This window comes from Eulemur rufifrons, chromosome 21, assembly GCF_041146395.1.
Source record: "Eulemur rufifrons isolate Redbay chromosome 21, OSU_ERuf_1, whole genome shotgun sequence".
Classification (NCBI taxonomy): Eukaryota; Metazoa; Chordata; class Mammalia; order Primates; family Lemuridae; genus Eulemur; species Eulemur rufifrons.
In genome coordinates, this window is record NC_091003.1 from 5,217,739 (window position 1) to 5,277,406 (window position 59,668).

The window sequence follows — 59,668 nt, forward strand, 5'->3', positions numbered from 1 at the left end:
TGGCGCACTCTCCGTGCCCTAGTGACATCATCACCGCGCTCACGATGTCACAAGCCGGTCCCCAGAACCCTTCCCCTTCCTTTAGAAGTCTAAGGGTCGCTGACACATGCCCCTCCTCGCGCCCAGCCTGCCAGGTACGCAGCGCGCTACGTCACGTCCGCCCGCCCGGCTGGCGATGACGTCACGCCCCAGGGCTGGCGTCACGTGCCCCCCCGCGGGGGGCGGGTCTTGAGGGCGGTGCTTCCGGTCGGCGGAGTCTGGCGGCGCGAGCGGCGGCGGCTGCCGAGACGCGGGGATGGCTGTCGCGGGGAGCGAAGCCCGGTTCGCCGGGCTGTCGCTGGTGCAGCTCAACGAGCTGCTGGAGGACGAGGGGCAGCTGACGGAGATGGTGCAGAAGATGGAGGAGGTGAGCCGAGCGGGGCCTCGGGGCGGCGTCTGCAGGGCCTGGGGTGGGATTCGCGCCCCGAGCGGTGGCCTGAGGCGGAGACGACCGCGGTGCCTCCAGTCGTGTTGAGGGGACTGAGACGAGAAACGGAGTGGGGGTGCTTGGGAAGGGGTTCAGGAGCCGGGGAACCGTGACTGGTGCTTGGGCGGGGTGGGGGGCCTGAGACGGCGTTCGGGGAACTGAGGGGACCGAGACGGGGGCTGAGGCGGGAAAATGGGTGCCGAGACGGGGCTTGGGGAGCTGATCGGGAGTCTGAGACAAGGTTTGGGGGCTCTGAGGACCCAAGGCTGGGTCTGAAGGGGGAATTAGAGAGTCTGGAAGGGGGATTAGGAGTCTAGAGGGCTATGTTTGAGGCTGGGGGGACGAGGAGGGACTTGGGGGAATCTGAGATTGGGTTGGCAGGGGTAGAGTGGGGAGAGGGCTAGGTCTGGGCAGGAATTGGGGGGCTTTAAGGGGAAAGGTTGGGGCGTCCAGGAGGACTGAGGCCGTTATTGGGGGTCTAAGAATAGGTTTTGGGGGGCCGAGTGGGTTAGCTGGATATGATTTTTAGGAGAGGATTGAGGATTCCAAGATCTGTTTGGGAGGCTGAGAGTCTGTAGCTGAGTCTAGTAGCTGTTTCTGAGGGGCTTTAAAGGTTGGTCAGGGGTCCCCAAAGTTTCGAGGCAGAAGATCATGGAACGTACATAGGCAGGGTAAGGCTTGAAGGGTCCGTGTGTCTGAGGGGTTCCAAGAGTGCCCCTGGAGTCAGACTTCATTTGGCAGTGGCCTTAGCACAGTTATCCCTCCCTGGGTCTGTGGATGAGCCTGAGGGGCAGCAGCATCCCTGTTTTTGTAAGGGTTGCCCCCCTCCGTGGAAGAAGAAAATGTGGGAATTCTAGTAGGGCTGGCTTTGCATCACGGGTGTCCTGCCCCTATGGGGCAGTTTCTGGGGAAAGATAAAAGAGGGGGGTGGGGGCTGACCCCCCCCACCTCTGCTCCTGGAGGGCCCTGCCCAGCTCTGAAAGGCACGTGCCCGCCCTGCTTCTGGTTATCTTCCTCCATATGGTGTGGTTTGCTCTGGGGGGGGGGGGGGGGTAACTGACATCATCAGATTTGCAGCGGGTTCTCCCTTTCTCCCGAGCCCTTTGGACTTTCTCCAAAAGTCCGATCTTGAGTTCAGGTCTCCTCTAGGCAGGTGGACCCAGGCTAATCCCAGCTCTCCCTGGCCCACCAACCACTCCTACTCCTTTGTCTCTGAAGTCTGAGCCTTCCCACGCCTACAGTGTGAGCCTCTGGCCCAGAAGCCGGTGTGGGGGCTTTTGGCTTTCTTTCCGAAGAGGGATTGTTCAGCACTGAGCCAGCCCCCTTAAAAGAGGGCTTGTATGGAGGTTGCACATTCAAAATCCCTGGAAAACCCTCAACAGATCATTGTCCGGAGCTACAGAGAGGCCACTGTAGTAAGATGGTATCAGTCTTTCCATTAATACACCCCTTGTATTCACGGGCTTTGTAACTTGGCACATATAACGTTGCTCCGAGATGCAATTTACCCCATTTATGGTCTCCATGTGGCACTTTCCATTTTAGAGAATAATAAGTGACAAAATCCATCTTTCTTGACTCAATGAGAGTTTCATGTCTCCTAAGAACAAATCTTTGCTTAGTTTCTCTGCTTTTCAGTTGCCGGGAGACCTTTTGTGGATTGTCAGCAGGGTGTCTTTCTAGTTTAATAATGAAATGATAGGTATATTTTTCTAATGTGTAACACTGCAAGTTATTTTGGTATATGTGACTGTTCTGTTTCAGTAAGAACAGAGTACTGTAGTTTTATTGGTAGAACATTAATAGAAATCAGCTGCCTTTTAGTAGAGGGAAGATTGTGGAAGAGTTAATTCTACTGAGGCTGTCAGGGACAGTCTCTCTGTTTCCTCCACCTACGGACCTGGAGATTATTTTTTAAAAGGAAAGGTAAATTAATCTAGCAGGATTTTTTTTTTTTTTTTTTAAGTAAAAGTGACCTTTATACCAGAGTACCCTATAGAATTATTGAGGACTGACTCCACTTGATTAGACTGCATAGTTCAAGTTAAATTACTCAGCAGTAGTTTGCTTTTCTGGGTGTAGTGCTTTTAAAACAAGGAAACTGAACTTGAAAACCAAAATGCCTTAGGCAGCTCACCTAGCCAGGGTCACTCTCTGCAAATCCTGTTGCCCTGGTCATGCGTGGTGCCTTTCTCAAGGATTGGGTGTAACATGGACAACTGAAATTTTTGGCCATAGTAATTTCAGTCACCTGGTAGTGATCTGAGTTGGTTTATTTTGGGGTGATTGTGGGACACATTTGAAGAGAATATTTTGTGAACTGTCTACTCTTGACCAAATGGAACATTTATGATGTGTTGTTAAAAGAACATTCGGGCTTTGGAATCATACACTCCAGGCTGGACTGGGCTACTTCCTGTCTGTGTGATTGCAGGCGAGTCACTTCACCTCTCTGAGCATCTGTTGGAAAAGAGTTTCCCTGAGTTGATGTGAGGATCAGGTGAGGGTAACACCTGCCAGGTGATAACAGTGAGACCTGTTAGGTTAAGTACTTAACACAGCCCATAGATGGGTTCAATTAATAGTAATTGCAGTAATTAATAATTACTTATAGTTCTCTTTTTTGAAAGATTACCAACAATCATTTATACCAGGTCATCCTGACAAGTTAATAGCGTTTCATATCAAGAATTTTAAGTAGATTTATTTGCTATTAGCCTAAGGAACATTTGCCTTTCTATGGTCAAAATGATTATATATTTGAGTAGGTCTAGGATGAGATGGTAAATGGAACAGGACTTTCACAGCATAGAATCTTTTAACCTGAACCAAAGGGTTTTTTTTCTTTCTTTTTTTTTAATTGGCAGAAGGAAGTGTTTTAAATTGTAGAGTAAGGCTTCTCTAAGCCTGAGGGGATATTTTGTGGCGGCTGGAAAGTGTGGCTAGGGCTTGAAGGCATTCGCTGTTAGGTTTAAATGCAGCTGTTCATTATGCTTCACTTACATTGTTTTAATTGTGGTGTGTGAATTTTAGTGCAGCTGAAGACATTAAAATGATGTCGGAGCTATAAACATTCTCGTTTTCTGGGCCCGTATGTTAGTCTGCCTTTTCCTGTTCCTCCTGTTCGTTATGCAGTTCCCTAAATGTTGTGTATCCATAGTCATCTTACGCTCCTTTCCTTTTGCTGCGGGCTTATGTTGCATATGCACACATTTTTATTTTTATTTAAAGTTATTTTTACATGGCAGTGGAATGTGCCTCCTTCTGTCCACATTAACCCCACTGGACATGCAGGGCACTCCCTTAAAAGGAACTGTCGCTTAGGGGATTAGGCAGCTAAACCAGACCTCTTGGGTCACGTCTCCCAGTGTGCTCTGTGAAGAAGTGCTGATTGGTTGGTGTTAACTAAGGATCCAGATTCGGTATCTTTGTTCCTGTGGCAAGTGAAAATGCCCACATGCACAAATGCTGAGGGTCTGAAAGACAGATTGTTCTGTGGAAAGTAAAGAGCTCTGGTCTGGAAGAAGCTGTTTCCCTAAGGCGTGTTAGGGTGTGATTTGTGTGTGGGGCTGCAAAGCTACTGCATGAATCATAATGGCTCATTGAAGTGTACTGACCTTGCTTTAAATCCAGGGACTGCTTCCCGTGCATACTCTCTGAATGCAGGGGAGACTTGGATTTAAAAATCTAAAAACGCCAAGATTTGAACTCTTTGACTATAATTCTGCTGGAGTTTGTTCCTATCCATATTGTATAGTCATTATTATACATGTAAAAGCTTTATCTTTTAAATCTTTTTTTCCATGTTTCCATGGACCTAGCACTTTGACTCTTTTTTTTAGAGACATGGTCTTCCTCTGGTGCCCAGGGTGGAGTGCAGCTGCGAGATCATAGCTCACTGGAACCTCAACTTCTGCACTCAGGCAGTCCTCCTGGCTAATTTTTAAATTTTTGTAGAGTTGGGGGTCTTGCTGTGTTGCCGAGGCTGGTCTTGAATTCCTGGCCTGAAGTGATCCTCCTGCTTTGGCCTCCCAAACTGCTGGGATCACAGGCATGAGACACCTCACCCAGCCCATTACTTTATTTATTTTTGATTTTTTTTTTTGAGACAGAGTCTCGCTCTGTTGCCTGGGCTAGAGTGAGTGCTGTGGCATCAGCCTAGCTCACAGCAACCTCAAACTCCTGGGCTTAAGCAATCCTTTGGCCTTAGCCTCCCAAGTAGCTGGGACTACAGGCATTCGCCACCATGCCCGGCTAATTTTTTCTATATATATTTTTAGTTGGCCAGCTAATTTCTTTGTATTTTTAGTAGAGACAGGGGTCTCGCTCTTGCTCAGGCTGTTATTGAACTCCTGACCTCGAGCGATCCACCCGCCTCGGTCTCCCAGAGTGCTAGGATTACAGGCGTGAGCCACCGCGCCCGGCCCCAGCCTATTACTTTAACTCTTGAGAAAAAATTACTGTGCCCAGGAATATTTTCTGAAATTCAGCTTTATCTCATTTTATCTTTTTTTTTTTTAGAGGAGGCATCAAGATTTCAAGGAAAGAGCATAGCTAAGAGTTGCATGACCTTGTTTAAGTGACTTAAACTCTCTGGGCTTCGTTTCTCCACCTATAAAGCGAGGATAGTAATAATGCCTGCCTTTTAGGGCTCTTGTGAGGTTAAGTGTGATAACAGGTGGAGAGGATACTTGGCACAGAGCAAGCATTTAGTAGAGGCTAGATCCCTTTCTTTTTTTTTTTTTTTAAAAAAAATTGATTTAATTAATTTTTTTTAAAGAGACAGTGTCTTGCTCTGTCTCCCAGGCTGGAGTGCAGTGGTGCAGTCATAGCTCACTGTAACATCGAACTCCTGGGCTCAAGTGATCCTCCTGCCTCAGCCTCCCAAATAGCTAGGACTACAGGTATGTGCCACCACACCTGGCTAATTTTTTTTAATTTTTTTTATTTTTTGTAAAGTCGGGGTCTCACTATGTTGCCTAAAGTGATCTTGAATTTCTGGCCTCAAGTGATCCTCCCGCCTCAGCCTCCCAGAATTCTGGGATTACAGGCTTGAGCTACTGCATGCAGGCTAAGAGATTTTTAAAATTTTAATAAGAGATTTTTAAAATTGTTAGACTGGCTTAGATGAAATTTGATCCACTTAATTTACTTAATTGCTCTTCTTTTACATTTACTGAAAGTACAGTGGGGGCGGCCTAGCACAGTGGTTGCTGGCTTTTGATACCAGCAGTGCAACCTTTGACAAGCATTCAGTCTTTTTAATTGCAGTTTCCTCATTGGAAATAAAGGAGATATTAACAGTAACCTACTTCATAGGGTTGTTGGGTAGATTAAATGAGATTAGTATCTAAGATGCTTAACATGGTACCTAGCACAGAGTGAGCACTTAGTAAATATTGGCTAAAAGGCATAGTATCCTTGCTGCCAAAATAGAACATTCCATTTCAGTTCTGCAGCTGTTGAGTACTTGCTATGTGCAAGGCATTGTAAAGGATAGAAACACGAGTAGGGCATAATCCCGATACTGAAATTTGGGAATAAAACAAGTACACAGATATCTACAAAACAAGAGAGAATAAGAGGTATGGCGTTTCATAATGGGAAGATAAAAAGAGTTCTGGACGATATGGATGGTGGTGATGGTGGCACAACAATGTGAATGAACTGTACGCTTAAAAATGGTTGAAATGGGCCAGGCTCCATGGCTCACGCCTGTAATCCCAACACTTTGGGAGGCTGAGGCAGGAGGATTACTTGAGGTCAGGAGTTGGAGACCAGCCTGGGCAATAGGATGAGACCGTCTCTACAAAAAATTTTTAAAAAATTATTAAAATGGTAAATTTTATCATATATATTTTACCACATTTTAATTTTTTTCAGAGACAGGGTCTTGCTCTTTTGCCGAGGCTAGAGTTGTAGTGGTGTGATCACGGTTCACTGCAGCCTCATACACCTGTGCTCAAGGGATCCTCCTGCCTCAGCCTCCTGAGTAGCTGGGATTGCAGGTGTGCACCACCACACCTGGCTAGGTTTTCATATTTTTTTGTAGAGATGAGTTCTCGCTCAGACTGGTTTCAAACTCCTGGCCTCAAGGGATCTTCCCATCTCGGCCTCCCAGAGTGCTGGGATTACAGGCATGAGTCACTGTGCCTGGCCTTTACCACATTTTTAAAAAAAGAGAGTAAGAAAAAAGCCAGATGTGAATTATAAATGACATTGAAGGTCAGATGAAAAAAAGCTCTCTGGCTTAGGTTCCCAGTGTAAGAGACAGACTTTGGTAGGTGGCTAAGTTTTTAGAAAATAAATTGTTAAATACAGTAATGCCTACCAGAGGGTATAGAGAATGATATGAGGAACATTGTGTACCTGCCACCCAGTTTAGGAAGTAAATACTACCAACCCAATGAAAAGCCCCACCTCACCCCCGCCCTGTGTGCTCTCTCCTGAGCATGTACTTCCCCATGTCCCCCAGCCACTGTCTTGGATTAGGCATTTATTTTTCTAAGTAGGATTTTGATAGACAAAAATGGGGGCTCAGGAGGAAGTGACAGCATGAGCACAGGCACAGAGGCAGGAAAGCAGGGGACAGGTTGTACGACTAGTGAGTTCTCATCTGTTTGGCCAGACGGGATTTGCTTATGTGTAGGGAAATGACAAGAAATAAGGCTGGTGAGGGCAGAGTGCCAGGGCGTGAGCTCCATGGCAATTAATTTGGTAGCAAGGAGCTTCTGTGACCATTTTGGAGCAGAGAAGCAGTCGGATTAGATTGCACTTTAGGAAGATTAATCTGGCAGCAGAGTGTGGGCTGAATTGACGTGGGGAGGCTCAGGAAAACCAGGCTGGAGGCAGAAGTGAAAGTGCAGGTTAAGAAATTAGGATTTGAGCTGGGGTTGGGGGAGAGGAGAGGCAGACCAGCTAGCTGGACTCGCTCCCTGCTCCCCCTCCCTTGCTGACCAACTGGAGGAGCTCATCAGCTTTCCCTTCCAAAGCGCTCTCCCCCCTCTTCAGTCACAGCCACATAGTCCCTTAGCCTCTTTGTATACCTGTTCTGTGGCACTTGACACACACTTTGTAAGTCACTTCCCTGTGTCCCTGACTGGCTTGCGGGCTCCGTTTTGTCTCGTTTATCTTGGCGTCCTTGGCACCCAGCACATTGCCTGGCACACAGAATGTACCCAGTTCATGCTGCTGAGTGAGCGCAGATAACCGGGCTTCAAGTGGAAGTGAGGAGGAGAAGGAGCTGAGAGTGGGGAGGGGGTTGGGGAGGTCATTGAGAGCGTGTTAGGCTGGGAGTGAGGGACAGGCAGGGCACCACTCCACAGCACTGTCCAGCAGGCAGTTGGAAATATGTGGTTCTGGAGCTCGGGAACAGCCTGCTTGGAGGTGCACACTTGAGCCAACCTCCCCAAGTGCTTGTTGAAGTCAAGGAGACTATAAAAGATTGAGAGACTAGCAGGAGTAATCAGTGGGTTGGGAGAGGGAAAGAGGTTCCACGGAAGGAAATGGAGAAACGAGTCCGATGACCTAACATCCTGTTGTAGACTGGCCGGAAGAGGAAGCCTGAAGTAGACTGCACTGTTTGAACCTCACCAGCCATGTGCAGAATGGTGGTGCTTTTGAGCTAGGCAGTGCCAACCTGGTTGCTTATTTGGCTTTTATTACAGTATTTGTAGCAGAATGTTGCTATGGGGACTCATGCCAGGTACGCAGTTCAAGGTTATCTAGGAAGAGCTGGGTGTCAGCCACTGTTCCCAAAGGTAGTCTCGTCACTGTGGCTCAGAACATGCTGAGACAGGAGTTGTCCGTTGGTTTATTTCCTTTCTCAGCTATGTGAGTTTACAGAGTGCATCATTATTCAGGAAAACTGTCTTAGCCAGTGGTACAAAAGCAGAGGAACGTTCTTTGTAGAATTTCTTCCTACGGAAGAATGGAAGTGGAGGGGCGCCTTTAGCTTTGTCTGTAGGTTACATTACAGTGTGTCAAGGGAAAGCTTTTAAAAGTATTGTCATGGAATTGTGAGGAACATTGTTCATTACTATGTCAAAGAGTCTATGTGAAAAGTGGATATTTGAATAATTTGTTATATTTCAAGCAGTGTCATAGTTAATGTTGCTTTTAAATCAAACCTTTTATCATGTCAAAGTTAACTAATGGCACCCTGAGGTTATATTTACATCGGTAGCCCAGTGCCTAGGATGGTGGAGGGACACAGTGAGTGCTAGTTCATGTTTGCTGTCAGACTGCAGTTTTCATGAATGCGAACACAGCTGAGGTCAAGGAAGTTTATTCATTTACCCAACCTTTATGGAGCACCTGTTGGGTACTGCTTTGGGGATGTGAAACCAGTAAGCCACAGTTTTCGTGGTTTAGGATCGTGCAGGTGTACAGAACCCGATCTCATAAAACGATGTATGTGTGAAACGGCAGTGATGCCTACAGACCCTAGTGGGGGGATCACAGGCCTTAGGGGGTTTGGGGTCAGCAGGGAGTGTTTCCTGGAGGAGATGGATGACTCATCAGCTGTGATTCAGAGGATGAGTTAGAGTTAATCAGGTAATGAGGGAGAAGGGCTGCCAAGTATGGGAGAGGCACAAAGAAAGGCACAGAGGAAAGAAGCCGGGAGAGTGTGCACAGGAATAATACAAGGTTTGCTGCAGCATGGGGGCCCGGGCAGGGTAGAGTGGGGGACAAGGCTGGAGCGTCAAGAAGAGACCAAATGGCTTCATGTGCCTGTTAAGGAACTTGGACTTGATCCTCTAGTCAGGGAGCCGTTGGAGAATTGAAGCCAGGGAATGCTGTGGTTGGTCACACTTGCCGTTTATGTAGACGATTCTGGCAGCCCCGGGAAGGATGGATTGAAGGGGATAAGAAAGCAGGGAGGTCAGTTAGGAGGCTGAAAGATAATTGATAAAAGTGATCTTGGGCAGCCAAAATACCGGACTTCAAGGACATGCTGGACTCATAGCAAAGCCTGCAGAGTCTTTGCATACAGTTTGAGCAATAATTCACTTGGCCATATGGTTTATCTGTCAGTGGCAAATTTTAAAAGGGTATAGGAAAAAACTAATAGAGCCAGTAACATCATCAAGAAATAAATGACAGAAAAAGAGGCAACAAACATCATAAAAGCTCCACAAAAACTGGAAAGTGAACTCTTAAGCATAGTGGTTAAGACAGGCTTGGGTTGCTAGGAAATTTGGGGGCAAGTATTTAACCTTCCTAAATGTCAGTTTCCTCATCTTTAAAATGGGAGTTAATAATACCATCCTCATTGAGTTATTCTGGTGATTAAATAAGATAATGTTTGTAAACTGTTTTATTATACCATGCTTGGCAATAGTAAGAACCCAGTAAATGGAAGCTGTTTCTGTTGTTAATACAGTGGTTTGGGGCCATTTAATTTAGGGTAGTTTTTCCCTTAGAACCCTAGTTTTGTGTGTGTTAATGGTGATTGCATTAAAAAGGGTTCCGTGGTAGGTGTACTTGGGAAACCAGTCAGCTAAAAGAGGGTTTTGTTTTGTCTCTGTCTTCCTGCCAAGGTGGGTGGTGAAGCTCCAGAGGGGTGTGCATACCCAGTATTTCTCATTCTCAAACTTACTCCATCCCAGACCTCTTGGTGGAGAATCACATGAGACTGCATCTCTGGAGAATATTTTGGCAAATGGTTGTTTAGGGGATAAATGTATCCATCTGCTTCTCTAGCCCAGGGATATTGGTAATGATATTCATAGCAACAATTTGTTATCATCAAGAAAAGGCTACCTTAGTTTCGTGTACTCTATTTAAGAAGGCAGGGAATTATACAGTATTTTTTATTTCTGATCCCAACTAATCAAATGTTTAAAAAATATTTTTTACATGTTTATAATAGAAAATTTGGAAAATACGGAAAACTGTAAAGAAGAAAAATATAATCACATAATAAAGCATTTTGGTTTTTTGTTTTCCCCCATTGGGATGATACATATACATATATATATATTTTTTTTTTTTGTATACCGGGATGATTCTGACATAGCATTTTTGTATTTTTGGTTTGTTTGTTTTAACCTAAAGCTATATTTGGGACATTTTCTTATTTTTTATCAGAATATTTATTCTCAGAAGACATGATTTTTAACAGCTACATGATAATTGATGTGGATATGTAATAATTTATGTAACCATTTCCATATTGGATATTTAGGTGCTTTTATTTTTTGCTGTCATAAGTTATAATGAAGTTAACATCTTTGGAATCCGTTAAGAATAAATCTGATAAAGTGACCAACATTTAACTTTTTTTTTTCAATGAGTTAAGCCTTAAGTATCTAGGCAGTTCTTTTAGGTAGAATATCTGCTACCCTACATCAGATGTGATTATAGTGTTTTATTATGAAATTTAAGTAGAATAATGTAGAGTACCTGATTCTCCTTTGACTAATCTCAGACTGAAAAAAAAAAAAAATCCCATTATTAGATTTTTCCAAGATAGCATTTTCTCATTTAAACTGAACAGAAGATGAGTAGTTGCAGTCATGTGAGAGTAAATTTTATCTGTTGAACTCAATTCCGAGTCAGGTATTGGAAAGTTCATGTCATGATGTATTTTAAATGTAAAAGGAAAATTGTCAACAGATACGGTCTTTTTTTTACCTTGAACTCCTGGGCTCAGGTGATCCTCTTGCCTCTGCCTCCCGAGTACCTGGGACTACAGGCACACACCACCACACAGGCTCATTTTTAGATATTTTTGGTAGAGGTGGAGTCTCACCATTTTGCTGAGTTGGCCTCAAATTGGTGGCCTCAGGCAGTCCTCCTACCTCAGCCTCCCACAGTGCTGGGATTACAGGCGCGAGCCGCCTCACTTGGCCAAAAAATATAATCTTAATAAACATGAGTCCGAGGTCCCCCTGGATAGGCATTTTCTCATTTGCTCCTGTGTAAAGACTAGTCCAAAAAATTTTCAGACATGAATTTCTTGAAATTGTGGTTAAAAGGAAATAGATATGAGGAAAAAAAAACCCTGAGCTCTTACTAAACAAATGAATGTTTTGGTTGTTGATTCTGGCCAGAAACCACTAATAAGAAAATCAGAGTTTAAAAATTCTGGCTTTGGGCCAGGCACGATGACTCACGCCTGTAATCCTAGCACTCTGGGAGGCCGAGGAGGGTGGATCACTCGAGGTTAGGAGTTTGATACCAGCCTGAGCAAGAGTGAGACCCTGTCTCTACTAAAAATAGAAAGAAGTTAGCAGCCCAACTAAAAATATATACAAAAAATTAGCCGGGCATGGTGGCGCATGCCTGTAGTCCCAGCTACTCAGGAGGCTGAGGCAGGAGGATCGCTTGAGCCCAGGAGTTTGAGGTTGCTGCCAGCTAGGCAATAGAGTAAGACTCTGTCTCAAATAAATAAATAAATTCTGGCTTCCATAGACTTTTTTTGGTGTGGGTGGAGAGGAGGGTCTTGATTTTAAAATTACCGTAGAAACTATTAATTGAGCTCCCTTCACCTAACTAAGTGTTCTAGTAATTGTGGCTCCATTCCCTCGATTTTAAATATAGTGACTGACACCTTCCCCCCATGACCAGGTGTCTGGCCTTTTCTGCTCCCACACTGGAGTTGCACACTTACTGAAGGTCAAATGTTGGCTCCTTGACCTGTTCATTCTGGTTTTATTATGGTAATTATGCAATTTCATTAAATACTGTAGCAACTGATGAACCATGAATGAAAGAGAAAATTCTCTCTGTGAAAACTGTACACTGAGTGCTTTGGAAAGAGTGAATTATTGATAAGTTTGCTGGTGAATGAGGTGTGGACTAGATTGGGAAGAATGAAGAATTCCAGAAGGATTCTGCTCTCACATTGCTTGTCCAATGTCTGAAGTTTTCATGCCACATGAAAGGATGTGGTTTGTGCGAAAAAGAACTCTTGGAAAGTGAGCTAAAGGACCCATTCTCTTAAAAGGCCTTTACCTTAAAAGAGAAAATGGACACCTTTAAGATGTTCAGCATCTGTGCACTTCAACCAAACTGCTCAGTTCCCCAGCAGCTGTGCTTCTGATCATGGGGGCAGGAGTTCTGTGACGATTCAGTGGGTCTAGGGGAAGGCCAAGTGTGACAATTCCCCCTGCTTTTCGGAGACTGGGGACAAGGGCAGTTAACGTTGTGATCAGTGTGCTTGCCCCATCCTGTCTTCTCAGCCTCATTCCTCTCCTCCTCCACCCCCAGTCCACAGTTACTATAAGGCCAGGGGTACAACTGATAGTAGAGTAACATTTTCCAGCATGTGCCAGTTATCAGAACTGTTCATTCCTGTTATTATATTTACTTATTATTAACACTGTTGTCTAAATAATAAGTCCAAGAAGTGGAGAGAGCTTGGTTTTTTTCTCTGAATATTAGGAAATAAGTCTTCTAAGAAGAACCAAACCAAACTCTGGTATGTCGTGCCTGCCAGAACCAGAAAACAGTAAAATCGTGTGTCCTGAGATCACTTTATTTCTTGCCTAGGACAAGCCCTTTATTTTTGAGCCTAGCTTTTTGCATTTCTGTGGCTGGTTACACTTAAAGTGAATGACATACTAATTTTTAGATTCACATGGAGGCAGCTCCATATGGAAGGGATTTGTTTGAGCCTAGATCCCATGATCTGCTCCTTTCTAAGGGGAGCAAGTTTCTTCTCAACAAGAAGGATTTTGATGTCTCCAATCAAAAATAACTATTAATCTGATAGTTCAAAGTCACAGGTTGTGCTTATTGAGTGGGTTGTTTTGGTGGAACATTTGATAAGCAGCTGGTAAATTTCCTTCCTGAGTAGGCTGTAGCCCTGGAGATGGTTTCACACAGCCCCCGGGATTGTTGTATTTTAGGATAGTTTCATAATGTTCTCCAATTCTTTAACTGTATTTTCAGATCATTAATTTTGTCAGCATTTCTAACAGTCCAACTTACAATGGTTAAGTTTTTTCAGCAAAATTGAAGATTTTAATTGAATTAAGCCACGTGAGGTTATGTTTGCAACACACCTCTGGGATACTGTAGGCTTGGATTACAGGCTTCATTTGAAAGCCTGGATTCAATTGAAGACTGTGGTGAAATTAGATTATCATTGGCAAGATCTTTTTACTGAATGAAGGTGGATTTGGGCTTTCTAACCTAACCTTTAATATAAAGCCCAGACTCAAATTGCATGCGACTTTGGTGAGATTTACCTTGACATTAATTGGTGAGATAAGTGTAGTACAATAAAGGGAGATGCGATTAACCTGGCTGAATGCGTGCCAGCCCTCTTTACCACCTAATCCGTAAGCCTGCTTTATTTAAAGTCTAAATGCAATCCGAACGTTTCCACTGGTAGAGTAGTACAAAAGCTAAGGTTTGTTTCATTCTTCATCTTTGTATATAGATAACTTTGAATTTAATTTTATCTGGAGAGGAAAAGGTCATGCCTTAAATGCTCAATAAATGTTAGCAAATATTGTTGAAATGTGGAAGATGCTGACGGGGTGAAGTTTTCAGATTGCCACCGGTAATTTGTCTTATTTTAATCTTTAAAGTCACATCAGTTTTGATTTCTCCCTTTTTCTCTCTCGCTTTTTATTTGAAGATCAGATGCAGTCTGTGTGTAGCGGCTGCACTGCTTCAGTTCAGAGTGAATGGCGCCCCCTGGAGTTGGGCAGTGCGCAACTCTCAGAGCCTTATGTAGGGGGATGGTCTCTTGACCATGAGACTCTGAGGGTCCAGACCGCCATTTGTTATCTCCCCAGAGCCTGGCACAGAGAGGTGCTTTCCTAAGTATTTCTTGAATGAATGAATGAACCGACCAGCCACTGTATGGATGGTTGTGGCCATGATGAGCTATAGTCCAGGTATGGGAGCCTGTGAGTGATTTTCAAAATACATGTGTAAATTATAGTGGCTTTACTTTAAGTCTCTCATGACAGCAGCTGCTCTCTAAGTGGGAAAGGGCTGAATTTCAGCTGAAGAGAAAAAGATTGCACAAAGTCAGCTTCTGTCATGTTTTGTCACAGTAATGGGTAGCTTTGCCTTAGAGCCATCATTGTCATGATCTTAATTTTTCCCCGTTAACATTTCACTGCCCAGCCATTGCCACTGCTGTGGTAAACTGAGAGTGCAAGTAGCTTCCCAGTGGACATCCGGTTGTTTGTAATAATAAACAGTCATCTATAATGTTACTGTTTAAAAATTTATTGTAAACATTTAAAGAAGCTAATCCTCAGAAGAGTTTAGTAAGATTTTAACAATAACTGACAAGTAGTGGCCTCAGGCCTCAGCCAACAAGATTCTTACGGCTGGCCGGACGTGGTGGCTCACGCCTGTAATCCTAGCACTCTGGGAGGCTGAGACTGGAGAATGGCTCAAGGTCAGGAGTTTGAGACCAGCCTGAGCAAGAGTGAGACCCCATCTCTACTAAAAAATAGAAAGAAATTAACTGGGCAACTAAGAATATATAGAAAAAATTAGCCGGGCTTGGTGGCACATGCGTATAGTCCTAGCTACTCAGAAGGCTGAGGCAGTAGGATTGCTTGAGCCCAAGAGTTTGAGCTTGCTGTGAGCTAGGCTGACACCACGGCACTCTAGCCCGGGCAACAGAGTGAGACTCTGTCTCAAAAAAAAAAAAAAAAAAAGAGTCTTTATGGCTGAAATTGGGCAAGTATTTAGTGATGCGCCTGTGTTGGCCTGGGTACTGTGCTAGGTTTTGGACACAGGGGAATGAATAAGACATGGTTCTGCTCTTAAGGGGCTTAAAGTCCTCATCAAAAGCGATGTCATTTCACTTCATCTGGAAAACCGTTCCAGTTATTAATATATCAATCAAGCTCTGGCAAGACACTGTACGTTCAGCTTGGGAGATCTGAGAGGAGTTGGAAAAGGGGGTTCTTTACACGGAGAGGGCAGTGTAGAGATGCCCGAACGGCTGGTGCAGCCATGCCCTCCTCACCTCAGGCCTGAGGACGGGGCCTGGCATGGAGAACCCAAAGATGGCGACAGAGCTGCCTTGGATGGATGGGGGGAAGGAGGGTCTGGCCCATCTGCAGCCACTCCCCAGGGAGCAAAGCACCTGCCCCATTTCACCCTCCTCCTACCCTCAGTCCCTACTGCTGAACCCAGCCAGAGCCAGAGGGCTGGTGGCCGGTTGAAGGGGCCAATAAATTAATAGTTTGGCCAGTTGGCTCCTGGGTCACAGAACGGGATGGAGAGTGGATTTTAAAGACAGGTGGAAGATTCCAGCACTGTACTAGTTTCTTATCGCTGCTGTAAAAAATTACCACCCGCTGTGTGGCTTAAAACGATGGAAACTTAATGTGTCACATTTCTGGAGGCCAGAAGTCCAGAATCAAGGTGCCTGTGTTCCCTCTGCAGGCCCTAGGGGAGGATCCGTCCTGGCCTTTGCAGCTTCTGGTGGGTGCTGCCTTCCGTGGCTTGTGGCTGCATCACTCTGCTCCCACCTTCACATGGCCTTCTCCTCTGCATCGTCATTGGACTTAGGGCCACCTAAATAATCAAAGATGATCTCTTCCTCGCTACATCCCGAACTTAATTATATCTGCAAAGATCTTTTTCCAAATAAGGTCACATCTGCAGGTTCCAGGGATTAGGATGTGGACGTATTTTTGGGGGGACCACCATTCAGCCCACTCTAAGTACCCTGTCACTCCCAGGAGATAGTCTCCTTCATGACACAGCAGTAACAGATTTTGTAACTCTCCGTTTAATTTGTCTATGAGACACACACTCGTAAGAGCAGGGACCTCACCTTTCTTGTTCACTTCTCTGCCTTCACTACCCAGTACGTGGTGATGCCTGAAGAAACCTTTTTTTGAATGAATGACAAGCACAGAAGACTACCATACGAATACAGTAAAACCAGAGATGTGCTCCGTGAATACACGACACCCCATTGAGTGGTGTGTTTCTGCTCAGCTAGTGGATTGTATGGTGTGTGAATTACACCTCAGTAAAGGAGGGCCTCAGAGAGTGCCCACTGGGGAGGGTCTAGCTTCGTGTGGGGCTGGGGGAAGGTTAGAAAAGGCTCAGAGTCATTGCCAGAGCCTTGGTTAAGTGGAGTTTGCAGCAGAGATTGTGGCAGGAGAGTGTTCGAGGCTGAGTAGCCAGCCTGAGCGAAGTCTTGGGGAAAGAGCATTTTATCTGCCAGGTTTAGATCTTCTGCTTGTTGTCTAATAAAATGTTTTGCTTGTCGAATGTGATTGTTTACTTTGAAAAAATACTAGGCCTTCTGAGAATGGTGGTAGGTGAGAAGGCATACCTCTGTTTTTACCTTAAATAACCCAGCCCAAATTCCAAGTACTCAATGGATTTTGAGCATTTGAAGGACTTCTAATACTAAGAATTTCCATTCATTTGTTTAAATTTGATAACATAATTCAATAATGTCAGATACTTATTTATGATAAGGATTATAGTAGAGTGTAAAGGGGGAATAAGGGACTGACTGCTATGAGCATCTTTCCATGTGTAAACTAAAAATAAAATCCTAGGCCCCCTGCTGACTGAATGGGCCCCCTCCTTGGCCAAGAGGATCCCAGAAAAACCTTAAAACTGAGTTCCTGGCCATGATGGGAAGGGAGGTCAGACACACCTCTGTGTACCCCCTCCCTTTAGAGTTTAGACGCTACAACTGACCAGCATTAATGTTAAAATAGAGGTCACAAGACTGACTCTCTGGCAGTGAGGTACTGAATTGCGAACAGACAGGACCTGAGACCGTGCAGGGCAAAGGTGAAGTCACACCTGCCGGGGATCAGTTTGCTGAACAGATCACTGAGAGTGAGCATGTGTTATAGCTCCTCTGTGATTAGCAGACTTCCTTATCTTAACTTAAAACATTCCTTTCTGGGCCAGGCCGCAGGCATTTATTTCTTCAACCAGATACAAATTAAAGAATCTCCAAACCTGCTTATAACCTACAAGCCCCCGCTTCGAGGTGTCCTGCCTTTTCAGGCCAAACCAATGTTCACCTTTCATGTATTGATTTATGATTTTACCTGCAATTCCTGACTCCCTAAAACATGTAAAACCAAACTGTGACCCAGCTGTCCCTGCTGCAGTTTCTCAAGACCTCTTAAGAGTGTGTTCTTCAGGCTGAGGTCCTTCTTCTGGGCTCAGAATAAACTTCTTTAAATTATTTTACAGAGTTTAGTTTTTTCCAGTTAACACATGCAAGAGATTGAGCTTGGAAATGTGGACAGGGTTGACTGCCTCGGTGTTGAGGAAAGCACACTTATAATGACAGATGAAGGAGCCAGACTGTGGCCAGCTTGAATCAGAATTTCACATTGTGGAAGTGTCTGGTTTGGAAAGCATCCACTAGAAACCCAAACCCTTGAGCAGCGCGGCCGGCAGGGCTGCAGGCCGTGTCCTGTGCCCGTCCCAGTCCTGTGTGCCTCTCATCTGTAACCATTGCTCGTGCAGAGGGGAGTTTATATCTGTTTTCTTTCTTTCTTTTCTACCACACTCCTCCGGCCAAGATAAATAATGACATGTACGTTTGAGGTAGAATGTGCATTCTGGGAGAACTACACATGTAGGTAATATTAACGTGAGCACCCCAAGAGGAAAGGGATCTCCACATTTCTGCCTAGACAAATATATATAAGATACTTTTTCTCTCTTTCTTTTTTGTTTAAAAACAAAGTCAGTTTATTTTTCTAGAACTTCTGCCCTTCTGATTGTACTAATATCTAATAAGTTTTTTTAATAAAAAAATGACTTTTTCTGTAAAGTTATACATTGTTGTTATAATGAATCAAACACTATGATAGTTAAAGGTAGAAAGAGGGAAGTTTTAAAAAAATCACTCGATTCGTGGGCTTGCCGTGTGAACTTTGGACAGACGTTCGCCAGCGGCTCTGCACTAGACGGGCAGACAGACCCTGATACGATGGGACACCGCTACAGATGCTGTTAGCCGGCATCTCATTTTTCTTTGATTTTTGAGAAGAAAAGGAAACTGAAGTGAAACTGAAGACATTTATAAAAATATTTCTTTACCACAGAGAGATTATTTCCTGAAAAGACTTCTCTATGGTTAAGAGAAAGGATCATGAGAAACGTCAGGAGGTCGGCAGTGCTGTTTTCAATTTCAGGTGTTTGTTGGCGCCTACCCTGAAGACAAGGACATGAGCAGCCTCTGTCTGGTGTTTTAGTCTGGTGGTCCCTAAAATACCTCCCTAAGCATTCTCAGATGGACTGCACAGATTGGTCACAGACATTGAGGCTGGGATCAGCCTGAGAACGGCGGACAGTCTGCTGCTTGTCACCCAGAGTGGCCGCCACCTGGGCCTTGCCGAGTGGCCTGTACCCCCCACCCCCAAGTAGGAGCTCCCAGTCCTGTCCCAGCCAGCTCACCTTTCCTTCGCAAATGAGCAAGGCTGGGTGTTTCTGCCCCATGTCTCCCAGCTAGAACAGAAAGGAATGTTGAGGAGGAAAGTCTTTCTACATCGAGTGAAGCCTCAAATGTGTGTTCTGGGGCAGTTATGAGTATTGGAAGAGCTTTATCCAGTGCTTAAACAGCTCCTACCCTTCAAGCACACACGTCCTGGCCATTGTCCATGTTGCCATTGTCCTGGAGGGTGCTGTGGGTGTGCTCTTGGTGACCACTTAGAATTGACCGGTATTTCTATTACGTAAAAGCATCTGAATACTCAAAGGATATAAAAAATTGTAGCCAGTATAACAGTTGTCAGTTGGAGTTTGATTTGGTCTCTTTTGCTGGCTGGTGACTGGCTTTATGTATCTTATACAAAGGAATTGTCCTTTTTTTTTTTTTTTTTTTTTGAGACAGAGTCTCACTCTGTTGCCCAGGCTGCAGTGCCGTGGCATCAGCCTAGCTCACAGCAACCTCAAACTCCTGGGCTTAAGCCATCCTCCTGCCTCAGCCTCCCAAGTAGCTGGCTTTTCAGGTGCGTGTCACCACACCAGGCTAATTTTTTTCTATTTTTAGTAGAGATAGGGTCTTGCTCTTGCTCAGGCTGGTCTCAAACTCCTGACCTCAAGCGATCCTCCTGCCTTGGCCTCCCAGAGTGCTGGGGTTACAAGGCATGAGCTGCTGGGCCCAGCCTGAACTGCCTTTTTATTAAAGCCTATGCTGCCTTGTGTTCCTCTCTTCTAGGACTTTCTAATATGTAGGACAAGTGATTTTGACTTGACTAATGCCCTATGGAAATAAGGGGTTTTTTTTTGTAGATGCATTTTATAGAGAAACTGAATTAGTGGTTTTCAGCTTATCTGTATGAATCACCTGGGAGCTTTGAAAAAAGTCACCACGCCTGGGACCCTCCCTAGAGAGTTTGACTGATGAGGTTGGGATTAGTGTGGGCACTGGGGTTTTTAACAGCCCCCCGCCACCCCATGGCAATTTGAATGTACAGCTGAAGCTGCAAACCATTGCTGTCAAGGGACTGTTAAGGGAGCCCGTCAGTTCATAAAGGATTTGAGGCACTTACTGCTTGACAAACATAGCTCCCTTTTTTTTACTCCACATTTTCTTACCTACCTTCTTTGCCGGATTTGCCTGTGAGTGACTTCTGCTTTTTTGGGAGTTGGAGGGGGATTCTGATTCCTTCAGCAGATCTTTACTGAGTGGTAAAGTGTGTGAGGTGCTTGGCATGCGAAAGACAAGTGTGTGGTTTGTATTCCAGCGGGGAAGACAGGGAGCAAGAACAGATCACCACTCCCTGGTGGCAGTTAATGCCCCCACAGAAATGGGCGCTGTGACAGAGGGTGGCTGCTGGTTTAGGTAGGATGGTCAGGGAGGCCCCTGTGAGGATGAGCCCAAGGCCTGTGTTCTCAGAACTGACCAGGAAGGGGCAGGGGTTCAGGTCACGCAGGGCCTCACAGATCAGGGTTGCCGAGTTTGGTTCCATTTGTGCTGACTCAGTTTACGCAAGAAGAGGTGTTCCTTTTCCTCAGAATCCTCTGTGCCTGACTCAGGGCCTGGCAGATGATAGTTGCTCAGTAAATATTTATTGAACAAAGACTTGATTGAAGTCAGAATGACGGAGTACACAGAGCAGTGAGTCTGGGAGCAGGAACCCAAGTTCTGGTCCTGATCGTGGCTTTGAACACACCCAACATCCATCAGATGAGACTAGCAGGGAAAAAAGATCTCAGCAGCGGTTGGTTGGTTTATTTATTTATGATTAAATTTTATTTTGAGATAACTGTGGATCCACATGCAGTTGTAAGAAATAGTAGAGAGTGGATGTGGTGGTAAATGCCTGCAGTTCCAGCCACTCAGGAGGCTGGGATGGGGGATCACCTGAGGCCAGGAGTTCGAGACCAGCCTGGAGAACATAGCGAGACCCTGTCTCTTAAAAAAAGAACACAGATGCCTATTCATGGATCCCAGTCACTCCTGCAGGCACAGTCTCAGGAGAGGTGCATCTGATGTCCCGCGAAAGGGGAGCCCTCTTGCCTCTCCCTGCCTCACAGGCCTCAAAGAAGTCATCCCTTTCATTTCAGTTCAAAACGGGAGCACACTGTCTGGAGCCATCGAGGTGCCTTTCCTCTGTTTCTCCCTCTGATTGCTCTGAGACTCAAAAGCCCTAAATTAACAATAATAACAAATGAGCCACCATTTCTTGAGCTCCTGGCTTTAACGAACAGTGCTTTTAGCTGGTTGCAATGGCGCACACCTGTAAGCCCAGCTACTGGGGAGGCTGAGGCAGGATTGCTTGAGCCCAGGAGTTGGAAACCAGCCTGGGGAAAATAGGGAGACCCCATCGCTAAAAAAAAAAAAAAAAAAACCAGAAAGAAAGAATACAGAGAGATCCTGTGTCCCCTTCCTCCAGTTTCCGCCAGTGGTGGCATTTGGTGAGATTCTAGTACATGCTCCCAATATCCTACCAGGGTATTGACACTGAGACTGTCAGGATGCAGAACATGGGGACATTTCCTTCACCTTGGGGATCCCTCAGGTTGCCACAACCCCTGCAGCCACTGCTAATCTTTATTTTTGTAGTTTTGTTATTTCAAGAATGTTGTATACATGGAATCATGGCGTGTGTGGCCCCTTGGGATTGGCTTTTTTCACTTCATGTTGTAATTTCCTGGAGCTTCATGCAAATTTCCATGCCTGTCAATAGCATGCTCCTTTTTTTTTTTTTTTATTGCCGAGCAGTATTCCGTGGTGTGGACAGCCACAGTGTGTTCAGCTGTTGACCCATTGAAAGACTTTGCTTCAAGATTTTGGCTGTCACAAATAAATGTTGCTCTGAACATTCACTCACGCTAAGGTTTTTGTATGAATGTAAGTTTGCATTTCTCTGGCATACATGCCCAGGAGTACAATTTCTGGATCATATGGTATTTACACGTTTAGTTTTAGAAGAAAGGGCCAAACACTTTTCCGTAGAGTGGCTGTAGAATGGTGTATTTTGTTCATTTGTTTTTTCAAGTGGCTTAATAGTGGAAGGAAAGGCGGTTCTGGGGGCCTCAGTGTGTGAAGCCCTGGGAGCACGATGCTCTGGTGGACAGGGAGGTGGAGGCTGGGTGGCCACCCCCGTGCTCACCAGGAACCAGGTGAAACTTGGTCTTCCAGCCCCAGAATTCTCCTTGCTTGCTAAGAGCAGCAGGAAGAGATGAGAGTGTTTCTACTGCCCTAGTTGTGGGGACGTTCCTAGCTTTTATTTTATAGTGTTGAGCTAGAGGTTTAATTTTCCATTGTAATTTAAATCCTTTCCGTTTGAAGCTGAGCCTCATCTTTATGGCCCTTGGGCCCAGCTGTCACAGCCTGGGACTTACAGATTACGTGTCTGCTGAATAGCGCCTTCCCGCTGGGTGGCTAGGGCTCTCCTGACGGAGGCATTGATCCAAGGGCTTTTTTCTTTGTTCTCTGACTTTGGGTCTCTTCACTTTGTGTGTGTGTGTTGGGGGGGCGGGGGGTATTTGTACATGAGTACACTGGGAATCGTGCAGGAGCAATAAATGGACATGACAGGGAGGGGGCCGGGAGTGGCCGGGAATTATACCCGCACTGCTGAGAGGAAGGAAGTCACAGCAGAAATAGACTGGGTGCGGTGGTAGAAAATACCAAGGGGAAAATGAGATGACTGGGGTGGGGCTGAAGAAGAGCCACTTAATGAGAAGCGCGGCCACCCCTGGGTGAGGAATCGTGTGCTGTTGAAACTTAACAGTGCGGAGAGTGAGGCGGCAGCTGTGGCGCAGGAAGGTGATCACGAGGGAGTGAAAGGGGAACTGGAGCACGGATGTGCTGTTTTTCTGTTTAAACATACTTTGGCTAAGTTTTGTTAGGAGCAAACTTACCTCTTTTTCAAACCTTCCATTCCCCCTTTGACCCCTAAGGTCTGGGCAGGTGGCTTTTCTACCTGCCAGGTAGCCTGTCATTGCTTGAAAGGACAGAGTGAAACCCCTTTGGGCAAGTAAGTCCCCCTGCTCCCCCAGCTTTGGGTTGGCTCTCCTGATGGACTGGCAGCCGGGAGCTGGGAAGACTGGGAGCTGGCAGTTGGCACGAGAGAGACGGAAGGACCCGGGTGGCTGCAGACGTCATTTATTCTCAGAGTCTCCCAGGCTGGCTGGTTGGATCTCTAAGCCTGATTATGAAGCCTGAATTGACATCATGCCAACTGGCCCCCCTCTGATAAAGAGTGATTCTTTAACTTCCTGTGGAGCACCAGAAACTTGTTTTGAAAAAAATCTAGCTCTAAATCTTTACAGCTGTTTATTTCTGTAGGCACAATGGCAGCAGCAGTAAGGAATTCAAGTCACAGCGCAGCCATTGAAGGGAAAGCTTAGCACAGAGTCCCAGGGCAAAGCCCGTCCTGGAGACATGTTGGAAAGGAAGTTGGCCTTGCTCTGTGCGAACAGGGACCAGCATCCAAACGAGAAGCCAGAGGGGCTTGAGCCTAGGCTGGTAGCATCTGCCTGGCATGTGGTGCCAGGCTGGAGACCAGCGAGACGGCAGCAGATGCTCCTGGAGTGGACTTGGGGACTTCTGGGGACTTGCCTGTGAACTCATACACTTTTGGTTCTCATCTTCCTGTGTGTTCCTTCCTTGCAGACACAGAATATTCAGCTTAACAAAGACATGACGCTCGCCAGCAACCGGAGCCTGGCTGAAGGAAACCTTTTGTACCAGCCTCAGCTGGACACTCTGAAAGCACGCTTGACCCAAAAGTACCAGGAACTCCAGGTTCTCTTTGAAGCCTATCAGATAAAGAAGACCAAATTAGGTACCTTTTTAGGGTGATCTTTTGAGACTAAAGAGGGAAGGTCACATTTTCAAACTGTTGCCCTACCAGGAAAGAAATATTGTTGTGGAAAAATTTAAAGTTAAGACAATGGCTCTACTGCAATGAAGAAATTGTTTATATGTAGAATGGAGAGGGGTCCCCAGGCCTGCTGCCTGTCTCCACTGTGGTCTGGGAGGGTGGGGCAGACAGCAGGACTGGCCCTTCCCAGTGGCTCTGCCTGGTGGCAGCTTCTGCTGAGGTCAGCCCAAGCCTCTGAACACCTCTGGGGTCTGCAGCCTGAGCAGGGGCAGAAGCATGGGCACCTCAGGGTAGTTATCAGGAGAGGGGTCGGGTCGGGTCGGGGAGGAAGGTCAGAAGTTACCAGTTTAGAAAAGAGACTTAACCACTTTTTAAATTCAAAACTCTCTAAAGCCTTCTCTCAACAGCATAGATAAAAGGCAGTTTTCTGAATTACGATATTCAACAAATGTTCTATGCTGCGTTTGACCCTCAGAGTTAATGGTGAAACATGTACATCACTGAGAAACTTTAATGTCAGATTTTAATTTGCAGCCGTTAAGAGGAAACAAAGGAATTGAATACCGTTCAGAGTCTTGAGTGCTTTTGATGTCTGTCAAAGGGACTTAAGATTAAAGACAAGTCGGGTTAAAAACCATTCCCTTCAGTGAGATTGACAGTGATGGCCGATATTATTTGCTATTATTCCCTCATTATCTCCATAACGTCAGTAAAAATTTCCCGTAACACACCCAGCCATAGTGAAGAAACGTGCAAAGATCGGCAGAGCGCTGGTGAGGGTGCGCGGCTCATGGCTGCTGACAGGATGTAAGTTGGTGCAGCCACCTGGGTAGGGTTGCTGGGCAGCGTCTGCGAAAGTAAGAGTGTCCTCGCTCTGCCCCGGGTGTGTACCCCACAGAGGAGAACGCTGGTGTCTGTCGGAAGACAGGTACGAGAGCATCTATTGTTACCTTACTTGGAAACAATCTCACTGTCCATGTACAGAATCATGAGTATATAATTACATTTACACAATGGAATACTACATAGCATTGGAAAGAAATGAATTGATGAACTGTCGGTACCTGCAAGAACGTGATCGCAGAGCCGTGGTTGAGCGAGAGGCCAGCACAGGGCACTCGCTGTCTGATCCCGCCAGTGCAAAGTTCACCGCGTGCAGCGCTCCTGTGAGGGGGTGGGCGCGGGGGAGCCCCGCGGAAAGGCTCCTCGCGAGATCCGGTGGAGGGGCTGGGGTTACACACGTGAGCGCCTGAGGTGTGCACTTTGCATGTGTGTACTCGGTGTGCGTCGTCACTCAGACGCGGAAAGGAAACTCGGGTTGCCGTGTTGGCATCACATACAGACAGCGGCGCTGGGTGCTGACGTGGTTATGCTGGCGCCCGGGCACTCGTTCTGTGCGGTTGTCCCTCTGTGGATTTTAAGGCCTTTACTTCGGGCTCTCAGTAGGTGTGACTGTCCTGTTGCCTTTCCAGTTGAAATGACTTTCTCTGACAGAAATGGGAAGGTGTCGGGGTGGGTGTCGTCAGCAGGGACTGTCTGGATGCCCCTCACTGCCTTGTGCCTCTCACTTCTTCCAGATAAACAGTCTAGCAGCGCTTCCTTGGAGACCCTGTTAGCGCTTCTTCAGGCAGAAGGGGCCAAGATTGAGGAAGACACTGAGGTAAATGAAGCCAGCCAGCCTTGGCGGAGGTGCCCCGGGGCATGGTTTCCTGGGTCTTGGGTGACTCGGGCGGTCAGTGGGCCACCCTTCCTCCATGGCCAGGAGGCAGTGCCTCCCAGGTGTGCAGGCTGTGCGTGAGCGGACAGCCCGGCCTTTGGACTGGGGAAAGTGCCCGGCAGGGGTTGAGGGAGCAGCAGGGCACGTGCACGTGGCACTGTGAACCGGCCCCAGCCCGCGAGTGCCGGCAGCGGAGTTACCGTGTGCTGTGTTGTGAGTCACCTGGTGGCTGCAGAGCCTTTCAGACGCGGCCAGCTGAGTGCTCGAGGCTTGAGCCCTGCAGGTGATAAGGAAATGAGTCAGGGTCACATGTGCAGTTGCAGCAAGTCAGGGCTGGCAGGGTGCTGCCAAGATCGGGCTCTGTTGATCTGATTAACCATTAGGCCTTGGGGGGCCCCTGATAGACACAGGCGAGTTTCTGTCCTGCTGACCCATCGGGGCGAGTCTGTCAGTCAGGGTGTGGCCAGGGGGAAGCAGGGAGGTGTTGGCTTCCAGCTGGCTTAACAAGAGGGCCAGGGGAACCCAGAGGTCATGGCTGCCAAGGGCCCCTTTATCTCAGACTGGCTCCCCCAGGCCTGCTGCCCATCCACCACACTGGCACTTAGGAGGGTGGGTGTACAGTACGGCTGCCTCCCTCTCCTCCCAGTGGCTCTGCCTGGTGGTGGCTCCTGCTGTCAGCCTGAGCCCACGACCTCCAGGCTCTGGAGTGAGTGGCGCAAGTGTGGGCACCTTGGGGTGGATACCAAGAAAGGGAGTGTTGGAGGAAGCTGAGATGTTGCTTCTCCCTGTGCCCTGGACCGTGAAGGGAGCTAGACTGTCCCTACACCCAGGCTTCTCCTGCCTCTTTCAGAACATGGCAGAGAAGTTCCTGGATGGAGAGCTTCCTCTAGACTCCTTCATTGATGTCTATCAGAGCAAACGGAAACTGGCCCACATGCGAAGAGTAAAAATCGAGAAGCTCCAGGAGATGGTGCTGAAGGGGCAGAGACTCCCGCAGGCCCCAGCCCCGCTGCCGCCCAGGGTGCCCGAGCCGGCGTCTGCTGCCCCCCTGCCCTATCCCGCCCTGGAGGCCAGCGGGCCTCCCTCCGTGGTGCCTCGGCGCATCCCCCCGCCCCCGCCCCCGGTGCCTGCAGGACGCTTGGCCACCCCGTTTACCGCCGCCATGGGCTCAGGACAGGCCGTGCCCTACCCGGGATTACAGTGTCCGCCCCTGCCCCCCCGAGTGGGCCTCCCGCCCCAGCAAGGATTCTCTGCGCAGTTTGTGTCGCCGTACCCGCCGGCTCTGCCCCAGAGACCCCCACCCCGGCTGCCTCCACACCAGCCGGGCTTCATCCTCCAGTGAGCGCCGGCGCCCCGTCCTTCCTGGGAGACGCCCTCCGCCCGCCATGCTGCGTCTGCACGCGGGGCTGTGAGGTCTGGCTGCTGTGCTGAGGGCTCTGTGCCCTGGGCCAGCGTGTCCATCTGGTTTTAGAACTGTAGGTCCGTGGGGAAGTAGAAGTAGAAGCCCAGGTTTTGTACAGTTGAGGCCATTGTGTGTGCCGGGTCCCAGCCCGGCCTCCCGTGCGTTCTGTTGGTTTGCGTTCCTGGTATGATTTCCGAGTATCGTAGTGTTGACTTGGACTCATGCGCTTGGGAAGAAACAAAGCCTCTCCCATTCCCATTTAGAATTATGGTCCTCCCATCGCAGCTTTATTTAATGAGCATGGTTAACGATCTCTGTTTTATTTTCAAAAGACAGTTCTGTGTGTCTTGGCGCACCGGCCGCTGCAGCCCTGGTAAGGGTCGGTCACTGTTGGCCGCCCAGAAAGTGCACCCGTGGCTGGGCCACGATGCGCAGCTGCGTTGTGCTCCCCGAATCTGTTTGGGGTAGGTCGTCACAGTCACTCCCCTCCCCTTCCTGGCTGCTTCTCATGCCTAAAAGCCACAAGCAAAGTTTGCACTTGGCCCAGGGCCATGTCCAGAGGCTGGGAGAGGTGCGCCCCGGTGCGAGGAGCCTGCAGAGCTGGACTTTGCACAGCGAACTGTCACCAGCTCCTCCTCCCCCTCCCACCTAGTGCTGGCCCCGAGGGTTTCTATGAAGAAACACTCCCCCAATATTTTTACTACCTGTGTAATTTTCCTGTTTTATATTCGGAAAGAAAACTCTTTTGACACTCCCAAGACCATTCAGGGAAATTTTATAAAAACACATTGTTTTGAGCAGATTGAAATGCAGATGAAGTGAATGCAACTTCCTTTCGTGCAGGCAATGCACGGTCACACCTGCGGGTGCCCTGCTGTGCCTTAGCTTCACCAGGTGCCAGGACTCAGATGCCTGCAAGGGGCTGGGCAGAGCCCCCGGTGCTCTGCATTCTCAGAAGGGCTTGTTCGAGTTCATTGTTTCATTGCAGGTGGAAGAAAAGTCCGGCCACTTCACACCAGGATTCTCTTAGCCAATATTCTCTTCCCCTGGCCGGCTGGTGGCTGGCCTCGGGGCGAGTGGCCCAGAGCGCAGCGGTGCTGCAGGTGTCAGGCGGGGGCGGCAGGAGGGTTTGGAGAAAGCCCACCCTTCGGGATTGAGTGGGTGTAGGGTACGCTCTGGCAACCTGCACCGCCTCTTCCTTTCCTTCTGGGATCTGTCTCCATGTGCCACATCCCAGGTCCCAGCTGGGGGAAGCAGCACCTCACACCTGTTGACAAAAGCCTGTGTGCTCATTGGTGGAACTTCTGGCCCTACCCTCAGCTGTCACCTCTCAGGCAGCCAGGGCCTGACCTGTGACCGGCTGCCACCTAGGGTGACAGAAACAAGGCAGAGCTGAAACAGGGTCTGTCCCAGTGGCCCATGGTCTAGGCCACCAACTTTTGTCCTCAATTACTGTACACTCCTGCTTCCGGACTTGAACTCTATTGTAACTGGTTTTTTTTTTTTTAAAGAAAATGGAGCTGCAAAGGAGGATTCACTGCCACACCAATCAGGTGGGCTTGCCATGTTCTGTGAATCTCGAGCGAGTGGTGCCACCCACCTCTAATACCTCTGCTGCCGGCCTGCTGGTGGGGATGCCTGCAGCCCGGCAGGGGCCGCGGCCACACACGCAAGCTCGGTGTTGATGTTGTGCGGGCCGCCAGGCTGGGCCTGCTGTCACTGTCCAGGGCCACGTCTGGCACTGTGGTTGTAAAGCTGTAGGACCCTTTTTAATAAATAGAGAATTATTAATACTAGTCCCGTCACTTATTTACCTGGGGTTGTGGATGTTCACGATGCGTTTGGTTCTAAGAGTCATTGATGAGAGTTCCAGCGGGGAAGGTGACTGTTCTTGAAGTTAAAAACAAAAGCCTCCCAAGACTGAAGGCTGTGCCTCTCCAGGGTCCCTGATGCTAACAGCAGGGCCTTCTGTCCTCTTGGATTTTTATAAGAGAATCTGTTCATAAACACCAATGACGGGCAGAAAGAAGCACATCCTCCTGTGTGTATGAAAAACCCCGTGTCTGCAGGACCGAAGCTGCAGTGCCAGAGCAGGGGGCCGAGGAGGACCTCAGGGCTTGGGCTGTTTCTGGCCTGTGTACACAGGTCACCGCCTTGTGCTGTACAACCGATGGAAACTCTGGTTAGGACCTCTGCTTGTTTCAGATGGGAAAATTTCAGTGGTTCTGACATCTTGCTTTGGGGACTTGCTGGCAGGTGTTTTAAGGGGACACAGAGGCCCCTGCCCAGAGCAAGGCTCGGTGGGGTGCTGCTTCCCTCAAGGCTGGGAGGGGCCCCTTCCAACCCTGCCTCCTGTGCCGAGCTCCACACTTGTGCCTTTGTGTGCCCACCGCCTGGAACGAGCTGTGCGCCTGTGTCCTCCCGTGCCCGCTGCCCCGGATGAGCTGTTTATCTGGGCCACAATGGCCTTGCCAAGGACTCCGGGAACACCAAGGTGGGTGCAGGCTTACCCACTGCTGTCTCTAAATAGGTGTCATTCCTGGCACATCGTAATGTCATGAGGATGTACAGGAAAAATTTGTGGTTCTCCTGTTAGGAAGAGGGACGGTTTTCTTGAGAAATTAATCTGCCTTTTGTAACAGTGTGTCTCATATTTTCTCTTTTCCCAGTGGCCGCTAGGAAGCTTTATAGCTGAATCCATCGCCCACCTCCAGTGAGGACTTGGACTGCACCGTGAGACCTGTGGTTTCTCGTCAGCTCTGCTTGTTAGGGCCTCCCCTCTGTGAGCAAAGGTACCAGGGAGGGTGGTGACTGATTCCAGGGTGAGTAGGAGGTGGAGGTGCCAAGGCCACACAAGGCTCCAGGTTTCTAGCCCAGCACTCCTGAGGTGGAGTCTCCAGTGTAAGGTTTGATCACTGAGGACTTAAAAATGCCAACTCAAATTTCCTTGGATCATTTAAGTACAGTCAGCTCATGGCAGCTTGCGCTGGTTTATATTTAGCAGAGAATCACTTGCTTTCGTGTTCTCGGCGGCTGTTGTGCCTTATGTGCGAGAACGAGGCGTGGGCTCCATCTCGGCAGCCTTACGTCAGTGACCAGCGTGTGCGGCACTTGCACGCACAGGGTCCCATCTGCCCAGCACAGGTGCCATCCAGGGTGACTTGCTCCTCTGACCTGCATTGTCCTTCTGTCCTATCAATGCTGGTGACCTGGGGGCAAGGCAGGGCTGCCCCAGCCTTCCCTCTGGCATACGCTCCTGGGGAAGTGGGTGCTGCAAGGCCAGCTGCGCTCTCAGGGACCGGGACGCTCTGCAAGTCCTCTAATAGAAAGGCTGTGTGTGGCCACGATGGTTGAGTCCAGACCAGCTAGAGTCAGGGTTCCCAGGAAGCTTAGGAATTGTCACAAATGTGTCATCTCAGACACACCGAGGGGTCAATAACCCGTGGGGGCCCTGGGGAGGCCGTGGGGTTCTTGTCTTGGGAATGGAGCTGGCCTGGGGGTGGTGGCTGACTCTGGGCCACCTGAGTGGAAGGAGGGCCCTGTGGCCCGTGAATTGCCCAGAGGTGGGGGGGGCACTTGGCAGCACTAGTGAGGTTCTCTGTGGCCCCACATGCTCTAGTGCTACCTGCAGAAGTTACGGGGTCCCCTACCCAGCACCCAGGCAGAGCCTCGTGAGGGGACCAGTGTGCCTCCCTGGAGAAATGAGCCAGGTGCAGCCCCTCTGGGGCATTGGTGACAACAGTCAAAGTGCATTTTATTGCCAACGGAACACTTCAACATGAGGACGTACTAACGAAGCTGCTATGCCCCTCCCAGACTGTGCCCCGGTATGCCCAGGGCTGGGGGTGGGAGGGCAGCGTGCTTGTCCAGCCTAGTGCTGGCTCTGCCCTCCCAGCCTGGTCCCCACCCCTGCAGCCACTCCCCTCGGGCTCAGGCGACACTTTCGTTCAAGTTGGACAGTGGCAAGCAAAGCCAGACCACCCTGATGGGTTTCTGGGCTTTTTCTGGCTGAGCTGGAGGACACAGGGCAGGGCCAGCCAGGCCAGGGAAAGGGAAACCAGGAAACGGAGGGTGGCTGCAGATCCCAGCCGGAGTGGAAGCCCAGCCTGGGCCGGGCTGCTTGCAGGTGGCGGGGGGGGGGGGGGGAGGGCACCTGCCACCTGCCTGCTTTGCTCCCCAGACAGCAGCCACTCCCAGCCTCCGACCTCCTTCCGAGGGGCTGGCAGCAGGGATGCTCTAGGGCCGGCCCAAGGAGGGGGCGGCACCCCTCCAGCCCCTCATCTGCTGAGGCCATGAGGGCCCTGTGGAATCGGCGGCCACAGACAGGAGGTCTTAGCAAGGCCTGAAGGCAGGGGCCCCTCCCGTAGCCCTGTTTCCCAGTGTGCTGACTATAAACTTTGAAGAAAAGCTCTAACTCAGAATATCAAAAATGTTCCATGTATTTCCTGAAGAGTTGTGGCTCAGGCCTCCTGGGTCCCGGCTGCTCTCCCAAGCTCCTTTTGCAGATAAATAGACTCGAATCCAGAAGAACCATCCGCACGACCCAGGCCCCATGAGGCGCAGTGAGGGCCAGGGGCCTTGAGGACACTGACTCAGCTGCAGCCCCTCGGCCACTGGAGGCCCAGGCCTGTCCACCAGCCGCCCTGCTGGACCCCTGGGGGGCCTAGTAGTTCACGAGTTGAGCCTGGTAGACGCTGTCCTTTTTGTCAAGCTGCAGGGGTCAAAGGTAGGTGACTCAGTGGATGTGGCCGAGGGCATGAGGCATAGCCTGGGCCACCACCCCATGGCACCCCCCCATCCCAGTGGTAATGCCTGGCACCTGGTGTTCCTGTCTGGGGACCACGCTGGGCTTCTGGGCCAGGGGTGGCTTCTTGGTGGTCACACTCCGAGGGGCGGCGCTGGGCTGCCCAGGCTCCTCGCTGGGTGTTGCCCCCGCCCCGGCCAGTGCGTAGTGCCGCTTCCGCAGCTCCCCAAGCCGCATGCGCTCGGCCTCCAGTGTCGTCTCTAGCTCTAGGACGCGCACCTGCAGCCCGGATGCCCCATCAGCACGGCCCACCTCCCCAAGGAGGACACCACCACCCGGGGCTCAGCCCAACACGGACGAGCTCCGCAGCCACGGGCGCCTACCTGAGTCTCCATCTCCTGCTTCTTGAGCTTGATGAGGGACAGGCCAGAGAAGTCCATGGCGTCTGTGGCCAGAGGGCACAGGGTAAGTGTCTGGGCACCACTGCCGCCCCTCCCTGGGAGCTGGCAGTGCCCTCAGACACCCGGGCACTCGCCTCTGTCTTCGATCTGCTCCTGGCCCGACTTGGTCGAGGCCACCACGGCAGCAGCCCTCTCGTTGACGGTGCGGGAGCATTCCTGCAGGCGGCTCAGGTGGGGGCTGTGCTTGTCGGCCTTTACCTGGGGGGATTGTCAGGGTGGGCCCCGGGCTTGTGAGCCACAGCCAGCAGTTAGGGACCCCCAGGCCCAGCGTGGAGCCCGGGTTGGCAGGTGCCAGCACACAGCCTTACCTTGGAGGCCGCCACCAGCTGGGCAGTGCTGGCCGCGATCTCGTGGGAGCAGACAATGAGCTCTTCGTACTTGCCCATGTGAAGCACCACCCTGTCAGCCGACTCCCTGGGGGGTGAGGCCGGTCAGGGGCAGGGTCTCCGACCCCATGGGCGGTGGGGCCACGCCCAGACCCTTAGCACCGCATGCCCTGCTGCCCCCCTATTGGCAGGAAGCAGACCCCTGCCCACCCCCCACCTGGGGTGACATACACCAGCTGTGTGGCTCCCCAGCCCACCGCCTTGGAGGCTGAGATGAGGCCTTCTGTCCAGCGTGAGTTCTTGGCGTAGAATTCCTGCTGCGTGGCTGCCCCCTAGTGGACACAGGCAGGATGGGCCAGTCAAGGACATCACGGGGGGAAAGGGTCCCTGCAGGCCCTTTTCCCCTCACCCCGGCCACAGGGCACATCCTTGCGTTAGGGGATGGGGGTGTCTCATCAACTACACACTTTAGGGGCCTCGTGCCCCTTTCAGGAATCTGCCCTTTGCTGGCTCAGCTATGTGGCCTGCCTGGGGCGTGGCTGTCAGACCACCGCTCACCCTGCCGCTCTCCACGATTTCCTTCTGCAGGCTGGTGGACGTCATCACCAGCAGCCGGATCGCCTGCCAGGACCAAGATGTTTGTCACTCTCGGCAGCCCTCCAGGTGGAGCCCGACCTGGGGCCACACCCCCCACTCACCTTCATCAAGTCCGTGCAGGAGTTAAGGATCCTGTGGGGAGAGAAGGGGAGAGACCAGCTGTTCCTCTGACGCAGGGCCCGTGACAGCACAGCAGGGCCCCCGCGGGCGAGGAAGGGCGTGTCTGCTCACTCCCAGGCCTTCCTCTGGGGCAGCAGTCAGGACCGCACTCCCTGAACAGGGGAGGGCCATGGGGAACCCACCCTGCTGTGGGCCAGAGAGCAGAAGGTGGCTCACCTCTCGTTCACTTCCAGCTTCACCCCCGAGCTGGCGTGGCGGGCCTGGTTCATCATGTCCTACAGCCAACGACAGAGCTGAGTGTGGGAGGGCGAGGTGGGAAGAAGGCCCCCCCTCCCCCAGCCTGTGGTCCTGGGGATCAGATCAAGGCAGGAGAGCCCGAGGTACCCTCCTACTCTCCCGGCTCTGACCACAGGGCCCTGGAAAACGCTTTCTGTCCCCTGCCTGCAGCCCCCAAGGCGCTGTGGGAACTGAGGAGTCCCCTGCACAACTCTACTCACCTCGATCCTTCGCACAGCATCTTCAATGGCTGCAGACGTGGCTGCCATCTCCTTGTCCACCATGGCCCCCAGCTCCTCCTGCCGCACATCCAGGCTCTTGGGCTTCAGCTCCTGGGGAAGGCAGGAGTCAGACTTGGGTGGGCTCGATCCCACCAAGCCACAGGGCTCTGTGGGGGGTGTGGTTCCTGCCCAGCCCCCTGTGGTCTTGCACCTCACCTGGCCCAGCCGAAGGATGCCCTGCAGAGGGGCCCGCAACAGGCCCGGCTGTGCCCGCCGCAGAGCCTGCTGGTCCTGCAGCTGCCCCACGAGCTCCAGCGCCCGGGCTCCGTACTCCCTGCACGTGTCGATCAGGCCTGAGCAGCAAGAAAGCCCCCCATGATGCTGCTGCACACAGGCCCCCTTCCCAGGCTGTCGTGAAGACCCCAGGGGAGACAAGCCGGTGAGGTGGCTGACCCTGCTGCCCAGGCTCCACTTACAGTCAGCAAGGTCAGTGGGGGCCAGGTGGGAGGTGGCACTGCCATTGACGATGGTATCCGCAGCCAGGTGGGAAAACCGGGTCAGGGCTGCCACCAGGGCAGAGGCATCTGTGCGGGAGGACAGACATGAGATGCTAGCACAGGGCCATCATCACCCGCAGCCTGCCCTGTCTCATCCTCCCAGCAAACCCCGGACAAGGACGAGGAAAGGAGGGCTTGGTGAGACGGTGTGGCCCAAGGTCAAGCCGCCCCAAGGCTGCAGGAACCAAGCTGGGTTCTGTGTGGCCCCAGCCTGTTTGCCCACGAGGCCGGCTGGGCTCCTGGCGGGAGGGGAGGAGCCTCTGCTGCGCTGCCCGAAGAGGTTCCTGGGGTGCAGAAAACCTCCTCAAAAGGGACAAGGCAGCCACCATGGCTGGACCCAGGTTCTAGCCCACCAGCCTGCTGCCCTGCTACCCGCAACTCACCTGCCAAGGAGAGGAGGTACTGGGCGTGGCCCTCCTCCAGGGCGCTCACGGAGTCCAGGGCAGCCTGAGCCCTGCTCACCAGGTAGTCTGCAAGCACAGGGAGAAGCTGAGGCCCCGGCCGCTGCTTCTGTGTTGGGGACGTGAAGGAGGCGTTTGCGGGTGAGGGCGAGTGGTGGCCCCCGCACGTACCTGGAGAGCTGGTGCAGCGCAGGTGGAGGGGGTCATCCAGCTTGCTCACGGCGTCCTGCAGGATGGCCTCGGCCTCGGCCGCGGCGCCCCTCAGCACTGCAAACTGCTCGTCCAGCAGCTTCTGCCGCAGCCCCTGTTCCTGCAACTCCTGGCGGGAGTGGGGACAGGCAGCTCAGAGAATGCACCCCCAGTCGGGCCCAGCTGAGACCCTCACGGTGGAGACGTCCGAAGAGGGGCCTCACTCCATCCCCCCAAGGCTGAGCTGCTGCCTCTCAAGAGCGGGGTGAACAGCTGAGTAATGAAAAGAGAACCCCAGTGATCTAAACAGACATTTCTCCAAAGATGCATCCCTGGCCCGGGAGCAGGTGAGGGGCGCACACTAGCCCTTAGGGAAATGCGAATCGAGACCCTTCACACCCCCTGGGACGGCTAAAATAAAAGCACAGTACTAAGTGGTGACAAGGATGTAGATAAATTGTAACTCCCATGCGTTGCTGGTGGGAATGTAAAAATGGTGTAGCTACTTTGGAAAAAAGCCTGGTAGTTCCTCAACATGTTAACTATCCAGCTACCACGTGACCCCCACATGCTAGGTATCTACTCGAGAAAGGAAAGGGCTGGTCCCAAGGTAGTGAGTTATCTCACTTGATTGTTCACAGTTACAGAGCCAACTCCCTGTTCTCCTACTTCCCCTCCTCACTACTCTACCTGACTAGTCTTAAAAATAAGAAACAAAAGCGTCTGCACAGAAACCTGCACACAAACGCTCACAGCAGCCAAAACATGGAAACTACAGTGATCTACCATAAACTTGGCCCTGAGAAAGGAGTACTGACACACGCCACGCAACAGGTGAACCTTGAAAACACGATGCCAAGTGAAAGCAGTCACCAAAGGCCACGTGGTGTATGATTCCATTTACACAAAATACAACAGGCCATAGACAGATTGGGGGTTGCCAGGATGGGATTAACTGGTTCCTGGGTCAGGAGTTTGAGTGCTGAGAACGTTCTGGCAGCACGAGAGGGATGCCCGACCCTGACCACACTACCATGCGCCCAGACTGCAGTGGCACTGCCGGGGGTCTCGTACCTTCTCTGCCAGCCGCGCCTGGAGCTCGCCCCGCTCGCGGGAGCCGCGCTGCTGCTCCTGGCTCAGCGCCGCCTCCCTCTCGCGCACCAGGCTCTGGGCCGCCAGCAGGTCGGCCTCGCGCTGCTGCACGGCCCCACGCAGCGTGTCCTTCTCTGCGCGCAGCACCTCCAGCTGCGAGCTCAGCTCCGACCCGCTCTGTGGACACGAGCACATGAGCAGGGGCCCCCTTCTTTCCAGACCAGGGGGCGGGGTGACTGACTACCCCTCATGGGCCTTGGAGCTGCTTCCCGAGGGCCCAGGCGAGGTCCTGTCTCCTACACAGCCCCTGGGACAGGGTCAGGGGGGCACCCTGGCACCACTGAGGGCCCCCTGAACCCAGTGGCATCTAGGCATGGCCCATTCATAGAGAAGAGGACCTGACTCTGTCCCACCTGCCTCCGGGACACCCCCAGCCCCCGGAAGCCAACAGCACCTGCTCTGTGTGGCTCAGGACCTCCTGCACGCGGGCCAGCTCCCCGGCCTTGGCCTCCAGCTCCCTCTTGAGCTTCTCCAGCTGGTCGCTCTGCTCCTCCAGCTGGGACAGGACAGCGGGTCACTGGGGCAGTGGGCTGGGCTACCCGGGGTCAGCCCTGTGCGTGCTTGTGTGCACATGACGTACCTTTAGCTCGGACTCCCGCTTCACCTGCTCCATCTGGAAGGCCAGCTGCTCCTTCACCCGTGCCACCTCCTCCTGGCTCTGCTGCGTCACCGTCAGCTGCTTGGCTGTGTCTGCATTCTGCAAGAGCAGGGGACAGGCTCACACTCTGCCACTGTCCCCAGCTGGCTCTGCTTGGGACCCGCGCCACCCCGCCCGCGTGGGCCCACCTTCCGGAGCAGCTCCGCGTGCGTGCTGATGAGCTCGCCATGCTTCTCCTTCAGCTTGTTGTAGCGCGCCTCCGTGGCGCTGGCCTTCCCTGCGGGCAAGAGGAGAGGGGGTGACGCTCGGGCCGGGCCGGCAGGGACTGGGGTCAGCCCCACGCGCTCTCACGGAGACCGGCGCCCTCGACCCCACCCCACGCACTCTCGGCCTCCTCGCGCAGGCTCTGGCTCCGCTCGCCCTCCAGCTGCGCAGCCCTCAGCTGGGCCAGCTCGTGGCGGAGCTGCTCGTTGTCCACCAGGGCCTTCTGTTTCTGCTTCCGCTGCTCCTCCAGCTCGGCCTCCAGCGCGTTCACCTGGCCCTTCAGCTGCGCGATGTAGCGCTGGGCCTGCGGGGGGGGGGGGCGGCACGGCGTGGGCAGGCGTGGGGCCCTGCCGGCCCTGCGGGGTGCAGCCCGCCCTTCACTCCCCTCCACCCCCCTCACCTCCAGCTTGATCTTCTCCAGCTCGCTGCGGAGCATCTCCGCCTCCCTCTTCAGGTTCTCGATCTGGAGATCCCTGGGGACAGAGGTCCTGGGGTTCAAGTTCAGTCAACCAGAAAAATCGAACTTCTGTCTTCTCCTTGGCGGCCACTTGGGATTTGGGCACCTCAGGAGCTCACGTTCCCCACCCGGCCTTTCTAGACAGATGCATCCGGAGCACGGCTCAGGGAGGCCGTTTCCAACCCCTGCAGCCCAGGCGGCCCCCCAGGCCCTCACCTGTCGTCCTTCAAGGAGCCATTGGGGGGTCCAAACGTCTGATCAAAGAGGTCAGCCACCACCTGCCACAGCAAAGCACGGTGACCCCCACACCCCACTCACCTGTGCCCTCCAGGTGGGGGGCAAGGGGAGGCTTAGTCACCCCGACACTCCTTGGCCTCGTGCTGCAGCTGGAGGCCCTGGCAGGGGACGCGGGGGAGGCAGGCCGGGGGTGCTCACCGCTGGCTCTCCGGCAGGGGGCCCGGTGCTGATCTCGATGAGGTTCTCCGGCTCCTCGTCCTCCGGGGTCTCCTCCGGGATCACCACCACAGGCTTGATGTGCTCGGCCAGGGCGGAGGCCCGTAGGAAGTTGGGGGGTCCCTGTAGGGGCAGTGGTGGGAGCCACTTAGCCACTTCCGAGGAAGCCCATGCAGGGCCCAGCCAGGACCCCGAGGGCAAGGGCAGCCCTGGGGAGGGCGCAGGTACCTCGGGCAGCCGGGGGATCTGGATGAGCCGCTTGAAGTAGAGCATGTCGGAGGCTCTTCGGAAGAAGTTCCTGAGGCTGCGGGCAGGGTGGGACAGAGGGAACGTCACAGAGCAGCCACAGAGCCTCTTCCCAGCCATGCCTCAGCCCTGCCCTCCCCCGGGGCTGGCACCTGTGAAACTGCTCGTGGAACCGGTCCCTGTGGCCTTGCAGGGTGTCTGCCGGGAGACCTGGGGGCGAGGGGTGCACGAGTTTAACGGCTGCGCGGCTCACATCCCCTCCCCCTGTTCCTCCACACGCTGGAAACCGTCAGATTCGAGCTCCCTGGTGACCTGGCCAGTCCTGTCCCACACCCACAAGGGGGGATGAGATCTCTGGGCCATGAGTGGACGGGACGGCGCTGCGGCCACGTCAGGCCTAACCTGCCCCCGCCGCGGCGCCACACGCGGCTGCCCTGGGCTGGTGCCGAAGCAGCTCACAGCCCAGGCCAGTGGTTCTCAAAGGGTGGGCGCGGGCCGAGACCCCTTCAGAGGGTTTTTGCTCCCACGGCCCTGTGCAGCGGGGGGGAGACACTCGGGAGCAGGTGTCCACAGAGAGTCTACACCACTCTTCTCACTGCATCTTTTCTGTTTTGGAAAACAGTGATTTTTCATAAAACGTATGTTATGTTAATGGGTAATGAGATTATGCTATTTTTAAATCAATAAGTATCTTCATAGTTTTTCCATTTTCTTTTGCGACAGCAAATGACTGTGTGAGCCGCATGGGAGCCTGGCCAGTGACTCACAGGAATGCAGCTTGAACAGGAGCTTCACCGTGTAGTGGTACAGGTGGCTGCAGTCCTGGGTGACCTGGATGAGCGGGGCCAGGCGGCACTGACCCGAGGACATCTGGGACACGGCGATGGCTGTGTTGAGCTGCCGAAACACTGAGCAGAAGGGGAGCGGGAGAGAGAGGGCGCGAGCCTGTGGGAGCCGGAGACGCAGGCCGGGCGGCCCACCCCATGCCAGGGCCCCGCCATGCGCACGGCCACCCTGCCAGGGCAGCTTGAAGATGAGGTGACGGCTCAGGCTGAAAGCAGGGCCTCCAGGACGGGGCCCCATGAGCTGGTGGCCGCCCCAGACTGTGACCAGATGCCCCACGAACCAGGTCAAGGGTGACACCAAGGTCCGGGCAAACGAGCCCCAGCTCAGCTGGGCAAGGGTTTCCAGAGAACGCTGCCAGGGTGGGCCGGGACGAGGCGCCCGAATGACAGGGCTGTGGACAGCCCGTGCCCTGGGCCTCAAACCTGCTCCGACTCGCACAGAGGGACGCAGGCTGAGGACCGAGCAGCCCTAGTGCCTCCTTTCAGATATGGGAACAGGCCGGCCTTCTCCAAAGTCACACAGCAGTGGGGTCAGGACAGCTCTGCAAACCCCAAGTGACCCCGAAGCCTCACTTGCACCCGGGGCCAGTCTCCCCTGGAACCTGACAATCGGGCCTTGTATCGGAACTACCAAGTAGGAGGGACAAAGGACAAACATGAGGCTGCCTCCGCCTTGGCTGGCAGCTTCTCTGGGGCAGAGAGAGGAGCAGCAGGGCGGGCAGCCGGCCACAGGGAAAGCGGCCAGGGCTGCCCCACTCGGGACAGCCCCAAGCTCAGGTCCTGCTCCTGCCTTGCCTGGGAGGGGCCGTTTGCAAACCTCTGCAGCAACAGGCGCGCACCCGGGAGGGAAGGGGCGAGAAGGAAGAGGCAAAGCGCCATCTCTCACTTTTTTTTTCTTTTTTGAGACAGGGTCTCACTCTGTGGCCTAGAGGTGCAATCACAGCTCACTGCGGCCTCGAGCTCCTGGGCTCCAGCCTCAGCCTGAGTGGCTGGGATTACAGGCAGGCACCACATGCCTTGCTAATTATTTTTAATTTTTTTGTCCAGATGGGGTCTTGCTATGTTGCCCAGGCTGCCCTGGCTCTTTAAATAAATTTCTAATTACTAGTGTCGTACTAAGTACGTTTTCTTCGTGCAAAATTAAAACCCATGTAAAGTCCTGCTTTGGGTTTGAAACATGTATGTACATACTGTTCTGCAATCTGCTTTATTTTACACAGCAGAACGTTTCTAGATCTTTCCCAGCTACAGCAGACTCAGATGCATCTCTCTTAACCGTCGCCTTCTGTTCCCTGCTACACACGGGCACCGAGATGCAGCCTTCTCCACCAAGGGGCGTTTAGGGCATTTCTGGGTTTTGCTGTTACAGACCTTGAGGCAGGGACCCCCTGTGCCCGCCGCTGTGCCCTTCCTTGTGTGTCATCGAAGCACCAGTGTTGCCGGGGCGGGAACACACCTGCGGGTCTTCTGCACTCCCCCGCAGGGACGCTGCCTGCCCACACCGGCCTCCTCCCATGCCAAGGGCAGCACAGGGCAGGGGCTTGGGGGACCTGGCTCCTGCCTGGTGGCCTCTGTGCTACGAGAGGCTCAGCCTCAGCACATCTCTGCCAGGACGCAGAACCTGGCACCTGGGGCCACACCCCTGGTCCATCGGAACCGCTGCGCGGCAGGCTCACCCGGCCAGAGGCCAGACCCCGGGACTCAGGAGCCTTCCCCAAACTCCTTAAAAAAGCATTTGCTGCTTGCCCTCCAGTGGAGAGCTCTGAGTCACCCGCAAGCTGTTTTGAAGCTGCCACCTAGAACAATCACCCCTCCAGCCGGCGGGGGCCCTCTGGGATTTCCTGTCCGGCTGCTGGGCTCCCAGGACCGGAAGTCTGACATGACCCAGAAGCTTTTTAGAACAGAAAATGGGCACGAGGAGCCAAACCAACTCTCCGGGGGGCTGCACAGGTGTCCTGAGCCGGGGTGGGAACCCGAAGGGGCGGCTCAGCGCTTGTCCACACCCCATGTCCCCCCTGTCCTGGGGCCACCAGAGCGATGCTCACTGGGCAGGAGGGCAGCTGAGCCCCCACCCTGCACGTGCCCTCTGGGGCCTGGCGGCCTGGGGGCGGGGAGGCCTCTGCTGTGCTTTGGAGGCGCCAGGAGGCCCCATCGGCTCTCCCTGCACGGGCAGGTGCCTTTGAGGATGTTAAGCTGGTCTGGTCACTAGTGTCTTCTTCCTCCTTGTCCCAACTCTGGGCACTCAGTGGTGCCCTCAGACCCCAGTACCTCCTCTTTGGACACTCACCTGATTCAGAAAGCTTCAGCTCACAGTCCATGTAATCAAACATCTCCACGGTGAGCTGGAAGCTGCGGAAGAGAGGGGCGAGGGGTGAGGGGGCGAGGGGTGAGGGGGAGAGAGAGGTGAGGGGGAGGGAGAGGTGAGGGGGAGGGAGGGGGAGGGAGGGGGAGGGAGGGCCCACTGGCCTGGGCCAGGACCCCTGGGAGGGGACAGGGACATAGCTGTCGACACCAGCTCTGGCCAACCTGCCTTTGCAAAGGACGGGTCTCCAGGCAAATAACCCCATCCCTTGACCGTCAGCCTCTTCCCTGGGAGCCTGAGCTTGGACACTGCTGCCCGGGTGTGAAATAGGGTAGAGCCCAGCAGGGAAACTGAGGGAAAGGGGCGGACACCAAGCCACTCGGGGTGCAGAGCCACTCACATGTTGTTGACGTCGGAGCCAGCCGCCTTCTCCAACACCTCATCTGTCACCTCCAGGCTCGCGGGGAACTGGGGGTGCTGCGGAGACAACCCCATTCAGCTGCAGCTGTGCGGGTGGCCTCACGCTGGGCCCTGCCCCCTGCTCCTGGGGCCTGGGAGGAGGGACGCGCCCGGCCAGGGCAGGGGGAGGCTGGCCCCACGTCCACGGGAACACCCGAGGAGTTCTAGGAGCTTCCTCACGTCCCAGCCTCCTCATCTCCCCATTGGTCATGGTTAGGACAGGAAGGTGAGTGGACAGACCCATGGACAGGACAGGTTCCACCCTCGATGTCCCCAGACGTCACAGAGGGAAAAGCCCCGGGTCCCTCAGCCCCACAGCACCCGAGGAAAGCACCTTGAGGTGGAAGGAGATCTTGGTCAGCAGCAGCTTGGTGTAGACGTTCACCAGCTGTCCGTACCGGTCGTGCAGATGCCCCTGTGGGAAGAGCCAGGGTAGGGGCCCCTCCTGTGGACACGCCGAGAGCCGCCCCCCAGCCCCAGTCACCTCTTCGTCCACCAACGTCCCCTCCAGCCTGCACCGACCGCCCTCTTTGTCTCTAGCTTTTCCCTTCATCTTTCTCCTTGTCGTTCTTGCCAAGGAAACCCTTGTGAGAAGAGAGCTCTTTGTGCAGGGCACCGGGCCAGTTCCGAGCAGGGACACTTTATTAAAGTGCTGGTGCACGGCCTGCCCACGTCCTCCTCCACCGCGGGCCCTCGGCCACGCTGGCTGGGCCTCCTCTGCACCGTGGCATGGTCGCCTCACTCAGAGGACACGGGTCAGCCTCCCTGTGGGTCCCTACCCAGGGCCACCCTGCTCCTGTGCCCCAGTGGACAAGCACCCTGGCCCCGTCCCACCCAGGGCGCCTCTAACTCCCGAGGGTCGTGCAGCGGATCCAGCCACGGGCACCCTGAGCCCTACTGTGTCTAAGAACCCTCCGGCAAGTCTGCTGAAAATGCGGATTTCCAGACCCAATTCGAAAGCAGCCGGTCTGGGGGAGCCGGGAGCTGCACCCCTGCCAGGGCTCTGACCCCCACTGCACCGCCAGCTCGGGCTCTGGTGTCGCCAACCTTCCCAGCGCGGGGGGACTAAAGGGCCTGGGGGTTTCTGCAGCTGGAGGCCCGAGAGCTGTGCGTGCGGAGTGTCCCGTGCTTTCCACACAGCGAGGCCGCAGCACCCAGCACCGCCACCGTCTCGCCCACGGCTGCCCCAAACCCTCCACCCTGGCTTCCGCTCCCAGAGGGAGAGGAGGAAAACCCGGCCCCCCACAGGGAGCTGCCATCACCAGCCCCCAAGCTCACGAGGCCCCAAATGCCCAGCAGCCTGGCCTGGACGCCCAGGAGGAGGCGTCCTCGCCCCGCACCTACCCACAGGTCTCCGACCTCGCGGATGTTGCTCCGGTACCGCTGGCAGTCGTGCAGCACCTGCGGCGTGGGGGGAGGGATGAGGGACCAGGGACCTCGCAGGAGGGGGCCCAGGGAGGTGGGAGGGTTGAGGCAGAGGGCAGGGCCGACCCAGCGCCACGGGGACAGACACAGGGACAGGCCTGCGCGCTTGCACTGGACGCTATTCCGAGTTCCCGCCCTCTGTGCCACTCACGTTGGGGTGCCCGTCCCGCAGGACCTTGTGCAGGACGTGGCAGAACTTCCAGCTGAGGATGGAGCTGCTGGGCAGCGGCAGCCCGATGGCGTAGGACCAGAAGGTGAAGGCCCCCTTCTCGTGGTGCGTGCCCAGAATGATGCCTGCGGGGGTCAAGGCCAAGTGCGGGAGGCAGAGACGCAAGCACAGGGCAGCTGGCGCTTGGCCAAAGGGCACAGGGGTCGGGGCAAGACACAGGGCATGGTTGTGTCCCAGGACTCTAACTGGGCCGACGGTGGCATTTCCGTGGTGAGTCTCAGTTGGGAAAGGGGTGAGCCACATGGGGGGCCTGGCAGGGTGCAGGCCGCAGAGGATACTCCCCACCCGGCTCAGGGCCGGGACCTCCAGACCCTGGCACAGGGGCCCCACCCGATGCCCACCCCGGCCCGGCGGAGCAGGCGGGAAGGATACGCCGCGCGTGCTTCTCCTTCACGGGGGCCTCCTGGCTGTTGATGGCTTTGCTGATGCTGATGGCCTGTGCGGGGCAAAGGAGGCAGCGTTCAGGACCCCCGGGCCGTCCCAGGGAGAGACCACCCCAAAGGGGAAAAGGGCGACACAGAACAGGATTCTGCCGTGGCTAATGCGGGCGTGGTGATGGGGGAAGGGAGGAATCCCCCCACCTAAGCAGACCGAGCCCCTGAAGACCCTCCCTCTACGTGCCCTGTGCAGCTAGGACCACAGCCACCACCCCACCCAAAGCCACCGGGGCACCTGAGGTATAACGACGGAAGCCGGGCTATGGCCTCAGGGACCCCTCTCTCTGAAACCACACGAGTAGCCCTCCCGGGAGATGAGGTCCCCGGCCCCAGGCGTGGCCAACGTGGCCTCCTCTGCCTGTCCCCCCGCTGGAAGTCACCGGACCCGAGCCCTCACTTGTGCTCCATGAGGGATGCGTGTCCTCCCCACTCTCCCACAGGCGGGGTCTGGGCCGTGTCGCGGCTGACGGGGGCCACACAGCACTCCCAGGAAACCAGGGTGAGCCCAGGCCCTGCCCGACTGTCCTGACTCAGCTCCTGCCCCCACCAACGAGGAGGCGACTGTGGCCCGCCCGGGGCGGGGAGGAAGGAGGGGGTCTGCCTGGCACACCTGCCGTCGTCGCCCGAGACCTGAACGAGCGCCAACCTCACGCTCGACCAAGGGCAGAACCTTGGTGTCGGGAGACCCTCCCCCACCTCCACCTGCTGCAGTCTCACCTCCCCGGCCCAAAGCCTCCCTCCCAAGAAGGCTTCTCAGAGGGGGCCGTGTGCTTGAGGAGGGCTCACGGCACCTACAGTCACTGCTACCTGGCCCTGGGCGCCTGTGGGTGTGTTGTCCTCCACCTGGGGAGGCCTCGTGAGCCTCCGTCCACCCACGACGGGTCGGTGGACTGAGAAGGGCCAGGGGCCGCGGGGGGGGGACAGGGCCCTGGGCAGACACAGACACCGAGACGAGGCAGGCGGCCCCAGGACAGCCTTGCCGGGGCAGGGGGCAGGACCAGGGGTCAGGGGTCAGGGGTCAGGGGCCAGGGGGCAGGACTAGGAGGCAGGGCAGGGGGCAGGACCAGGAGGCGGGGCAGGGGGCAGGGGGCAGGGGCAGGGGGCAGGGGGCAGGGGGCAGGGGGCAGGACCAGGAGGCAGGGCAGGGGGCAGGGGCGGGGGCGGGGACAGGGCAGGGGGCAGCACTGTGTTCTCCTGTCTCTCCCTCAGAGGCCACCACGCTCTCCCGCTCTGGCCCCTGAACAGCAGTGACCGCCCTGCAGGCACAGAGGTGACTGCACCGTTTACAGTCTATTATGAGATTTCCTCTGGGAGAAAGGGCAGCCGGGCAGCCCGGCCCTTCCTGGTCAGGCCTCAGGCTGGAGTCGGGGGCCGGCCGGGCAGGCTGGGCGGCCCCTTCGTGCAAGGCCCCTGCAGTCCCCTGCGGCCACGCCGAGCCCCAGCAGTCGGGAGGGTCCCGGCAGGCCCAACGCTGGGGGCTGCCTGGTCTCTCGACCCTGTCGCTGCCACGCGTCCCCCAGGCCTCGGCTCCCCCCTCCCTTCCGTGAACTGCGAGAGACAAGAACGAGCTGCTGTGTGCGCGTCACGGCCCACCGCCAGAGTGGCCATGGTGAGGACGAGGATGGTGAGGATCGGCCACTGCACCAACTGAGCACTCACCACCTGCCAGGCTCAGCAACGTGCTTCCCGTAACAGCCCAAGGAAGTGGTTACACCACTCTCTTGGTGAGGAAACTGAGGCACAGAGGGCTGGGGATCTTGTCTGCACAACTAACGGGCAAAGCCAGGGTTCAAGGCCAAGCCTGCCAGACTCCAGGCCTGCATCCTCAGCGACTCTGCACGGCTCCCGGCTCCTGCGTGGCGAGGGGCTCCCGGGGCGGGGATTGGGGCCGATCCCTCCCCCAGCTCCACCCCGCTGCCAGGCAAGCCGCTGCCAGCTCACACGCCAGGTGTGTCCTGTCTCGGAGGGCTGTAACTTCATCCCGACTGCCCTGACACCCGAGCTGCCACCTGGCCCGGAAGATTCCTGGCCAGCAGGGTGGAGCTGGAGCTACCCAGGCAGGCTGAGGCGGCTGCAGACAGAGGCGGGGGCTCGCTCCTGACTCAAGGAGACCCCCGGGAGGGGCCGAGACAGGGCTCCTTCCCTCCTCCCTGCGCCAAGAATGACCACGTGAGGCCAAGGTGACGTCACTGCCACGGGCTTCCGTGGGCCCAGGCGTCCCCTAGCGTCCTCTCGCCCCGCCCCCCACAGCCACCTGTTTAAACCTGCACCTCCCCAGATTTATGGTTCTCTCCGGCCCGTCACCCTCTGACGGCGCTTCCTCATTTGTCACCGTATTTGGCCCGTGTTTAGTTCTGCCCGGGGGCGCTGCCGAAACCCCAGCCCCTCAAAGGTCCTGGTACACACACAACTTTCACAGCAGGGAGGGGCGGCCCCGGGGCACGGCGTGTCGGCCCCACTCGGGCACGAGGCACAGTCCACTGCGCACAGGGCCCTGGCGATGCCTGTGCTGGTGGCGGGGACTGGCCGTCCGGGCGGGGCTCGGGCCGGCTCCCAGGAACACAGCCCCGTTGTGTGCAGGGCGGGCAGCTGTGCGCACCGGGCTCGGGTGCCGCACAAGGAGGCTCAGTGCTCACACAGTGGGCGTCTGTGGACACCCGAGGGCCGTGTCACTCCTCCCGGGCAGCGGCAGCCAAGCCTCGTCCCAGGAGAGGCCTCTCCGGCCTGCCCTGTCGGACCTCCCTGGAGGAAGCGGCTCCTGGGACGTGGGGCCGGGCCCAGCAGTGACGCTCACAGGGCACTTTTGACACAGCTCTGGGGTTTACAGCCCCGAGGCAGCTCTCACTGTTCTGGGTCCCCAGGTGCTCAGCACGTCACCCTCACACCAGCCCCACGGGGCAGACGAGGTGGTCCCTTTGAGGCAGCCCCAGCAGCTCGGACACAGGCAAATTTAACCCCTCGAGGCCGGTGGTGGATCGCCCGCCATTCAGGGAAACCACAGGAGACACTCGAGGGACCTGGGAAGGAGCTGGAGGGTCTGCAGAGACCACTGCACTCCCCCAGTCTGGACAAATCCACCGAGTCCACAGCCACACGCGGGGGCCACCTGCACACTCTCCCCCAGGCAGCACCTTAGCCGGCCGGGTGGCGGGTGGGGACGAAGCTCGGGGTGCCCACAGAGGGCCGGGGGACGGGAGCTCCGCGTGCTCTGGACACACATTCGGCACCGCGGGCACCGCCAGGCTCACAGAACACATCATCTGCCACCAGGCAGGCAAACGGGTCTCAACGCCCGACGGTGACGTCATCTTCACCAGCTGAACCACACGCCGCGCTGTGTGTCTCCTCGGTCCTCGCGACCGGCCCTGGAGCAGGCAAATGAGGCCGCGGAGGCTTGGAGAGGCCTCACTCGCCGCAGGTCATGAATAATGGAAACCTCGGCTGCGCCTGCTGAGCACAGGATCCTCTGGCAGCCCCGGCCTCGGTGCGGCGGGAAACCATGCTGCGGCCCAGCAGCTGCCCCAGGCCCGCCACTCCCGCGAGACTGACCTTGGCCTGGGGGGAGGGGGGGGGCCCTGGGCCGCCATGGGTTTCGGCGGGTGGACGGAGAAGTGCATCAGTGCGACAGCCTTCTCGTCCCGCCACAGGAACCCACTTCCCAAGGGCCGGCTGACACTCAGGGAGGACCTGGCCTGCCTCCAAATCGGAGGCAGATCCCGCCCGGGGATCGTTCAGACCCTGGGAACAAAGGCCTAGCGCAGGGGCCGAGTGGCCCCGCTGTAGCCTGAGCCCCATCCCTCAGGGGCGACGGTGTCTGCCTCGGGGCGCGGCCTGCGAGGAGACTCTTACAGGGACCTCGGCCCAGGGGAGCCCAGTCCTCAGGATACACTGGCCCAGCCTCCAGGAACAATCAACCCGTCCTTGTTTGTCTGACAGAAACCCAGCCTGGTGCCATAGCCGCCCCAGAGTCAAGGCTGGGACAATCCCAGGACCAGGCCAGACGGGGCCCCCTGGCTCCGGAGAGGCCCAGAGCTGCCAACGGCACTTGTCCCTGGACCAGGACTCACAGGGGACACCCCAACAAACACCTTCGTGAGGGCTGTTTCAGGATGGGGAGGCCGGGGTGAGGCGGGTGACACTCCCGAGGGGCCCGGGCCCAGGCCTGACTCCAGATGGAAACAGACACTGTGAGTGCAGCCAGGTGACAGAGCCGGCAGGCCCGGGCCACCCTCGGGCCCGGCACCAACAGGCAGCACCCTGCGGCCCGGCAGGGAGAAGCCAGGAGGTGCTGGAGGAGTTGCGTTTGTTCACAATTTACACTCTGTTCCCCCCGTGTCCCCATAAGCACATCTCCCTCCCGCTGCATCTCCAGGGCCCCCGGGGGAGGGCACACACTCAGGGGACAAGAGCTCTCACATGAGCACGGACAGCTTCAAGGCGCTAAGTGTCTCTTTCCGCAGCTAATAATTTAACCACTAGAGTTAAACAGTAAAAGTAACTATAAAACAACTTCTATTTTTAAAATCAACCCTGAAATGCATCAGACCGAAGGCTGCTGGTGCCGTTATCGCGACGCCCAGCAGCCGCCCTTGGCAGGGCCGAGAACGCTCGGCGCCAGGGCACAGGCGCTGGCAGAGCGCGGCTCGTTCTGCTTCAGCGTCTCCAAAGAGCTGTCTGAAGGACAGAGCTCCTATTCAAACGCCCGTGCCCCCCAGAGGCCACTGCCGAGAGGGAACACAGGCTTTCTGTGGCTGTGGGGCCGGGACGTGGCCACACGCACAGCGGTGGGGGCCCTGCTCCAGGCTGACAGGAAGTCAGGGGAGCGATTCAACAGGCGTCCGCGTCACTCGCACCCGTCCTGCCTGGTCCCGGCTTCTGCATCATTCCACCATTTAGGAAACTTCTGGAGGACGTTGCGAGAGCCCGGGAGTGACTCCTTCCCTGAGATGCTGGCCATGAGGTCGCAGCTGCTGCCACCCCTGCCCCGGGCTTCGTGGGTGACACACGGGGGTAGGAAGACTGGCCCTGTGTCACGCCTACACGGTGCCGGCTCTGAAAGGGACAGGCAGGTGGCCCATGCAGTCTCGTTCCCTGCACCCGGGTGACATCACTCCACAAACCTGTCTGCCTCACAAGCCAGGGGGCTGAGTCACTCTTGGGCAGACGAACTTATTGCAATTTGGGGACTGTGTTTATCTTAGCGAGAGAAAAAACAATCCCGCCCGGACGACACTTTTCTCCGTGGGCTCCGTCATTCCCCAGAGCAGATGCCGGGGCCTTTCAGGCCTCACCCAGAGGGAGACCCGCCGGCCTCCAGGCACCCATTCTCCCAGCCACCCTCACTGAGTGGCCCTGGCCAGGCACACAGCCCGCCGGGATCTCAGAGCACAGAGACGGTGGGGTCCAACAGCCGCGCAGGGAGGTCAGCGGGGAGGCGAGGCGAGGCCACCTCCTCCCCTGAGCCTGCTCCAAACACAAGCCCACCCCACATCTGCCCACCGCCATGGGCTCTGCTGGGCCACCGCAGTGTGTCGGTGACACAGGGAACGGTGTGAATAACGCCATTAGGGCTGGAAGCACAGTGGGGCTCGGCAGGAGGTGGCTGCTGGCTGCGCAGACGCCCCAGTCGGCCTGAAACACGAAGTTACCAAGTGCAGGAGCACGGGTGTCACCAACGGCGTAGCCGCTGGCAACGGCGCCTTCTCCTCCTGGCTATCTCAGGATAGCCGTCCCTCAGCCAAGCAGGCCCAGACCCGACTCCAGAGGCTTCCAGATGCCACAATCCAGTGGCTGATGAGTTTCCCTCACGGCTCGAATCAGCTGGGACACTGGCCTCGGGGCCAGGTCAGGGACGGGGCCTCGTCTACGCGGTTCCTCCCCACTCAGAAAGGCAGGCAGTTCTGCTGGGAAGTCCTACGCTGGCTTCGTCCCACGTGTCCCGGGGGCTGTCCGACCCCCCCAGTACCCTCCCAGGGCACGATGTCGCAGAGGCAGGGCTCCTGCCCTGGGGAGCATGTGGAACGTGAGCACCTGAGGGCTCGTTCTGGCAGGGCTGTCCCCCACCTTCCTGAGTCCCCCTGTCCCCACGCAGATCTGCTGCTCGCCCCGACAGCCCAGCTCCCCAGGTCCTCGCACACAGGCGGCCCAGCGACGCGCACAGGGCAGAAGCCCAATCTGCTCTTCCGCACTCAGGACACGCCGGGCCCCCTGAACTCCGGAAACCCCCACAGCGTCTCCGAGAGGTGGCGCCGTCACTGCCCCCACCTTGCAGATGAGGAAACGGAGGCACAGAGCAGGCAAGTGACAGCCGGGGCTGAACCCAGAGCCTTGCTCTTCACTGCCACACATGCCACCGCACACACGCCACAGCTCACATGTCTCGACCCCTCAGAGGGGACAGAGATGATCTGTGCCTTCCCAGAGCGCCCCCCAACACATACACGGTAAACAGCCCTGCTGAGTGTGTCATGGGCTGATGCATGCTGGGAAGCCCCGTCCCACCACTACCTGGACAAGAAGCCACCGCTGGAACGGCTGGCTCTGCCAGGGAGGTGACGGGCAGGCAGGCTCAAGGGGGCCTGGCAGCCCGGGAAGGCACCACTCAACACCTGCTTCACCCGGCCGGGCTGGGCCGCGGCAGTGGGCAGGAGCTGGTTCTCTCTCTCCTTTGAGCAAGGAGCCCTGGCTTGCCTCTGTCCCTCCAGCGTGCCCGGTGCCAGGTGCCACGCCTGCACACGCGGACACAGGGGAGAGGCCAGACCCACTCCTGCCCTCAGGACAGTGGCGACAGAGGGTGAGCTGGCTGTCTGCTGCACGGTGTAGGTCTCTTCCCAAACTCTGGTAACCTTTCGTTACCGTAAACATTTACGGGAGGCCCAGGAAGGGGCTGGCGACCTGGCATGACGCAGTCTTCCCGGGACACACCGCAGAGGCACGGCGGGCGCTCACGTCTGCCCGGCTCTTCAGAGGCAGCTCGGCCGGGCGGTGACGGCAGATCAGGGCAGAGGGACCCGCGAGTGCGAATACGGCGTCTGAAGGCATCCCACGTATTTGGGAACCGCTCTCAAACCAGAAACTCAGGGGACGTCCCAAACACCTCTCTGTACCCTGTCTGGGGAACTTAAAAAAAATACACCAATGCCTGACTCTAATCCAGACCCAATCGCTCCGAATCTCCGACACCTGGACGCTGCCACGTTTGACAAGCCCCCAGGTGATTCTAACACCCGCACCACCCAGCACAGCAGCCACCGGTCACTCGTCACTCGGAGAGGGGGCGAGTCTGAACTGAGACGAGCTGGGAGTGCCCAACACACCGGATTTCCAAGATTTAGAAGAATAGAAAATATCCCCATGATAAACAAGTTTTACAGTGATTACATGTTGAAAGTGTTGTATTTTGGATACACCGGGTTACACACAACATACAATTATAACTAACTTCACCTGTTTCTGTCGACTTTTCTAGTGGGCGCCAGACGCCCTAACGTGACACCGTGGCCCATCTCCTGTTCTGCCGGCAGCGCTGTTGTTGTCAATAAATGTTAATCTTTACAGGATTTTGGTTCCACAGGGACTGGCTGAGGGCACAAGTCACAGACCCGGACAGTCGGACCTGTGAACTGCTCCGCAGGCCGACCCCTCCACAGTCCCTGTCACAGGGCCTCGCACCCGGGCAGCTTTCTGTCTGTGGGTGACGCCCACCCACGGGGAGGGGGGAGCAGGTGGGCTCGGTCAACTCGTGCTGTAGCATTAACAGTTTCTCTCATCCTAACCTGACAGGAAGCTTCTGCGTTCTATCGCCACATCCTGCAGGGGAAACTGAGGCCCAGAGAAGCACACGGGCTCACAGAAAGGGAAAAGCCAGGCCGGGCAACTGGCATTTCCAAAACTCCAACCTGCCGAGCCCTCATCCGAGATACGCTTCAAACGTGGCCCTCTCTGGGGGGAGTTCTGAGAGCCTGCTCGGATTTGGAAACTGCGTGGCGGGGGTGGGCAGGGAGAAAGACGGCTACCGACTGTCCGCCGAGCCCCTACCGCGTGCGGCACCGTGCTTCACACTGCACCCACCGTATGAGTTAGCTCCCTGTGGCTGCTGTGACAGATCGCCATAAACTCAGTGGCTTCAAACAACACAAACTCATCACCTCACAGTTCTGGAGGTCAGAAGTCTGAAATGGGTCTTATGCAGCTAAAAGCAAGGTGTCAGAAAGGCTGAATTTCTTTCTGGAGCCCGTAGGGGAGAATCCGTTCCCCCGCCTGTTTCAGGTGGCAGGGGACACCCACACTCCTCGGCTAGTGGCTCCGTCCTGCATCTTCACAGCCAGCAGTGGTCGGTGGAGACTTTCCTACATTCCATCACTCTGATCTCTCCGGCCTCCTGCACCCACCGTTAAAGACCCTCGTGACTACACAGGGCTCACCTGGTAACCAGGATAATTGCCCCAGCTCAAGGCCGGCGGACGAACACCCCACGCTTCCCTTACCAAGTGAGATCACATTCACAGTTCCGGGAACTACGGCGTGGACACCTTGGCAGGACCATTCACGCGGCACCACGCCTCGGAACAGCCCTATTCGGTGGCTGGAATTATCCCTATTTTTATAGACAAGGAAACAGATTTAGGAGTTAAGCAACTCACCCAGGAACACAGGCTAGAACTCAGGGCCACCTGCCTACAGGTGCATTCCATGATATCACACCGTCTTTTTAAAGGCACAGGCAATGTTCAGGTTCAGAACACAGCATACTATATTCTGTAGTTTTCTGTATTCAGAATACAACAGCAACAACAAGCTGGTAATATTTTGTCACTTCCAGTTTGAAAAAGGGTTTTTTATCACCAAAGGGACTAAAGTCTTGGGGAAGAAAAGAACACACTAGTTTTCTGGACTCTACCCTGGGATTGCACGAGGGCTGTACGGAAAGCACCCAGCCACTGTTAATGCACCCAGAACAGGTCCGTGGCTGGGTACTTTGCGGACAGCCATGGTGCACACACTCACACCACAAACCAGCCCCCAGAGGGAAACGTGGCTGCCCTCCCTTAGCTGACCCCGGAGACCTTCGCAAAGGTGCGTCCTATCAAGAAAGCTCCCGGGGAAGCCTTTCTCCTCCTCCTGACCCAGGAGCCTGGGAGAGGAAAGACGAGGCTGGTGCACGGCGCTGGGGTCCATGTCGGGACAGGCGGTGGACCCCAAAAGGAGGCTGGGTCCCTGGATTGGATGTGCTATTTTCTGTCTCAAGACTTGCAAACAGCAACCTCAGCTCTCCAGGTCCTTTCTACCACGGGGCCTGGCTGGCAGCTCATGGGATATTTCTGGGAACGATCTAATTAAATATTAACCACGCACAAAAGCTCATTCTTACATCTCTCGGTAAGTCACTGTGAAGACAACTGAATCCAAACTCCATCTTTCCAGAAAAAGGGGCCCTGGAACGGGTTAGTGCTATGAGATTCACCCATTACACAGTTATTAATTACCCATTACAAAGCACTCCTCTCAGCCCCCGAGAAAAAACCCAAAAAGCAAAACAAAACAATCCACCTTCTTGTGTACCAAACCAACCACCGAAGTGTGTGGTCCTAGATCAAAGATGCTCTTTGACAGACAGAAAGGTTGCCCTTGACTTCTTATCCATTTAAGATAAACATCAATGAACTTGGCCCTTTAAATTCTATCTCCTCTATGTAGCAATCAGGCCTCTTTACCTACATCTCCTCAAAAGCATAGGAAAAAATCTAAAAATCAGAGAATGAACAAAGTTTTCAACAACACCCAAATTCTCTCTGCCCATTAAGGTTTTCTCCCTGTGCTTCTGCAAGTTTCTGGCACAATTATGTGTTAATGACTCTAAGTTAAATGCCACACTTGTTTTTCTGACGGGCTATCCAGGCTGAACCAGATGATGATGATGACAAGGATCACAAGGATAAATTGACAATTTGCAGCCAGGCTGGTTCCAGCACTTGGCATTCACGAAGCCTTGCTGTTTTGAGGTTTTATTATTGCTTTCATTGTCAATCACAAACACAAGGGTTAGAAGGTCTCCCTGTGTGTTCTCTCATTTCAAAATGAAATCTCTTGTAGATTGCATGTGCTTACTTGATTTGAAAGCAACCGCAGAAGTCCCTGCAAGGACAAGCGGGCAGGAACTTGCTAATGCCAGCCCCAAATGCAAATATCACCAGCCTGCTTCAGACAAGGGTTGAAGGGTTCCTCTGGCTTCCTTTAATTCTAAAGTAAAAATTTTCAACCATTTCAGTCTCGGTTGACCTATTTTGGCAAATAAACAGGTATGTCCCCCACCCCCGCCCGTCCCCCAGGTGGAAGAACACCTCCAAGTTTGTAAAATAAAAAGGAACAGGAAGCCAGAAACACAGCAAAGCCTCCATGGTGCGTCCTGGGCACAAACACATGCACAAATGCACACCCGCGCCATTATTCAATTTTTAAAACCACCTTCCCAGGATAGCAGCATCTGGAAGAGATGCAGGCGCGTGGGAAGCGCAGGAAGGGAGCCCCAGGAAGTTTCTGTCTGTCAGGCGCCGGTATTTAATGAGGGGGTGTGAACCTATTTATTCGTGGGCCAGCGCTCGGGCGAACAAGTCTGGCGACATACGTGAAACTTTTCACCCCGCAGATAATAAGACATTGTGCGGCCCTGGAAAACAGCTCACGAGAAAAGGAAGCGGGGATTTTCCTTTAAGGAAAAGCACTGCACCCCCGGTGGGGGCATCGGCGTCCAGGGCCGGGAGAAGGTGGCAGCAGCCCAGGAGGGGCCGCCCAGCCGGGCGGGGAGACCCAGGGGGCCGCGCTGGCCCCGGCGCACCTGGGCCCCGGGCACACCTTGACCCCGGGCACAACCTGAGCCCCGACCCCACCGCCGCTCCCTGGCCCCCTGCTGGCCCCAGCTCCCCGGCCCCGGCGCTTCTGGGCCCGGGCACCCGGCCGGAACGCGGCTTCCGGTTCACCTGTGCGCCGCCGCTCGGGCCGCGGAGGCCGGCGGGGGGCGGCCGGGAGCCCCCGAGGACCAGGTGGCCGCAGGCCGGGCCCCGGCGCCGCCCCCCGCCCCCGCCCCGGCCTGGCAGCTCCCGGCCCCCGAGGGACGCGCGAGGGGACAAGGGACCCAGGCCCGCCGCCGCCCGCTCGCCTGGGTCTTGTCGAACTGCTCGCGCTCGGCCTCCAGGCTGTGGCCCGGCCTGCGGCTCAGCACCCGCGCCGGCACGTTCTTGATGCTGTTCATCCTGCCGCCGCCGCCCCGCTCCGCGCAGGTGAGCGCCACTGAGCGCCAGCCGGCAGCCGCCCGAGCCTAGGCGCCGCGAGGACGCCGCGCCTCGCCCGCCGCCCGCCGGGGAGGAGCCCGCGCCCCGCCCCGGCCCCAGTCCCGGACACGCCCCTTCCCCGCCCCCCGGTTCCGGCACGCCCCTCCCCCTCTACCCCTCCCCCCCCACCCCCGCCGGACTCCCGCCCGGCTCCTCCCCCAAGACACCCACAAACGCCCCTCCCCCGCCCTCCAGGCCCAGACACGCCCCGCCCCTGCACCCCTGCACAACCCCCCCAGGACTCCCAGACACGCCCCGCCCCCTAACTCCCCAGGCGCGGGCCCACCTCTCACCCCTACCTTAAGCAAAACGGAAGAAACCCGCCCTCTTCCTTCCTCGCTGGTTGGGGCAGTTCCCTCCCCGCCCGGCCCAGAACCCATTAGGACATGTGTACACCAGGCCAAGATCTGGTTAATTGAAGAAAATTTGGCCTCCACGAGTCTGGTCAATAGCAGCACAAAGGCAGGGCGCGGTGGCTCACGCCTGTAATCCTATAGCACTCTGGGAGGCCGAGGCGGGAGGATCGCTTGAGGTCAGGAGTTCGAGACCAGACTGAGCAAGAGTGAGACCCCTATCTCTACTACAAAAATACAAAAAAATTAGCTGGACAACTAAAAACATATAGAAAAAATTAGCCGGGCATGATGGCACATGCCTGTAGTCCCAGCTACTCAGGAGGCTGAGACAGGAGGATTGCTTGAGGCCAGGAGTTTGAGGTTGCTGTGAGCTAGGCTGATGCCACAGCACTCTAGCCTGGGCAACAGAGTGAGACTCTGTCTCAAAAAAAAAAAAAATAGCAGCACAAAGAGACATTTTTTTCCCCTTTCTGGTCTTAATTTACGTGTCAAAGTGCACCCATGTGAGTGCTCCCTTTTTGTGCATCTCTAACAAAACTGCAGCTGTGGACTCGGGGATGCGAGGTGAATGTTCACAGGCAGCAGGCTCCGGACACCTTGCCAGGGCAGGGGGACAGTAAGGGCGGGGAGGCTGGGGCGCAGCTGGGCTGGGACCCAAGCAGGCAGATCAGAACCAAACCTGGAGCTGGCCCAGCCAAGGACGGCGAGGAGATGCCCCAGGAGGGACGGGAGACTTTTAAAATCATTATTATTATTATTGGCTTCCTTTTTAAACTATTGGTCACAAGGCTGCAGTAAAAAAATTAATAAAAACCCAAAGTCCTCCCCAAGCGTAGCTCTCAGATGACTGTTAGTTTGTGTCTGCCGTGCTTAGCTTTCCTATCCGAAGGCAGATGCGAGATCGGGCATCAACAGCCCCGGGCCTCCCCTCGCTCTTTGAGGGGAGGTATCCCCTACCTGCAAGAAGGAGTATGATGCCACCCAAACCTGCAAGCTGTCCCCTGGCTAGACCGTAAGCCAGCCCCGCCCCGATCCCTCTAGCCAAGAGCTGACACTGAGAGCCATATCCACCAAGGCTCTCCTCTCACTCTGCTAAAAAGAAATTAATCATGCCTGATATATCTAATACCAATCTCTGAAAAGCTTCTTTGCCAGAATAACAATAGAATGACAACAATAGCTAATATTTTGAGTGCTTAGTATTTGCCAGACACTGGTAAACCCTTTACACGTATGTCTCGTTTTTAATCCTCCGCAACTTAGTCAAGACCTGTGGTCAAATACAACCACCATTAAGGGACACCAGCCGTTTCCCAGACTCCTTTTTCCACATGGAGCAAAAGCAGTTATCCTGTGACCTTGACATGCGCAGCATCCTCTTGTAAACCAGGCAGCACCCTCTGGGCCTAGAACATCTGCCAGGGTGACTTAACAGTAGCAACCAGCTACCGCTCTTAAAAATAGAGCTTGCTCCTGTGCCTGGGGCCATGCCTGGCATTCATTAAACAGCATCTCACTTAATCTTCTTTAAAGTTGGTGGTTCTTACAGACAGGCAGGCTCATAGAGTTCAGCCTGTGTTCACACAACTGGGAAACTGTGTACTCAGGATCCGGACTCAGATCTGCCGCATTTCAAAGGCCGTGCTCTCGGCAAGCAGGCCACTTGTACTGTATTTGGTGGCCAGTGACTTTCACTACTATACCGCCATGGGTTTGCTAATATATGTCCGATGAATTGTAATTTATCTGCTTATAGGTAAGACTTTGAGCTACTAGAGGCCAGAGAACACCCTGTCTTACTAAGTTTTCTAGCTCAGTGCTTGGCAGGGTGCCTGGTGCATAGCGATGTTCAATAAATGCGTGTGAAATGAGGGCTGAAAGAGTAAATGAACACCCCCATCATTTGGTATACTTCAGTGTACCGGTTATTTTATGAAAGAGCATTCCTGGGGACACAAGGATGCTAACTTTCCCACTCCTCATTGCTACAGTTCATCTCTGGGGACATCTTCAGGCAGGGCTAGTACTGCCTGGTCCGGTACTGAGATTCTCCGTGTCACCAGATTCAGACTGCCACTTTGGGATATCTCGAGGGCTGTTTCATCCTCCTTCCCAGGGTATTACAAAGGCAAAGCATTTGGGATACAAATTGGACCTCATCTCAAGGAAAATCCAAGACAAACAGTAGAGGTTACATCACTTGGGCTCACTAAAATGCTGTGTGCTGCAATATCCACACTGCCTCGTTGACACGCATGCATGACTTGTCCCCAGCCTCTCTTTCTGGCTTCATCTTGCACCATCCCGGCCCATCAGGTCTGCAAACGCGTCGTGTCATGCTCCTCCATCCACCTCAGGGCCCTTGCACATGCTGTTACTATTGTCTGGAATTCTCTTCCTCTTCCTGTTGGCCTAGTTAGCATCTACTCATCTTTCGGCTCTTGGTTCAGATGTCACTTCTTCAGGGAAGCATTCCCTAAACCCTCCACCCTTGACCTTTGTCCCTGTTACATGCTGTCACAGTATCTCAAAGCTTTGTTTCATAGCACTTACTGGTCTTCCATGTGATGATTTGACTAAAGTCTGTCTCCACCACAGACTGCAAGCAAGGGTTAAATCTGTTTTGCTCATTGCTGTGTCTCCAGTGGCCAGCAAAACACCTACTGGGTGCTCAAAATAATTTTGTTCTTTTTTTTGTTGGATTTCTGAAGCATGTATTTGGCTGAGAACCCAGAAGTCCTTTTCAAGACGGATGAATGTGCATTCCTCATTTGATAAACTCCTCAGAGACTATTCTGGTTTTTAACCTCCCTGTCAGCTGCAGCCTTGATTAATGTGTCTGGTTTCTTATTTTCATCTCATTCACTCTGTTCTCTATCACGGAGGAGGTTGCTACGATTATTCTATTGAAGGCCAAAAATGATGAACCTTCTTGTAACGTGTCCTAACAAAATCGTCATCAAACAGCTCGAGAAGGCTGGGCGCGGTGGCTCACGCCTGTAATCCTAGCACTTTGGGAGGCCGAGGTGGGAGGGTCACTCGAGCCCAGGAGTATGAGGTTGCAGTGAGCCATGATGATGCCACTGCACTCCAGCCCGGGCGACAGAGTGAGACTCTGTCTTCAAAAAAAAAAAAAAGTCTCAAGAGAAACACAGGTGCACTATGCAAAACACCACCCTAACTACAGGGGTGGAACCACAGAAGGGGAGTCTCAACACAAAGCCACAGACAAACTGCGGGATCAATTAGCCAGAGGACAACGAAGTTTCATTTCTCAGCCACCTTCTGAAAATGTATAGAGCCAGCCTATAGCAGCCTCTCAATTCTATGCATTCGATTGGCACTTTTGGGGTAAAACTGTTTTTAGTGTTTATGCATTATCTTGATGCAGAATTTCTTTCTCTCGGGGGGTATTTCTATTTCTGTTTAAAAAAAAAAAATCTGTTCACTAATTCTAAAAATACCCCTCTATCAGTCTTTTCCAATGGCTGAGATCATTTCTGGCAGGCAAATTATAGTGTAATTCTAAGATGGTATGTTCATCTTAAGAATGTTGATGATAAAATATAAATGCCAAAATCTAGTTTTAACTTGCAACTATTTCAAAAATACTATGAGACTACCTCTTGCATTCGTTAAAATACAGAAGAAAAAAGAAGAAAAAAGAGACTGCCTCTCTTTAACATAAATTGATCACACATTTAAATAACTTAGGTTGAGATAGGCAATTTGCTAATATTAAAATTCCCCATTCTTGAATTACATGTGGAATAATACACAACAATTTGGGGGGATAAGAATAGGTACCATAATTGTAGGAGCTAAAATACATTTAGCCATAAAATAGTTTTCAATTATTTTCAAATCCTTTAGTTCCCTGAAATTTTCCTACTTAGCATCTAGCGAGTGTTCCCTTTTCACAAGGCAGGTTGAAATGTAGCCGTGGACCCATCATAAAGAGAGGGAGAAAACTGAATATTTGGATTCTCAGATTGGAAGTCAGTCTCTCCGGGGACATTTTAGGTCTCCTAGTTGGCTGGCGGTGGTTCAGAATCAACTATACCTTTTTCGGTTTTGCTCTGTACAAACCGGCCTGAGGGAGAAAGCACGCATTGATAAAGAACATAACCAAACCTCACCCCATTCCTCTTTTCAGCACCCTAATTAAAAAGGCTAAACGGGGTGGCTCTTCCCCTCTCATGAAAATCATCTCTGAAGTAACACTGAAACCTCCTAACAAAGGGACATTTATTCAGCACAATAGAACTTTGATATCTGCAATGCTTAAAAAAAAGAAGGCATTCCCATTCCTGAGGACATTAACTCACCAGGCTCAGTTGAAAGCAGCTAACCTTCCTTATTTTACTCCTGTGTCATGAA

The 59,668-nt window shown here is 54.0% G+C and overlaps 2 protein-coding genes across 4 annotated transcripts; one reads left to right on the forward strand and one right to left on the reverse strand.

Annotated features, from left to right (window-relative positions):
* The first annotated feature begins 283 nt into the window (after window positions 1-283).
* Window positions 284-30,988, forward strand: VPS37B (VPS37B subunit of ESCRT-I). 2 transcript variants are annotated; one of them, XM_069497340.1, is made up of 5 exons: window positions 284-406; window positions 23,517-23,688; window positions 25,305-25,387; window positions 26,295-29,340; window positions 29,516-30,988. In XM_069497340.1, exons 1-4 carry the CDS (start codon window positions 296-298, stop codon window positions 26,784-26,786), a joined length of 858 nt encoding a protein of 285 aa, XP_069353441.1. In that variant the 5' UTR covers window positions 284-295; the 3' UTR covers window positions 26,787-29,340; window positions 29,516-30,988. The 2 variants fall into 2 exon arrangements, with proteins under 2 accessions (XP_069353441.1, XP_069353440.1); XM_069497339.1 differs by lacking the exons at window positions 284-406; window positions 23,517-23,688 and having other exon boundaries at window positions 24,591-25,387.
* HIP1R (huntingtin interacting protein 1 related) lies at window positions 30,986-54,958 on the reverse strand. 2 transcript variants are annotated; one of them, XM_069497338.1, is made up of 32 exons: window positions 54,761-54,958; window positions 43,541-43,604; window positions 43,091-43,233; window positions 42,859-42,915; window positions 41,849-41,929; window positions 41,456-41,532; window positions 41,041-41,102; window positions 38,676-38,816; window positions 38,061-38,118; window positions 37,891-37,966; window positions 37,645-37,785; window positions 37,426-37,487; window positions 37,153-37,225; window positions 36,873-37,056; window positions 36,677-36,765; window positions 36,471-36,587; window positions 36,285-36,386; window positions 35,813-36,007; window positions 34,721-34,868; window positions 34,532-34,618; window positions 34,068-34,175; window positions 33,808-33,944; window positions 33,592-33,702; window positions 33,311-33,369; window positions 33,076-33,106; window positions 32,936-32,998; window positions 32,609-32,709; window positions 32,360-32,465; window positions 32,126-32,249; window positions 31,974-32,035; window positions 31,666-31,869; window positions 30,986-31,557 (listed from the first exon to the last, which is right to left on the reverse strand). In XM_069497338.1, exons 1-32 carry the CDS (start codon window positions 54,851-54,853, stop codon window positions 31,510-31,512), a joined length of 3,204 nt encoding a protein of 1,067 aa, XP_069353439.1. In that variant the 5' UTR covers window positions 54,854-54,958; the 3' UTR covers window positions 30,986-31,509. The 2 variants fall into 2 exon arrangements, with proteins under 2 accessions (XP_069353439.1, XP_069353438.1); XM_069497337.1 differs by lacking the exons at window positions 43,541-43,604; window positions 54,761-54,958 and having other exon boundaries at window positions 43,091-43,521.
* Window positions 54,959-59,668: the final 4,710 nt, after the last annotated feature.

Excerpts from the sequence above, each read along its gene's own strand:
- VPS37B (XM_069497339.1), top strand. The coding sequence starts at position 24,995 with ATGTGTGTACTCGGTGTGCGTCGTCACTCAGACGCGGAAAGGAAACTC. Across the intron at positions 25,388-26,294 it reads AGATTGAGGAAGACACTGAG|AACATGGCAGAGAAGTTCCT; the intron begins GTAAATGAAGCC and ends TGCCTCTTTCAG.
- HIP1R (XM_069497337.1), bottom strand. The coding sequence starts at position 43,411 with ATGTGGCTCACCCCTTTCCCAACTGAGACTCACCACGGAAATGCCACC. Across the intron at positions 41,930-42,858 it reads GCGAGGTCGGAGACCTGTGG|GGGCATCTGCACGACCGGTA; the intron begins GTAGGTGCGGGG and ends CTCTTCCCACAG. Across the intron at positions 36,588-36,676 it reads ACGCGGAGCTGCTCCGGAAG|AATGCAGACACAGCCAAGCA; the intron begins GTGGGCCCACGC and ends CTGCTCTTGCAG.